The sequence below is a fragment of the Dendropsophus ebraccatus genome, chromosome 1 (genome assembly GCF_027789765.1).
Source record: "Dendropsophus ebraccatus isolate aDenEbr1 chromosome 1, aDenEbr1.pat, whole genome shotgun sequence".
Taxonomy (NCBI): domain Eukaryota; kingdom Metazoa; phylum Chordata; class Amphibia; order Anura; family Hylidae; genus Dendropsophus; species Dendropsophus ebraccatus.
Genome location: NC_091454.1, coordinates 103,236,021 through 103,308,109, shown reverse-complemented (window position 1 = coordinate 103,308,109; position 72,089 = coordinate 103,236,021). Strand labels below are relative to the sequence as shown.

The window sequence follows — 72,089 nt, the reverse complement described above, 5'->3', positions numbered from 1 at the left end:
GGTCATAATCATTACTACAGAATTTAAAAGGATTATCCAGAATTAGAAAAACATGGTTGTTTTCTTCCAAAAACAGCGACACCCTGTCCTCAGGTTGTGTCTGTTATTGTATTAGAACTCAGCTCCATTCACTTCCCTGGAAATAAGCTGCAGTACCGCTCCCTCTTTGCAAAGTGAAACTAGTTGAGGGGCTATGCAGCTTTTAATATGTATCATCTGGTCATCAGAATTGTTCTATGGATAGTTGTCTGCAGCTACTACAGTATAGGCAGGGCCTGTGTGGGCTGCCATATCCATACACTTCTTATACTGGTGATCTGGAGTGTATTTTTAATAGTGTCACCTTCATCTTCATGTTTAAATTTATTCTTCTATTGGGTATTAACAAACACTAAGTTTTAATAATAGGGTCACGTCCAAGGTGTGAGTGGGGCATTGGCCCTTTTGTTAGGGGGGCCCCAGACACTTTGGCAAAGGTTACTGTGTGAAGCAATACACTTGGGTATGATGCTGAAGCAAGGATCCTAAAATGTTTGTCTGGTAGATCCTACAGAGGGGAGTCACGGCCGGAGAAGTCTTCATGATAGGCCAGCAAGAAAAAGAGAACAACTTTAGCAAAAACGTCACTTGCAATTCATGCAGAGAAGATGCCTCCTGTAAGTCACTGGATGTAATTGCACTATAAGCACTCCTTTTATAATCTTCCCTTTTATTACCAGCTGAAGTTTCACAGTGACAGCAGCAGCACCGCCATGTATGTAAATCAGTCAGAGCAGGAAGGCTCCGCCTCTGTGACACTTCAGCTGGTAAAGAAAAAGGATGATTATGAAAGTTTACACTGGACTAATCTATTGCGGATTTGGTGCTGCTGAAATACATACATATGCACAAAAGGTTTTTTTTTTTATGTGTTGATGGTAGGGTTCAATATTTAAGGAAGTAGTGAGTAGTGAGTAGAATTCGCTACAGTATGTATAGTACAACGCTATCTCTAATATATCAGGGAGGATATGGTATGTGGGCTGCTGAGGTTTGAGTGCCAGGGCTGATTTTAAGTCCCAGTCCAGCCCTGTGCACCACTACACCCAGCATGCTGCTAGAGGGAGTAAGTATTGTATACTATATATGTAATGTTAATATGTAACCAATTACAGTTCAGCTTTCAGCTCTGTTGAAAGGAAAGCGGAGCTGTGATTGGTTGCTGTGCCCAGTTTGCACCAGTCTAAATTTTACACCCTTTGATAAATCTCCCCCAATGGGACTAATTTTCACACTGTGTATTAGGGTCCTTAGGGTCCTAATACACAGAGTGAAAATTGTCCAAATCAGGCCTATATTGCTCTGTGTAATACTGTGTTTACTACACACAGACATCACTAATGATAAATATAACCTTTTCTACACAATGTAGTAGTCTCTCTAAGCGAACTTCATTCTACCAGATTGGCGTTCTCTTATCCGGAATATCAGGCTGTGTAATACAGCCCTAAAACTAGCCATACATTTTCAATAACTGCTGGCTGAACAATCCTTCAGCTGACAATCGGCACAGCTGAGTGTTCCTGTGTTCTCTATGGAAGGGGTAAGCCATAGCCAGACCTATCTGATGGCGGCTTATCTTTCTCCATCACGTCCGACCTCCTATGTCCCCTGACATCATCTTAGAGGACTGTCCAGAGAGCCCCATACACCATACACTGATGGCTGAACCCACCACGAGCAGCAGGTACCACCAACAAAACTGTTAAATGTATGGGGACCTTAAATTGTTTCTATAATATTTTAGCATTTAGGGCCCTGCCTCCAACTTTGCCCAGGGTCACATTTAGTCTAAAACCGTCCCTGCCTGGCCCAATACACCCACATATTAGTGCTGGGTTTTCCACAAACCTTGGTGTGTCCAATATTATGCCCCATACTACTTCCCTATGTGCCTCATGATAGGGTTAACATCTATAGTTTATGCCTTCTCTACATACATACTCCAAGGGTTCATGTGGACTTAGGATTGATTGCTTTGTTTATTGTTTTTATTGTTTATGTTGACACCAACCTCAGTTTCTCCATTATCCTTAGTATGATCACTGACACACGCCATACTTACCTCAATTTTCTCTTATGTGTTACTATTTGGGTTTGACCCAGCACTACAGAAGATTGAACTTACATTTTGCATACACAGGGCTGACTCTGCAGTACTGTAGTGTCCCAGCGCATGTGGTTCACTAAGTTATTAACCACCTAAGTTAAAGTACCTCTGTCAGGTGTCACACTAAGAGCTAGGAGCTCCAGCCACTAGGTGTATCACTTTTCTCCGTGTGCACAGCTACCGTATGTAAAGGTTTGGCTATTTGTTATGTATTGACCAATCACAGTTGTAGACCTTCTATCCTCACATACTCTCGCTATCTTCCTTCCTGTGACGCGAACCCACCAATGGGAGTTTCACCCGGTCAGCCCTATATAAGAGATGTAGTTCCTGTTGCAGTTAGTTCCCCTATTCTGGTGTAGGTGAAAGACAAGCAAAAGGTTCCTTCTCCAATAACCAAGCCGGCTTGTCTTAGATTAGAGGCCATTGACAGGATGGAGGCAGATTTCTCTAGGAGAGACTGAGACTACAGCTATGCAATGCTAAGCTCTAGAAGTGTGGTAACCATAATTTGGGTAAACCCTTGTCTACACCTGGGATCCTGTCAGGACATTCATCCTCTAAGGGAAAGGAAAAGGGGCTGATCCCCAGTAGGACAAAGCTGCTACATGCTAAAGTATCCTACTGACAATGCTCGACTACCTTGGGGAATCTTGAGGAGTTAGCTACGCCCAGAGACAGAGACCTGGGACTCGTGCTACCTTACCTGGCAGTCTCTAAGCGGGTTAGGCAGAAGGCGGTCATATATACAGAAGTTAAATATATATATGTGAGTACAATGATTTTCTTTATTCAAGTATCAAGTATCTACACTACAATACTGGCAGAGAACTGCAGTAATCAGACAAGGGCCCCCTCACAGTCCCTACACTACCCTCACTACACCAAGCCTTATTCTAACTACTCACTTTTATCTGAAGTTTACTTCAAAGTATTTATCCTATTTGCACTAGCACCTGTGAGTGGTTCCTATTATTATATTGTATTGCACTGAAGTTACCACCAGTAAAGTTACAACATCTGGTTAAGCGCTGGACTCTATCACCTTTCTTGTATCACATCTTCACCTGCACCCTCACACACCTCTGTTCCTTCAAGGTCCGGTGCCCGTGTGTCTGGGGGAGGGTACTACCACTCCTGGCCACCATGACAAAGCTACCCAGTAGTGGATTATAATAGGGGCGTTTTGGGCGGCAGCCCGGGGCCCTGAGCTCCTGGGGGGCCCATGACCACCCAAAAAGACTTATACTTTCAATGGTGTCTCCTGGCTACACTTCTGACATGATTTGCAAAAAATCACTGTTTTTTTATGGCAATTTTGCACAAATCAGGTCATCATGACATTATCTATTCTGTACTGTGAACGCCAGGCTAGTGCTTCCATAGTTACAGTGCGGTGGGGGGCCCAGGCTTGGTGAACAGCCTGGGGCCTATGGTAAAGTTAATCCGCCCCTGAAGCTACCCCAAAACACCAGAGCCCACCAGCTGCCACAACACCTGCATCCAGTGCCCAGGGCCAGAGCAGTACTACCAGCTGGCCCGAGGCAGACTGATAAGGCTGTTAAGTTTTCCCTTTTCTCACTTTCATGTCACTAGAGAGCTTTACCTCTGTATCAGCATGAGCTGACAGTGCTTTTGTTTACCTTTCCTTGGGCTGGTTCTGAAGACACACTCACTGAGCTGTGCCTCTGAGATGTTTGAGTGACTCACAGCCGCTCCCACACTTTTCCCTTCTGCTTCCTCCCTCTGGCATCCTCACATTGTAAAGGCCCTATTACACGAGACAATTATCAGCTATGGGCTGATGAGCGCTGTCAGTGCTCGCTTGCTCCTCTTTCCCCACTCGCGGAGTTTAGCTGCGGGGGGGGGCCTGCCCGGGCGATCGCTTGATCGTTTGATCGTCCGGGCAGCCCCCCCCCGCAGCTGAACCCCGCGAGTGGGGAAAGAGGAGCAAGCAAGAACTGACAGCGCTCATTTGCTCCTCTCCATTGCCCCGTGTAATAGGAGCTTTAGGCTCTTTGGATTCTACTCCTCTGGACATTTACAAAAAGTGGATTCTCTGACAGGTATCTCAAGGACGGTTACGTCATGCGTCCTTAAGAGGTTAACTAGATGCTAACTGAAGGGGTTGTCCAGCAAAAATCTTTTTCTTTTCATAGGGGTACTCCGGCCCAGGGGGATTTTTAAGCTATGGCCGGGGAGGGGGTGGTTATAGACGGCGGCGGTCACTTACCTCTGCGGTTCCAGTGCTGGGTCCCGGATCGCGCCACCCCATACAACCGTTCCGCAGCCGCTTCCTTGTGTGAGCTGCGGCATGAGACGTGACGTCTCTGCTATGGCCGCTGAATGGCTGAGCTGCCTTGAGACACGTCTCATGCTGCAGCTCACACCAGGAAGCGACCACGGGACAGGTGTTTAGGGCGGCGCAATCTGGGACCCTGCGCTGAAACCATGGAGGTAAGTGACTGTCGCTGTCTATTACCACCCCCTCCTTGGCCATAGCTTAAAAATACCCCCCGGCTGGATTACCCCTTTAAACAGTGGCGGAACTACCGCCATAGCAGCCGTAGCAGTTGCTATGGGGCCCGCTACATCAGGGGGCCCAAGCCCCCTGAGCAAACACCTGCCCATCTGAACGTGAGGGACTTTACCTGTGCGCACTCCTGGTGAGCGCAGCCCTCCACCTCCTCAACATCGCCTACCCCGCACCTCCCGTACAGTGTCCCCTGCAGCCCTCCACCTCCTCTACATCACCTCCCCCTCCACCTCCCGTATAGCGTCCCCTGCGGCCCCCACCCTCCATGCAGTGTCTCAAGCAGCAACCCCCCCTCAGCACCCCCCTCCCCAGCATCCCAGGGCCAGTGGCCCCCCACCCCTCCAGTGTCCCAGGATCACCCCACCCACTCCCACAGTGTCCCAAAGCCAATCCTCCCCCCATGTTCCAGGACCACCCCACCCACCCCAACAGTGTCCCAGAGCCAGTCCCCCAATGTCCCAGAGGCCCCTGTGCAGTCTGTATCACCCCCCCAACCTCACGACCTGCGCCACCCCCCCCCCCCCCCCTCCCGACAAGAAAGAAGAGGAAGGCGGGCAAAGCAGTCACACAAGACCGGAGGACTGAGCAGGAACCAGGACAGGTGAGATTACCCCCAGAGAACTACACCCCCCACCATTTCCTGTTAACAGTTCATGGTGGGAGTTGTAGTTTTGCAGCCTGTGGACAGTCAAGTTGCAGAATTGCAACCCCCATCATGCCCTATTGACAGTCCATAATGGGAGTTGCAGTTCTGCAACAGATTAGAGGCTGACACAGTATAGGAGGGAGAAGCAGTGGCACAGTAGAACTACATCTCCCAGCATGTTGTGTGGGGTAATATGCAGGACTACATAGCCCAGCATGGTTTATAGGGTAGGCTGCAGAACTATGTCTCCCAGCATGCTGTGTGGTAATATATAGGACTACATCTCCCAGCATGCTGTGTGGTAATATACAGGACTACATCTCCCAGCATGCTGTGTGGTAATATATAGGACTACATCTCCCAGCATGGTGTGCGGTAATATATAGGACTACATCTCCCAGCATGCAGTGTGGGGTAATATATAGGACTACATCTCCCAGCATGCAGTGTGGGGTAATATGCAGGACTATGCCACGTAATAGGAGTTGTAGTTCTGCAACAGATACGATGATGACAGGGTACATGAGGGGAAGACAGTGGCACAGTACACTAGCGGCCATGTGGGTACATGTGTACAATGTAGAGCTTGCAATACATTGCTGGAGACTGCTGTGCACCAACAGCCATAACAGCCCCATCAACATATGTATCTTACCCGACGCGGCATTTCTTCGTTCTTACAGTTTTTTGGCGCGCAAGAGACGCGCTGGGCCAGCTGAGTATGTTGGGGAAGGGGGGGGGGGGGGGGGGCATACAGTTTCTTGCTATGGGGCCCCATGAATCCTAGTTACGCCCCTGCCTTTAAATCAACTGGTGTGAGAAAGTTATATAGATTTGTAATTTACTTCTATTAAAAAATCTCCTGTCTCGGCCAGAGATGTCAGCAGAGAGCACTGTGTCAGACTGAAAATAAAACATTTCCTGCATGATATATAGTAGCTAATAAGTATGGGAAGATTTGAGATTTTTTAATAGAAGTAAATTACAAATCTATATAACTTTCTCATATCAGTTGATTTGAAAGAAAAAGATTTTAGCTGGACAACCCCTTTAAAGGTTTTTGCTTTAAAAATTCTAAACAAAATACTTGTGTGTACAATAAACTAATTAAAAAGAATTATGAATAAATAAGCAGATAAAGGTGACTTGGTCTCAAAGGTATTGCTCAAAATAGAATGCTTTTAAAGTAAGAACTGGTTTAGAAGGCCTACAATGTGATAAGACAGTAGCAGCTGAAGACCTCTTGACAACTTGCACATTAGTTTACATCTTTTTTTAAATCTGCCTGGTTACAATCACTGCTGTTATGATGTTCACATAGGAATTTAGGGAAATGTCAAAGGATGTGACCTAAGGTACAAAGGTTCTTCACTTTCTAAATTTGGGTGATACCAAACTGCACAGTAAGCACAAATATAATCCTAATTACATGTAACTAGTTTTTGGTTAGACAACACAGAACAGAAAAAAAGGATAATCAATATAAAAGCAATACTATGCCAATAAGGCTCAAATTAATGTATTATATGGCACTTACTCAAAAACAAATACAAGTCCAGAAATATGAATATTATTTAAGCATTTGAAAATTAAAGGGGGTTTCCACTTTATAGTAAAATGGTTCATTGTACAGTATTAGTTACTGTACTTACTGTACTTATTGACAGTAGCTCCCTATCTACCTCATAGATTTAAAATCAGACTCCCCTTCTCCAGGCTGTGCTGCCCTGCTCTGTGGTGAGTTTGTGCACGACTTGGAGGAGCATGTGACCATGCCCCACCCCCAAGTGTTAAACACTGAGCCCATATATGCCTATATAGGAAACAGAGGGTGGGACATGGTCCCATGCTCCTCCATGTTAGCCATCTAATGGACAGAATCCCCACAGAGCAGGGCAGCACAGCCTGGAGAAGGGTTTTGGTCTATGAGGTACACAGAAAGCTGCTGTCAGTATATAAAGTGAGTACACTTACTAATACTCTACACTTAGCAATTTTACTATAAAGTGGCCAACCCCTTTAATAACACACATGAAAATCCTCAAAACTCAGCCTGTTTCTTCCTGACATCTAGGGTTCACAAAGATTCAGCATATACTGGACATTAGATCATAATGCAGAAAGAAAAAAAATATCAGATATGTGATGCAAAATGCAGGCGTTGGCCACTTACTGCACCCCTCGCCAGAATAAGGTAGGAGAGCCTATTGGTTGGACAATCCCTTGAGTTCAAGGGAATCAGTCCCCAGAGTGGCCCATAATATCCTTTTGATATTATGGGATAGCCCTGGCGACACTGATTACTATGCCACCTTTATTATTTTATTTCATTTTGCCATACTAGAGATGAAGAGAAATTAATTAGTGATGAGCGAGTACTAAAATGCTCGGGTGCTTGACACTCAAGACAAATATTTACCGATGCTCGGGTGCTCGTTTTGAGTAACGAACCCCATTAAAGTCAATGGGAAACTCAGGCATTTTTGCAGGGGACCCAAGCTTGGCCCAGGTAAGGTCGCGTGAAGACCTGTCAACCTCAGAAAATAATGGAAACACCACAGAAATGGACAGGAAACAGCAGGGGCAGCATGTATGGATGCCTCTGAGGCTGCCTATTCGCACCATTAGGCCAAATTCTGGGCAACAGTGTGGTGGTCAACCTCAAGACAATAGTGCTGACCCAGACCAAGATGGGCAAGGCACATGTGACCAATGTCAAAGGCCTTAAGGTCACTTTGAAGGTCAACGGCCTTGGAGAGTGTTCCCCTGCCAGTGCCTGACAAGCTGACTGCTCCCCTCCTCCCCCCCACCCCCATTAATAACTAACTTGTCTTTTTAAGTTACTAGACTGAGCAGGGCTAGGGTATGACACCCTTTGACTACTTTAGCAGTTGTGGTAATTTTCCCAGTATCATGTCATTCACCACTTCTCCCCACTGCTTCTGTTCTGGCAACCGAATTAAATTTTTTTTTTTCTATTATTGTTTATTTTTTGACATTTTAATTTGATTTTGAGTTTGAATTAAAATTTGAGTTTGAAATTGAGTAGCATTTGAGTTTGAATAGCACTTGAATTGAAGTCGATTTGATTTGAAATTTGAAACCAAAGATTAAAAAAACAGCCGATAAAGTGGCCTTTACCGAGCCGCTGACTTCTGCCTTTAAAACAGTTAGAAAATGAAAGGACGGCAGAGGACACCCACAGCAAGTTTATATCCACCACAAATTTGATGGTTTGAAATCGACAACACAAGGATCCTAAATTAGGATCCACCATTTTCACTGTCTGTTCCTTTTAGCTGTGGTGTGTATCTTGGAGATACAATAGATGACCTGACAACCCTGAAAAATAGCACTTAAATTGAATTTGATTTTATTTGAAATTTGAAATCGAAGATTAAAAAAAAACAGTCCATAAAGTGGCCTTTATCGAGCTGCTGAATTCTGTCTTTGAAACAACTAGAAAATGAAAGGATGGCAGAGGACACCCACAGCAAGTTTATATCCACAAATTATATGGTTTGAAATGGACAACACAAGGATCCTAATAATAAATTATGACTGACACAGCATGATGGTGAAAACTCAGTGAACAAGGTAGATGGCGCAGGCATTCAACCTCCTAAAAATTATGCCTGACACAGCATTGCGGTGACAATTCAGTAAACAAGGTAGATGAAGCAGCAGTTGAACCTCCCAAAAATAATGCCTGACACAGCATGGTGGTGAGAACTCAGTGAACAAGGTAGATGAGGCAGGCGTGGAACCTCCCAAAAAACCCACACTCAACAGATAATAAGGATTGAGCATAGGTATCCTCTTCAATCTCGGCAACAGTCTGCTCCTCTTCTTCCTCCTGTGCATGTGGGTGAATGGCAGTGTATTTGCGCTTCTGTTTAAAGGTCTGTTGTAGGGACAGTTGAACGCTGCTCTTGGACACCTTGCTGGAGGGTGTGGAGCATAGTGGAGGTGAAGGGGTGAGTGTAGGGCGGGAGGCGCTCGTGCCTGAGGCCTGGGCGGGGGGACTGACAGAGCCAGCATGTGACACAGCCAGGGAAGGAGCAGGGTTGGGACTTGCAATTAGTAAACGGCCTTGGTTCCACTGCGCATGCTGCTAGTGGTAAGGCTGGTAGTAGTGGCTCCCCTGCTGATCTTGGCGTGGCACAGGTTACACACTACAGTCTGTCGGTCATCCACACTTTCTTTAAAGAACCTCCAGACTTGCGAACATCTAGGTCTGGCCACGGGAGTTTGACACCGTGAAACAGTTACTGATCTACTTGCTCTGGCCCTGCTTCTCCCTCTGTCCACCTCTCTTCTTCTTCAAACCGGTCCTGTGGCTTAACTTGCCTCCCCCTCAGAAGCACTGTCTTCACTAGGCTTATCCACCCAGCTCGGGTCAGTCACCTCGTTCTCATCCACTAGCTCTTCCTCCAATTCCTCACTCTACTCCCCACTTTGACTTACAGCCATGACAACAACGTCACTGTCTGACAACCGGGTCTCATCGTCATCATCAGACACCTCTTCAAACCCCGCTTGCAAATCCAAACTCTCATCACCCACTGACTGCGTGAGCTGCATAGTTTGGGCATCGGGACAGATCAACTGCTCCGGTTGCTCAGACTCAGGTAAGTGTCCAGAAAAGAGTTCCTAGGAGCATGGTGGAACTGAATCCCTACTTTCTCTGGAGGCCCAGGCTGTGGGAAAGGAGGCTGAGCTACTGAAGCAAGGGTTCCACTCCCTTGGCTAGCGTGGGTGGACTGCGTGGAAGACTGGGTGGTGGATAAGTTACTGGACACATTATCTGCTATCCACGTGATCACCTGTTCACACTGCTGCGGTTTCAATAGCAGTGTACCCTGAGTCCCCATAAGTTGCGAGAAGAAGCTAGGGAGTGAATCTTTGCCATGTGCCACTGCTTTGTCCTCAATGGATGCTGTGTGTCCCTGCCCAGAACCACGGCCTCTGCCTACTGCATCGCTTGAAACCCCACACCCAGGCCCTCGTCCTCGACCATTACCCCTGGGGTGACCATTTTATGGACACTGCACAGTCAAGACTTAGATAGCTGCACTACAGATCAGAGCAAGCCAAGAAAATATGTTACTCAGACTAGTTTTTGGAGGTTGTCCTATAGAGTCTGTGTGTAAGTGGTGCTATATGGCATATGCCACCTCTTACACAGGACAATAAGTAGTGAGGTTGGATATGGCTTCACTAAGAAAGAAAGCAACCCTGTAGACTGGCTGCAGGTGACAACAGATAATGGTCAGACTAGTTTTTGGAGGTTGTCGTATAGAGTCTGTATGTAAGTGGTGCTTTAGGCTGGGTTCACACTACGTATATTTCAGTCAGTATTGTGGTCCTCATATTGCAACCAAAACCAGGAGTGGATTGAATACACAGAAAGGCTCTGTTCACACAATGTTGAAATTGAGTGGATGGCCATCATTTAATGGCAAATATTTGCTGGTATTTTAAAACAACGGCTGTTGTATTGAAATAATGGCTGTTATTTACTGTTATATGGCGGCCATCCACTCAATTTCAACATTGTATGAACAGAGCCTCACTGTGTTTTTAATCCACTCCTGGTTTTGGTTGCAATATGAGGACCACAATACTGACTGAAATATACGTAGTGTGAACCAAGCCTCAGGGTGTATGGCACCTGTTACACAGGACAATGAGCAGTGAGGTTGGGTATGGCTGCACTAAGAAAGAAAGCAACCCTGTAGACTGGCTGCAGATGACAACAGATAATGGTCAGACTAGTTTTTTGGAGGTTGTCATATAGAGTCTGTGTGTAAGTGGTGCTTTATGGTGTATGGCACCTGTTACACAGGACAATGAGCAATGAGGTTCTATGCAGCTGTACTACTAATCACAGCAATACAATGTACAACAGCAGCAGCACCAGCCACACAAAAAAATAATAGTACTGAGGACTTCTTTGGGGTCTGTCTGCACCACCTGCTGTTGCCTTTCTGCCAGCAGTTGATCCCCACAGTGTGCAGCTAAGATCAAGGTAGCTGCACTGCAAGTCCCAGCCAGCAGTCTCCAAAAAAAAATGAAAATTTTAAGCCCTTACAAGGACTGTTGGGTTCTTTGGCTAGTATCCCTGCCTACAGGACCGTTAATTCGCTCCCTAACGCTCTCCCTGACAATCAGCAGATCTCTCCCTATGCTCTTCCAGCATGCATGTGAGGCGAGCACTGCCGGCGCAGATTCTTATATGCCCAGGTCATCTGATCTGGCCAGCCAATTGCTGCTATCGACATGTAGGGTTCCCACGTGATGCTAAGAGCTCCCAAAGACTCTCCTGCATGATGATTGAAAAAAAAAAGACGGGAAACATGCAGGAAGAGGAAGATGCCATTGTCTCAAGTATCGCAAGATGCTCGTCCGAGTAACGAGCTCCATCGAGTACCCTAATACCCGAACGAGTACCAAGCTCGCACGAGCATGCTCGCTCATCTCTAAAATAAATACATACAAATCAGCTTTATTGTGTGCAATGTGGGAGGTACCATGCCCCTCCATGCACCCCTGCATCCAACAGCTAATAGAACTATATCTCATAGATATTCATTTGCTTCCCACTCAGGCACATTGCTAAATTCCATACTGTATTCCTGTATTTCTGCAGCAGCAGCCCAGTGTGATGAAGATGCCACTGCTCAAAGACAGGAATACACTTTAGCAATAATACTGATTGGGAGGCATACAAAAATGTATGAGAGGGCACACTTCCGTTTGTCAGCAGCCAGGCACAGCCATGCATAATGGGTACGCCCCCAGTGCACCAAACAAGTTAAATTGCATATTTTTTTTATCAATATCTTCAGAAACAAAACTAAAATAATGAGGGTGGTATAGTGATCAGTGTCACCAGGGCTAGACTCTAATGCTAAAAGAAAATTATAGGCTACCCTGATGACAGATTCCATTTAAAGCATAAATGTCATAATAAAAAATAATCACAGGGACAGGTCAAAAGTTTTAAACAGTGGGGATATCACTGATCAGAAAACTAATATATAACTATAACTAATGGGGAGATGCGCACATCAGTGTACTGCACTCTCATGGACTTATAATGGAGCAGCCTGGATGGAGATCAAAGATAGAGAGTGAAATGCGCTACCACACAGTTTTCCTGGCTTCTTATCCTGATCGGTGAAGGTCTCAGCAGAAACTATTGATATGTTACAGACACAAAACAGAGAGAGATACCTAATAAAAACATTTATTTAAAAAAAAACACAACATAAACCACCTCTGATTTGTAAAGGCTGTAATTCACAGTATGTTTGAGGCATTATGTAGAAAAAAAAAAGGTCCTCCAAAGTATAATGACCCTGCATTATAATTGATTCAACTCTCAGAGGCCATTGAAAGTTGAATACAGTATGTCCGGACACCTTAGTGTGCCGGGTCATCACTGTACTGAAGCAGCTTTTTAGTTAACAGCAGCTAACCCCCATTTCGCTCTCCCTCCCCTCCTCTTACTTACAGTGATTCACAGCACAGTTCCATCCTCACCACTTCATAGTGACAATATTAACAGCTATTAAAGGCTGCAGCTCAGCCCTACAGTCTGCTAGTGTTCCTGCAGACATGTAACACCAAAACTAGACCCTGTCTAATAAAGGTGCAGTAGATACAATTCACTGTCTCATCTCACTGTGCTAGAGAACAACAAGTCCCAGCATGGCAGCCCTTCTAGACCTACTGGCCCTTGTATCAGCTGTATACACCATTCTATCAACCCCTTCTGGACCGGGCTAATTTTTGTTTTTGAAAAAAAAACACAATTCTTTTTCTTTGGGGGGGGGGGGGGCTCTGTTTTTACATGTTATATTTGTTTCAGATTTATGCTTTATGGGCCTTATACAGATTAAGCATTCACCAAAAGGAGGAGACCGTGGCCTTAAACTTTTACAAAAAGAGACTGAACTAATATTGAAGTCAGATGCTCTGGGCCCGTTAGGTCTAAATGACAGATCGGGCATACACGGTACTTGCTGGTAATAATAATAATATGTTTTAGTTTTTGCCAGTTGACATTGCATTGTGCAAATATGATCTTTTGTATGATTATCTTTTTAATGTTCACGGGGTATTTGTGTTTTATATGTTAATTTTGGTGACGCTGTGTTCAGTATATAAGGGTATGAGTACGTGATGAGGTCAGAGCTGCGAGAAAGCACGTGACGTGCGAAACAGCTGTCGCTCATTTGTGTTTATCCACTTCCATGTTACCTGTGCCGGTGATGGAATAAAGTTTACGGATTATTTGCTACATGGTGAGTGCCACGTTTATTGCCTTGGAGAAGTTATGGAATTTTTTTTGCACCTACGCCGTTTACCATGAGGGATCAGGAATTAAATAAATCTATAGTTTGGGCGATTACGCACGCTGCGATACGAAACATGTTTGTTTATTTATTTATTTTTATTTATAAAATGGGAAAAGGGGGGCAATTCAAACTTTTATTAGGGGAGGGGATTATTTATTGATAATACAACTTTTTTTTACACATATATTAGAAGCCCCCCTGGGGGACTTCTAGTATATGCACACTAATCTCTCATAGAGATCTATGCAGTATAGTTATACTGCATAGATCCAAGAGATAGGCATTCTATTGCTTTCAGCTGCTGCAGCCGAAAACAATAGAATTCCGAGCCAGGATCAGCGCCATTACGGTGCAGACCCCGGCCGGTGCCGGATTCAAGGATCGCCCCTCCGTGACTATGTTTGACAGCTGCATCTGAATACTTAACTAGTGGGCACGGCAATCGGACCGTGCCCGCTAATAGCCGTGGTCCCGGGCTACAAGTGGCACCCGGGACCACAGCGGCTCCCCTACCCGCACGAGGACGTACAGTTACACCCTCGTGCGGGAAGGGGTTAAATTACTGGCATCAGCTCAGTACACCATTCTATTCCATCACTGGTATCAGGATCTATACACCATTCTATCACAGTACATCACCGGTATCAGCTGCCAGCGGCAGGGAAGAGGGGGGCAGAGGTCACGACAGTGCACTCTGCCAGCCCCCCCCTCTCTCTGTCAGTCTCTGTAAGCAGCCAGGACACCCCTCCCCTCTCTCCCTATGGCCTCTGTAAACAACCAGAACATCCTTCCCCTCTCTCTCTGTCGGCCTTGCCTATCTCCTCGTCCTCCCCTCATTCCCCATAGGCAGCCAGGACACCATAGGCCTAAGGCCTCCGATATCCATGGCTACCATCAGGACTCTGGAATCACATTGTAGAGCCCTGTTGGTGAACAGAGGGAGAATTTTTCCTCTGTATGATGAGAATTCTCTCTGCAGCCCTATACACCATACTATTATATCACTGGTGTCAAGATCTGTACACCATTCTATTACAGTACATCACTGGTATCAGCTGCCAGTGGCAGGGAAGAAGGGACAGAAGTTTCGGCAATGCACTCTGCCAGCCCTCCCCTCTCTCCCTGTTGCCTCTATTAGTAGCCAGGACACCCCCTCCTCTCTCTCCCCATCGGCCTCCCCACTCTGCCCTTTCTCCCTGTCAGCCTTCATAAACAGCCAGGACACCAGGAAACCAGGTCTGTGCGATCACATCGCAGACCCCCGTTGTTGAACAGAGGGAGAATTTTCCCTCTGTACAACAAGAATTTTCTCTCTGCAGCGCTATAAACGCTGCAGTCATGCTGACCACATGTCATCCAGAGAACGCTAATTACAAGGGAAGGAGGGGGTCAGTCTGGGGGGACCCAGTGGCTGCTGGAGCTGCTCCCTGCACAGCACCCTGAGGCCAATCACTGTGGGTGCTTTTCCTGGATGTTGTGGTGCTTGTGAAAGTGGCAGAGAAGAGAGAGGAGGTGGCAGAGATAGGGATTTCAGATTATGGGATTATTATGATTCCGTGGCTGAGGTCCAAAAATGATCTGGGCACTGAGTCATTAATGACCCATGCTTGTACAAAGGTTAATAGGTGTCACAGCTAGGGAGACGCGGACAATACAGGACTGTGAACCCTGAGGCTTGACCCAACCAATGCCTCTGACTACTTGCCACGGATGGCCCTAAACGGCTGCGGATAACCACGGAGCCGATCCCTACACTGAGTAGGTGCAACACAAAAAACGCAGACAGACGAACAAACACAATAAAGGAAGGTCAGCTACCCAAGTCAAAAACCGAACGGGCAACACAGTACAAAATCGGATAGAGAGCGGATAGTCGGAGGTCAGGCAAAAAGTCAGAACACGGGCAGTACAATAGCAAGGGAATAGGACTGGGAACACAGGGAAAGGAACAGGGGAGCTGGGAATAGTAACAACTAATAGCCAGCTCTGTCTGCTGGGCTTACTTACTTTTTATTCAGGATCAGGGACTGTCCAGCAGCTGATTGGACTGGTTCCTGATCCTCCACACAGCTCACCTGCACAGCAGCAGGTTAACCCTTAAGCTGCCAAGGCATAACAAGCAAGATGGGTGGGGCTGAACAAATCTAAAATAAACCTGTGTTCAGACAGGGTACTGGAACTGCACCAACTCAGCGCCTTCTCAGCCGCACAGTTCGAACCGAGGAGCGCCAGCGCACAGTCCTGACAATAGGGGTGTGGTTTTTATTTTGTACCATGCGTATAAAATCGAAGGTCTTCTTTGTAAAACTATGCTAAGAAAAAGAACCATAGCATGGTTTAAAATGTGTTAAAAGATGTTAAAATCAATACTGTTGTTTTAGTGATGACCCTGGGCATGTGCTATATACAAAGTATTCTGTTTTAGTGTTTATTTCTACAATTACCTTAGTTCCTCCAGCTTGACAAAGAGGTATACACTATGGCTATGAGTAACAATGATTGTATGTAGTCATTAAGAAATAAAATTATTTATTGTAGTCATACAAATTATCTGAGAAAAAATGCTTATAAATTATGAAAATGAATTAGCATGATCTGGTCAGATTTTTAAGCTAGTTAGTAACATTAAGGGCATCAGAATTTAAACCTTTGGGTGGAAGGCCAGCATAGTTTACAAGCCACCACACTTATTAATAGGCCTGACTACCCTTTGCAATGTCATGTGTAATGTTAATCCTCATCCTAAGTCACACAGTTTCAAATGTCAGCTGTCAGTAGCCGTCCTGTTTGTCTCCTGTGCACATCTAGGAGAAAGATGGAGAGTTTTGAAGAAAGCAATGCAAGTAAAGATAACCTCTTAGACCCATCAAGTATATATGATTCTACTGCAGATGAGGAGGATGTTAAATCTACAATCAAACCTCGTTTATCACCACTTCCTAGAAGACGTAGCTCTGTGTCTTCAGATGATGGAGACCTGGAGCCACCACCTACAGTTGCAAGGAAGGTGTCCTTTGCAGATGCATTCGGATTTGATTTGGTATCAGTAAAAGAGTTTGACACATGGGAAATTCCAACTGTAACACCAAGCTTTGTAATGGAAAGCATAAAAATTGAGGAATTTTATTTAACAGCAAGCTTTATATTAACTCCAGTTGGTGGCATTAAGGAAAGGCTGCATGCAAAAAAGGTGACATTGGAATCTGTGGATTTCATCCCAGGCACATCATCCATGAAGGGAATTATTCGAGTTCTTAATGTCTCTTTTGAAAAACAGGTCTATGTTAGAATGTCACTTGATGACTGGCAAAGTTATTATGACCTACTGGCAGAGTATGTACCTGATTCTTGTAATGGGGAGACAGATCAATTCTTCTTTACAATATCACTGGTCAGCCCTTATCAAAAAGAGGGAGCAAAAGTGGCTTTCTGTATATGCTATGAAACTGCAGCAGGTACCTTTTGGGATAACAATGATGGACAAAATTATGTGCTAACATGCCACAAGAAGGAAAATGTTATAGAAGTTGAACAGTCTTCAGAAGAGGTAATAGACAAAAATAAGAAAAGCTGTTTAAAGCCATCACTAAGGTAAGCTGGATAAGAAGACATATGTTATGTTAAATATTTGAAAGAAATGTGATCATTATCGTAAACATAATCAAGAGATCTCTTGACTGGTAACATGTCTATTTGTTTTTATTTTTATTTTATTTAATTATTTAATAATTCAGCAATTATAACAGTGAATACAATAAATTTAAAAAGAAACTCAAGAAAGTTAGTGAAGAGCAACCATAAAATTTTGTTTTTCTTGGTTAGTCAGTAAATGAACCAGCCTTTATTTATTTATTTATTTATTTATTTATTCATTCATTCATTGCTTTGTGGCTTGTCTATAGTATGCAGCTGTATCATTGTAATAGAAAGCTCTGCAATAGCAAACTTAAAATACTTAAAGTACAAGCAATGTTTCAAGCTGTCATTATTACAAAGTGCAGGTATGCCTAGGTGTATGCAAGCATACTGCAGAAAATCATAAAAAATATGTTTAAGTAATAGAAAAGGCTATTCTAATTCTTCAAGTTTTAAGTCAAGAGTCAATCTACCACTAATATAATACTTAGCAATATATTTTGATGGGATCTGGCATCAAGGTTCTTGTTACGTAAATGATGAAAGTAAGCTTGGCACTGGAGTTCAGTCTCACCTTTCTACAAGACCATGTGTCACAAGTAGGAAGTCACATAACAGAGGGTAGAAGGGTGTTTCATCAAGGTCAAGAGTGTCTACAAATCACATTTGTAAATGTTCTTGGCCAGGTTTATCAAGATATTTTAATTGTGGTGATTCGGGCAACGTGTGCCAGCCTATTTGGCAAAGGTTTCAATGCATGCTGTTTTCTTTTTTTTTCTTTGGCAGTTTATTGTATACTACAGCATTCTTTTAGACAATTACTTGTGAAATAGACTTCTATGACACCTGTATAAAAAAAAGTATACGTTCAACTTTAGCAAGTTTTTATTTATTTATTTTCTAGTGAGCTTTGCATTGTAAGGTTATGTTCACACAACGTAAGTTTTGAATTAATCACGGCCCTTATTGCCGATTTGCAACAACGGCCGTGATTAATTCAAAACTTACGTGCTCTGCAGGCTGAGGGAAACCCAGTCGGAGTATATACACATAGGGGGACTGAACCTTGTGTGATTACAATGGGTTAGTTGCTAGCAAATCCAATATACGAAGACTAGTATTACCAACAATACCAGTATACAAGGAACAAACAATTTCATCACACGTGGACTACTGTCATTACCACCATATTGTTACTGAATAAAACCCTATACTATAGTAAGACCAATATTCCCATTTACCCATATATACAGGGGCTCTATACTGGTAGATACCAATTCTACACAGGCCCTGCAGATCATACAAATGATGACAATGCTGTTATATCCAGAGACTCACTTGCGACATTCTTTTCTGATAGAAGTTGTTCACTTTTTTTTCTTTTGACTCTTCTCTGAATCTGCTTTGCTCTAGAACATATAGTATTAGGCCTTCTTTATAGCACATAGTAGTAAGGTATTCCTCTGTGCCCGAAAATAGTAATTAGGCCCTTTCTGGGCATCCTTATAGTAGCAGAGAGCAGAGACTATGTAAAAATAACAGTAAATCATGATAATTATTAACCCGCCCGTGTTTTGCAACAACGGCTGCTTTTTGCCCTTATTTTTACATTGTAGGAACACAGCCATACTGTAGGCAAAAATAAAAATTGCCCGCAAAAGAATCTGGTGCAATTTGGTCTAAAAGCTGGTTTGCAGAACTTTCACTGGTATTTGAGACACTTTTTTTACACTGTTGTAGTTAGTGGGACTTCCAGGAAAGTGGGTATAGGTTTAGTTAAAAGGGGTGTAACTCTAATGCGTTTCTATTAATAGATTTACTGTTAAAAATTTGGTAGATTTATTGGCTATTTGTATAAACATAAAAAATGTGAAAATTAAAAAAATGTCTGGTTTTGCCCTTAGCAACCAATCACAGCTGAGATTTTTATTTTACAGAGCTCATTAGGAAACAAAATCTGAGCCACTATTTTGAGCCTTATTTTGGTCCTAATTTTCCCCAAATCCAGGGGTAAAGAGATATAAACAGATAAAGATGCATATCTCTTCTGTAGTTTTTTACTGTCTTGATTTTACCCCTGCTGGGCAAAAATATTAGGCAAAAAGCTCCTCATATTACCTTACATTTTCACATTAAAAGCAAGAACTACAGCCCTTCAAGGGTACTGGAATAAGTAGGAGCAAGACAAGTATGTCGTGTTTTTTTTTTTTTTTTTAATTCAGAGGGAGGATGCCTACATGAGGGGTAGAAGAGATAACTATAAACAGAGAGAATACCAAAATCAGACATGCTGTTTACTGGTGAGGGTTCACTTCAAAGGTCTCGGTAACCACAGGGGGAAAGGGGGGGGGGAGTGGTGTCTAACTACTGGAGGGAGCTATCTACAGGGGGTTACCTACATAGGGGATATCATTTACTGGTGGTTGTTAGCTATCAGGAGGGCTACCTACAGGGGGGTGGCTACATGTTGGTTACCACCTACTCAGAGAGCTAGCTACAGGGGGGATCCTACATGGGGGATACTACCTACTGGGAGCCTAATTACTATAAGGATGCCCAGAAAGGGCCTAATTACTATTTTCGGGCACAGAGGAATGCCTTACTACTATGTGCCATAAAGAAGGCCTAATACTATATGTGCTAGAGCAAAGCAGATTCAGAGAAGAGTCAAAAGAAAAAAAAGTGAACAACTTTTATCAGAAAAGAATGTCACAAGTGAGTCTCTGGATATAACAGCATTGTCATCATTTGTATGATCTTCAGGGCCTGTGTAGAATTGGTATCTACCAGTATAGAGCCCCTGTATATATGGGTAAATGGGAATATAGGTCTTACTATAGTATAGGGTTTTATTCAGTAACAATATGGTGGTAATGACAGTAGTCCACGTGTGATGAAATTGTTTGTTCCTTGTATACTGGTATTGTTGGTAATACTAGTCTTCGTATATTGGATTTGCTAGCAACTAACCCATTGTAATCAATAGTAGCATTGGAGTGAATGAAATTGCAACAAATCTTATCTACATGTCATGACTAAAACCCACAGCACAAAGTTATCTACACAGTATGTTTTATACCCCAGCATGTCAACAATACTTGCAGGTGTCACTAGGGTTGGAAGCTGTCCAGCAGTTTTTCGGCCATTGTGCTGAAGGTGCCTTCTAAAGCTTTGTCATCCAAGAGTCCACATAATCCTGGAACTGGTCCTTTACTGTTTCTTGTTACAGACTCCTCTGTCCCCTTCCAAACTACCCTGACCCCACCCCCCCCACCCCCTTAGAGACCCAAGCGTTTAAACAATAAAGGAACTTTTCAAGAGTAACATTTCATTCAGATGTCGGTCTCATCTGAAATCCTTTACCCCCACATTTGCACTACATTAGATTTATCAAGAGCAACACGCCTCTTAATGCTACCCTAAGTTTTAAAAGTTATGCAAAGAAGCAATTAATCAGTTGCCTATAGCAACCAATGAGATTCCAGCTTTTATTTTTCAGAGACCCTTTTAAAAATTGTAGCAGCAATCTGGTGGCTGTTTGCAACTACTCCAAAGTTCCTCTGCACAAATTTTAATAAATCTTCCCCTAGTGTTTAATTCAGAATCTTTGCACTGGAATCTGGTCTGAGATATATTTATTCTGAGATAATGTATTTATTCTTAAGTCTGTATTTCTTTAAAGGATTTATTCTGTATTATTTTTTGAGACTGTACTTATTTTTTATTTTATATTCTTAGGTTAGGCTAGCAGTATTTTGAGGTTTGACATGTAAGTGGCAGGCATTCATTAAAACTAGATATCAACGAATCACTTAAAAATTAGGTTCACAAGGTTTGCACATTTTTAACATAAAATTTGCAAATTTTGTGAACCCAACTTAAGAAACCTATACATACCTGTCCATGCCATCCCCCCCCCCCATATCCTCTGTGTCTTCATGTATGCACTAAGGCAATTACTGACTGAGGAACTACTCGCGACCAGTGATTGGCTGAGCAGCCTGTCACTCTCGAGACACAATAGTGACCGCCCGCTCAGCCAATCATAGGCTGACTAGGAAGGGACAGCACCACAGCCAGTAACTGGCTGAGCAGGCTGTAATTCTTGTCTATAGAGTGACAGCCTGCTCAGCCTCTCACAGACCATGGTGCTGTCCCATCCTTGTCCTTTCCTCCATCTTAAAATAAATATACTAATTCGATGTAACTCACTAGTTCCTCAGTGCCAAGGTTAACTAGACTTGTGATTACCCCAATTCACAACAAATACTATAGGTGAAACAACTGTGAAAATATAAAATGAACAGGTGCTTTCTGGTGTTGTATGTCAGCCAAATGAACGTGCTCATGCAGAGTAGTGAATGATCCCACTCACCTGATGTGGTTGTGCAATATCATAGGCACAACACAATAAAGTTAATTGATAAAGTGCGGTGCAGCTCTCCAAGGACCACTACTGGCAATCCAGTCACCAAAGTGTGTGCAAATCAAGCAGGGACATCGACCCGGACCAGGCAGATACAAGAGGACTTTCTCATACAGTGAAAGCGCAACCAGCCAAAAATATAAAATAAAAACACATGTATACCACTAAATGTGAATTGTGTAATATGTATACTATCTCTTTGGTTAAATGTAACTGAAATTGAGGTAGCGATATTGAAATAGACTCTCCATATTGGAGCACACGTGATAAATTGTGGTTGTAGTATTATCTTTTGTGGTCTAAAACTGTCATTACATAGAATAACAAAGTTCAGGCTCTCAGAGTTCTGCCTCTCCCTGGCCAGCACCACCACCACCCTTGTCAATTGAAAGCAGTACATAACAGGCACATTCCAGGCAAATCACAGAGAAAAACAGACAGCTTTAATGCAGCGATTTTGCAGTCCGGTGTCCCCAATGTGACAGTAATTGGTTAAGCAGGTTGTCTCTAGAGTGGCAGCCCACTCTGCCAATCACAGGCTGACAGGAATAAGACAGCACCACGGCCAGTGAATGGCTGAGCGGGCTGTCACTCTTGTGTTTGAGAATGACAGCCTGCTTATCCAATTAACCGGAGCTATTATTTAATGAAATTGTAGATTGCTTTAATTGCTATGGAATCCTTGCCAGGGTATATACAGCCTGTATACACTCCAACCGGGATTCCAAGTGGCCGTGCAAAAAACTGACATGTCATTGAATAGCGGCCGCACAAGAATGACAGAGCAGACAATGTAAAGTGCAGCTCCGGACACACTTTACATTGCCGGCTATATTTTATTTGAATGTGGGCACACCCGAATGTGCCCAATTAAAAAGAAATGAAGTTCATTGGGCCTGGATGAACGTCACTGACACCGACCGTTCTGTGACATGGCCGGGTCACAGAATGTCCGCTGTCATGCATAGTGTGAACCCAGCCCAAGGGTTGCTTCATGTAGGCCTTTTTGCCAAAGTATGCCTTGCTTGCCTGTTGGGCGGGAAGAGAAAGTGCAGTAAGGTGGGCAGGAGGCAAGGCCTTCCACCACACCTGATTTATCATGATTTATGCCTGCTTCTCACAGCTGGAGTTCATTTCTGCGACTGCCATATAGCGGCCTTGGATTCATTGAATTTGGAGAGGTGTGCGATTCTCAGTAATTCTATTTCTATTTAAAAATTGCTGTAATTATTTTGCTTCCTATTATTAGCTTAGTTCACTTAGTATTACATGCTTGCATATATTCTTGTATGAATAAATTAAGAAAAATAATATCATGTCGGTTTAAGAAATACACTCATACTTCAGTTCTAACAATCTTCATTGAAAAGAATATACAGTACATCCACTGGCATTGCAGTAATGTAGACAGCAATGAACATAATTCAAACCCTTTGCAAAGTATAACCCATCGCAGGTTGAAAGGATTATAAATATTCTGTACTGATAATTCTATGTGAATACTGCCTTTTCCTACATACAACAACCTTGTTTACCGTGTAAAAGACATAAATGTGTTGCCAGCTTTTTTTTTTTTTTTTATTTCTTAATCACTATTTCTCTGTTGCCAAACATATAGTTGAGGATCTATTGTTATAATGTCCTTGTTTGTGCAATGTTCAGGTAAAAAAGGGAGGTAACGCCAAAACACTAAGATAATGACCAGCCGGGCATGTGCTTGGCCCACCCATAAACTAAAGTATAAATGGATACAATAGATGCAGGATGATGTAGGTACAATAACCAAAATAGGTATATCAATAAGGGCAATAAATGTCACTCAATTCATATACCTTGATTCAAATAGAGCATAGTATATCTCACACAGCTGAAGACGTGGCACGTATTTACTGTATCACACACTATGGGGGAGCTTTCTCAAACATGATGTAAAGTGAAACTGGCTCAGTTGCCCCTAGCAACCAATCAGATTCCACCTTTCATTTTCCAAAGAGTCTGTGAGGAATGAAAGGTGGAATCTGATTGGTTGCTAGGGGCAACTGAGCCAGTTTCACTTTATACCATGTTTGAGAAATCTCCCTATATGTTCCACAAATGCATACAACAAAATCAATCAGTACCCATGTGCATGTATGGATTCAAATGGATACTGCAAAACAGAGCAAACTAAGGTATATTTAGATGTTATACCCAGGGCCAGACTGGCCATGTGGCATTTTCGGGCAAATGCCAGAGGGGCTGCTTCCTGCTTGGGCTGTGAACAAGGGCGCATGCGTCCGAAACATGTCAGCAGAGCCTAGAAGTGTGTAGCACAATGGTGTATTATGTCCTGACTTTAGAAGAATTCCAATAAAGCGCAAGTACTGGTTTTACTGAATTGAGCAGGATCGTTTTTCCTTTCTATTGGATGTATGTAAGCGTGCATATGTCTGTGTATGCAGTGTGTGTGTATATGTGCATATGGATGTCTGTCTTTACACAGTGTGTGTGTGTATATAACTGTGGGTATGTATGAATTTGTATGTGCAGTATGTATCTGTGTGTATATGGATATGTATGTTTGTCTGTGTGCCTTTGTGTAGGTGTGCACATACAGTAGCTGTGTATGCATGTATGTGTGTATGCAGTTTAAGGCCATGTTCCCATGACCTGGCTGGGTCATGGAGCGGCCGGCCTCAGAAAAGATCATCCCAGCCGGTACCACAGTACCGGCTAGATGATCTTTATGTCCGCAAAGTTCTGATGCGGGTGCATCAGCGCGCCCGCATCAGAACTCACTACAGCACACTATGAAGTGTGCGGCCAGAGCTGCTCGCTTAATAGTGTGAACTGACTGAGCTTTCTGCGGCCACTATTCAATGAATAACGTCTGCAAAAAACATACATGTCAGTTGTTTGCGGTGCCGCTAGGGGTCCCGGCCAGAGCATATATTATGTGTATAAGCTTCGTCCAGGACCCCATAGACAGCAAGCCAACGTATTATTTCGTATTAACTACGGCCTTAGACGTAGAAATATGAAACAATATGTTATGTAAACATAGCCTAAAGGCAACCAATCAGCTCAATTGAGCTGATTTGGTTCCCTGCACCACTGTATAAAGATTCTGTCCAGCAGCAACTTTATACCACAGAAAATTAAGTTCAATCCCCCAGCATACAGCAAGTAGTCATCTGGGCGGATCCCCGTCTGAGTCTAATCACCGCACTCTCCCTGTCAGCATGCTCGATGGGGATGAGTGACAGGGAGAGGTGCCAGCAACAGGTCTTTCTGCCTGTCAATCATCCCCGCCAAGCCCGCTGACAGGCACAAAGCGGTGACTAGACACCGGTGGGGAGCTGCCCAGATGACTAGCTGCCGTGTGCTGATGGATTAAACTTCATTTTCTGGGGTATAAAGCTGCTGCTGCAGCCGTCTAGTTTGTGCTGCGAGTTGCACAGGAGCTTTATACAGTGCTGCAGGGAACCAATTGGGCTGATGGAACTGAGTTTCAAAACCTGCACCCAAACTACAGACAAGAGTGGTACAAAAGTGGCCATGTTTACGTAGTGCTGAAGAACCCCTTTAAAGGGGTATTCTCCCCAGAAGCAAAAAAAATAAATGCCCCGAAACCTAGCTGGTCTTACTCACCAAGTCCCCCTAAGTATTTTGAGCCGTCTCCTGTCTTTCTAGCTGCTGACGTTCTCGAGAAAAAGTTTTTTTCTAAAAGCCGTTTATATCCAATAGGACGCAGATCAGGAAGCTACATTTCCCATCATGCAATGCTTCTCGCTGCTTGTTTGGACCTGTAGTTCAACAGAAGCTCTGTGACCTGATATATTGTGATGTGAATGGATAGCAGCTTGCTGGGACCTGTAGCTCTACACAAAATATCAGGTCACAAAACTTCTGTAGAACTACAGGTCTGCTAAAGCTTTGAGGACTGCTATTTCGGATGAGCTGACACATTTTGACATGTATGTGTATATTCAGTGGGTCTCACCTCACATGGAGGTGTGATTTTTGTATATGCATTATGTATTAAGGGTATAGTATACATTTAGGGAAACAGTAGGTAGAAGAAAAGTGCACCATGCAGGGATTGTTGTCTCCTAACTTGTATTTTGAGGATCTGACACCAGACCTCAGATACACACTTGAAGCTTCATATATCGCACCAACACAGCCCACATATAGAGCAATGGGTTAATAAACCCGCAACTTTAATGTGCCCAGTATGTTAGTATATGCCACCACAGTACAATCAGTCAGATAGTGGATAATATCCCAGCCGGGACCATTCACTTCCCCCACATTGGTGTGCCTGAGATGATGATTCTGGCCAAAAGGTCAATGACTAAAGGTCATTGATGCACAGATGTCCAGGTCAAATTGAAGCAGTGGTTCTCCTCGCCATTTAAGAGCCTTAACGGTCTTATTTTTCCAATTACAGAAAGGGGTGCAGATTTTTCTTTTATAGTTTTTCTCTGTAGTGATTTTACTACTGGTTTTAGCTACAAATACTGCTCGAAGGCTATTTTCATGTAAACATCAAAGGCGATTTACTACTTCTTCATAACATCGGACGTTATTCACATAATGGATTGGGTCAGAAGTCCAATACACAGGGAGGGGGGCTGGGGGGGATCGGCATTATTATGCAGGGCGGGTGCCGGGGGGATCGGAGTGATTATGCAGGGAGGGGGCCGGGGGGATCGGCATGATTACACAGGAGGTGGCGGCGACCTCCTCCACTCTGACAGGCCCGCTCTGGAACGGGGCATCATGTGGTGTCCCGTGCTCAGGGAGGGTCGTTTGTATGGCTCTAATAGCTTGAAAGTGCATAACTAACTAGCGGCCGGCTGAGTTGGGGAAGTCCCTGCACTTCCGGTCCGGTGACGTCACGGAAGCACGTGACAAAAGTAAAAATAGAAAGAAAGAGAAAAATTTGTATTAGAAACCAATGAGACATAGTAATTATATTACAAGACAAATATGTAGGGTAAATGTTAAAAAAAACCTGGAATACCCCTTTAAGGGCCATAAGTATTTTTATGTGATGTCACAAACCCAGTCCAGGAGATGATTGGACCAGTCCTCTGACTTCTAAACTACACAAATCTCAGACTGGTAAGGAAAGAATAGGAGTGATGAAGGAACTATTAATAACAACTAGTGTAACCATCTGCAGCCCAGAACAAAGTCAGCAGGAGAAACAGATGGGTATGGCGGAATCCATTTAACACAGGAAAGAAAAAAATAAAGCAGTGTTCCGACCAGTAGAAGACAAAATACAATATATGTACAAAATCACGGTAACCGCGCATAATTTGCAGTACTATGCGGACAGAGGCTGGCGCTGAAAGCCACATGGGTATGGATGTTACACTTTGTCTCCTCCTGCTCCTTTCCTCCCTCTGTTGACAGCTTTATGCATAGGTTACCAACCACTGTGTTTCTTTAAAGAGCAGTGGTCTCACTCGTAAATACATAGCTATAAGTGTGTGTGTTTTTTTTCCCATTATGGCCGATGCTTTTAACCTCTAGCTGCACCAGGCAGTTATAATACGTTATTGTAGAAGGTTAGTTTCAGCACGAGGATGTACTATAACTGACCTGCTTTAGATGCTCACTGTTTACACAAACAGTGACTGGGAGCCGCAACTAAACTGTAAGCTAATACCTAACAGTTTAGCCTAACTGCCACTGGACCTCCAAAGGGGGTCCAGCATTGGCAATTGCCGGCATTGGTGGATCGGTAAAGGTAATTGATATGATAAAAAAAATACATAGAATTACATTTAAAATCTCTGGGAAAAAATTACTAATTTGAAATTTTCACTCTTACTTTGCAGTTATTCCTGTGAAATGGAAGGGTTAAAAAACTGTATGAGTGTAAATTTGAATACTTGAAAGGGTGAAGATTTAAAAATGGGTTAAATTATGACAGGGCTCTAAAACATACTCCAAAACTGAAATGGCTCCTAAAGAATTTTTGAATTTGAAATTTTCGTGAAAAATGTGAAAGTTGCTACTAAACATTTATGGCTTCTAACGTCCTAAAAGAGTAAAAGTATGGGGGGACATTTATCAATGTCAAAATGCGTATTTTTCAGCGCAAAGGGGCCAGATGCAAATAAATTTATTCGCAAATGGACGTTTTGCCAATAAAATATTCACATCGGGCCCCTTTCCGCCCAGTGTGCCAAAAAATAGTCAGGAAACCACCCCAGCTCTGAGCTGGCGTAGGTTTCCTGGCGCACGCACTGGTGCGCACAGGATTTATGTAGAGGCAGTCCGCCTCCACATAAATCTCCGTACTGCCGGAGCTTTGGGGACATTTTTAAGACCGGCGCAGAAAACACCAGACTTAATAAATGTCCCCCATGGTCACTCAAAGCTGTTACTATAAAGTAGACATGTTTTAGAAATGAATAAATAAATATATTATGTACAGTAGTATTACTATTTTCCTCATTGGCAGACTTTCAAATGTAGAGAAATTCTATTTTTAAAAAAAAATGTTTTTGAGTTTTTCACAAAAAATTTTTTTTAGGATATAAACCCAAATTTACCACTAACATAAGTAGAATACAATCTTGGAATCACAAGGATTAGTAAAAGCATTCCAAAGTTATTGATGCTTAAAGTGACACGTCATATTTGAAAAACGCCAAAACTGTCTGTGTCTCCTAAGAGTTAAAGCACAGTGTGGTCAGTTACCTGGATAATGAGCTGTCAAGAATAGGAGGAAAAGAACAGCCTTATTAGAAGAAGGAAACACGTTTGCTAAATAAATGTATTTGTACAAATATTTAACTTGATGTGCCATACAAGTTTTTATGTGGCTAAAAGATAGTTGGCTTATACTGTAATATGCTCAAATGGAACCACAGTTACTAGTGGGGTACCACAGAATCAGTATTGAGCCCTTTTTCTGTTCAGTATACTGTATTTTATTGACCTTGCATTTGGCTTACAGAGTAAGGTTTAATAACTGCAGATAATACTAAGCCCTGTAGACTAATTAGCACATAATATTACATTACAAAGAGATTAGAAGTATGAGGCTTGTTCAGAGAACTGGCAAATGAAGTTTAATATAGATAAGTGTAAGGTTATACACTTGGGAAGAATGTTTTATGATTAACATGAATTTGCAAATCACTTGATAAATTTGACACTTCAATGGACCTGATGATATGAGTGAACAGTTAGGGTATCTTCACACTCACACTTCTGTTGAAGACATTTCTAAAACTATTCTGCCCTTCTGAGTGGATCTTACAGAGATCAATGTGCTCCAAAGCAACTGATTTTCAGTTGTAAAATGTGTGTACAAAATCAATGGCTTGTAAATAAATCCTTAAAATAACTTTTGCAATCTTTGCTAAGTAGCTGCAGCCAATGCAATGAAATCATATAATGCATAAAAATACTCATAAATGAACATGCAGGATGTTTATTTTGATACAAACCAGTATTCAGACGTCTGTTTAGAAATATCACCATATGATGTAAATAACAGAAATAGAAATTATTCTTTGTCAACCACAACTATTTAAGGGTGCCTTCACACGTACCGTATCTCTGCTTATTTCTCGCACAAAATTTGCATCAAACACGCATCAAACTCGCATGAAAGTAGCTGCGTTTTTTGTGGTGTTAAACTTGCCTGTGAAAATTGCACCAAACACGCAGTGAGAATAAACATACGTTGGCTTGATAGCAATCAGTATCACTGTGGATTTATGTGTGAGAAACTCGCAGCGATAAATACACAGCGATACGGTACGTGTGAAGGCACCCTAAAAGTGTATTTCCAAGATCTATAATTCTCTCCTATCCACAAAATAGTAAATAGATTAGCTGATTATGGGGGTCTTACCTCTGGGACCCCCACTGATTATGAGAAGAGATGGGCAAACCCAGCTTAAGCCCAAACTTTGCTAAAGTAGCATCAGCCACATGGAAGAAAGGAGGAGCTAAAAGGTATAAAGAGGCTGGAAGTGTAGCTAGAGAGATATATAAAATTAAATAGAAGGAGGCAAAGATGATTATACATGCAGCAAAAGCCTCGCAAAAGGAAGATCTATTAAAGAAGGGAATAAAACCTTCTTCAGATATATTAGTGACAGGAAGAAGAACGAGTAAGGTTACATTCACACATCCCGTAAAATTGACTACATTGCCTTCTTCTCCCGGCAGCGTAGACCAGGCAACTTCCAGTGGGCATGTGTAAGCCAGCCGACACGGGGGAGTAGGTAAGTAGTCAGATGCAATTACAGGAGCACAAATTATGCGCTCATTTCATCTCTGCTGCCGGCCAGTATGGGGGGTTGCACTCCTCTTGGGGGATCCGTGCCACGATCCTCCTTCAGCGAAGATTGCAGCACGGAACATATGAATGAGGCCTAAAAATGTGGCATTACAGAAATAATGTGTAGAAAACCTATATTGATGGAGATAAGGCGGTCATTGACCATTTGAATAGCTACTTCTGTTCCGTGTTTTTAGAAGGAGGCCTTCACAATTAGTTGTATGGGTCCAGCTCCTTGTGCTCGAAATGTACAAATATTTGCAAAAAACAGGCGCGCGCCTCTTGATAAATGGAGCACTGTGAAACTGGTTTCCTCTGATGAAGGTTAAAGCATAAAAGCATCTTTAATACTTAGTTTTGTTCTTAAGATTACTATCATTCTCTAACATCTTCGCATAAGAAAATGTGCAAAAAGACAACATTTAAATCCTTTATTACATCACGTGAGCAGGATTAACCTGTTCAAGACTAGACCAGTTTCCTTTCATCATAACCAGATATTGTTTTGTGCCATTTTGCTTTTTTAGAATAAGAATTCTTCTTAATTTAGTCAAAAAATGTACAAATATTGCATTTCATTTATATATTACTAATTTTAAAGAAATATGTTTGCTGTAAATTTTTTATTTATTTTTCTTATTTATTAATTTTTAGTAGCACAAAGTGTTGTCAAAATACCTTGGTTAAATGAGCTTTCTGGTTTAATTAAAACAAAGCTCAATCACAATATAATGAATGGTTCTGCAACTTTCCAACATACTATGTGGAGAATTTATCATTTGCCCCTTTTCAATGTACTCTTTTGCCTTGTGACAATCTAATCCACCCAATTACACTTTTTTAGATGTCACAAAAAAGCATCTAAAACCCAACTTAAACCACACTCCCTTTTTAGACCAAAATAAGAAAATAATAAAGAATGATATAGAAAAAAATGGCAAAAAAATAAATAAATAAAAGACAGAAGCATTTTTTTCTATGTGTTTCCATTTCTTAAAGGGAACCTGCCACCACACCAATGCTCTCTAATCTATTAACATCAAGTTATAGAGCAGGAAGAGCTGAGGACATTGATATATAACTTTGTAGGAAAAGATTTTGTAAAACTTTCAATTTGGTGATTGAAATCCCTGATCATTCTGTGTTAAGAAGGATTACAGTGTAATAGTGACACGCAATGGACTGGACTCTTAAGGCCCTATTACACCAAACGATAATCGTCCGTATTCGGCCGAAATTGGCAGTTACTGTTGATAACCGTTTGGTATAATAGAACACAATGATCAGCCAATATGAATGATGTCGGCTGATCTGTGTTTGTCGTGGTCTTTCAACATGTTAGCAACAATATGCTACCGTTGCTCCGTGGAACAGGAGCGGCGGTGGCAGACCCGCGCTATCTTGTATGGGCTTCCCAGACGATCTAGTGATCACCCGGGCAGCCCCCCACACACACACACAGTCGCCCCCGCCTCTTAATGAAGAGCAAGTGACATCGCTGATTTGCTCCTGTCCATTGCCTCGTGTAATAGGGGCTTTAGCATGGAAACATCAAAGATTTCAATCAATAATGTAAAAAGTTATTAAATCTTTTCAAAATAAGATATATATCAAGCCACTCAGCTCCTCCTGCTCTATAACATGATGCTGATAGCTTAAGTAGCATTTTCATGGTGATTAGTTCCCTTTAACCCATTGCCACAAAATGACGTTTGGGAAACGTCATGTAAAGCAGGTAGTTCCTGCAACATGACGTTTCCCAAACGTCATGCTTTCCCTGCCTCCCCCCACTGTCCCTAAGAGATTGGGCAGCAGGAGGAGGCTGTGTCACAGCTGTGTCTCCTGCTGCCTCTGCCCAGAGTGGAGCCACGCTCCCCCCAGGCAGTTAACCACATAGATGCCGCGATCGATGCGACCGCAGCGTCTTACGGGGAGATTCAGTGGCCTATTGGGAGATCGGGCGGCAGGAGGAGGTTGTGGCACACTGCCTCCTCCCGCTGCCACTTCTGATTATCCTCCCAACCCATTCCCCCTCCCAGATCTCCCTCCCTGTGCTCGGCACCCCCCGCGATCTGCGCCCCCCCCCCCCCTCCGGATCTCCCCTCCTGGATCTCCCCCTTGCTCCGCCCCCCGATCGGCGCCTCCTCCCAGATTTGCAGCCCCCTCAGGATCTTCCTCCCCGTCCCCCCTGTGCTCCGTCAAACCCCCCCCCCCCTCCGATCTCCCCTCCAGGCAAGGTCCCGTTGCACCCCCACCCTTCCCCAGATCTCCCTCACTCCCCCCCCCCGGAGCCGCGTGAGCGATCGCGCAGCTTCGGGGGGTTACCATAGTAACTCAGACGCTTCCCGGTGCGTCTGGGTTACTATGATAGATAACGATTAGACCCCTGCACTGAAGCAGGGGTCTGATCGTTTGAATGAGCAGTCAGTGTGTAGCACTGACTGCTCATTCATTCACTATACAGTATAGTGCATTACAGCACTCATCATGTGCTGTAATGCATTATACTGTATATATGTACCTGTAAAGTAAAAAAATATACACATTCCCTACCCCCCTTTATAAATGATCCCCTATAAATAAAATACACATATTTGGTATCGCCGCGTCCGAAATGACCTCGTCTATTAACCTGTTACATTAATTATCCCGCCCGATTAATGCCAGAAAAAAAAAAAAAAAAAAAAACTAACCAAAAGACTTTTTTTGTTAATGCCGCCCCCAAAAAATACAGATAAAAGCTATCAAAACGTCACATGTACCCAAAAGGTGTACCACTAAAAGTGTCAGCCTATGCCACAAAAATAAGCCCTCACATAACTCCATTGGCGAAAAAATTTAAATAATACAGGTCTTACAATATGCAAGTCACAAACAGTATTTATAGTATAAATGCCATAAACTATAACAAAAGCTATATAAAATGGATATCGCTGTAATCGTACCGACCTGACGAATAACTATAACATGTCATATGTGACGTATAGTAAACGGCATAGAAAAAAATTATGAAAAACGGCTGCTAAATTGTGTTTTTTATTCCTACGACCTCAAAAAAAAACTTGATAAAAAATGACCAGGGTGTCACATGTCCCCCCGAATGGTACAGATGGAAACGTCAACTTGTCTTACACAAATAATTTGGCACCCCAAGGCCTCTGTCACATGGTATAATGGCTAAAAAAAAAAAATGAAATAAGAAAAGAACCCAGAAATACACAAGGCTTCTTTCATGTCTGAGACCTGTGGTTGAGTCAGGTGAGGGGATTTCTAGAAACACTGGAATAAGGGGAATCAATAGTGAGTGGTATTTCTCAGTTAGTATTTGCTGTGTTAGAGGAAAAAAATGGTTTAAAATGGAATATCTGCCAAAAAAAATTAAATTTTAAATTTCCCCTCCAACTTGCTTAAATTTCTGTGAAACACCTAAAGGGTTAATACACTTATGAAATGTTACTTTGAATACTTTGAGGGGTGCAGTTTTTACAGTGGGGGGATTTATGGGGGTAACTAACATACAGGCCCCACAAATCCACTTCAGAACTGAACTGGTCCCCAATAAAATCAGAATTTGAAATTTCTCAGAAAATTTGAAAAATCGATGCAAAATTTCGAAGCCCTCTAACATCCTAACAAGTAAAAGGACGTTCACCAAATGACGTCACCATAAAGCAGACATGTTGTAGATGTTACAGTAATAATTAGTTTATGTGACATAACTATTTTTCCCAGAAAAAGAGAGTTTTGAATATAAAGGATTGTAAATTTTTTTAATTTTTGCGCATATGTTGTGTTTTTTACAAAAAACTACTGAGTATATCAACCAAAGTATACCACTAACATAAAGAGGAATACGTCATGAAAAAACATTCTCAGAATAACAGCGATAGTTAAAAGCATCGCAGAGTTATAACTACATAAAGAGAGACAGGTCAGATTTGCAAAATAGGCCCCGGGCATTAAGGCCAAAACAGGCTGAAGAGGCAAGGGGTTAATGGTTTTAAGGTTACTGTTTGCTGTCTGTGCATGAAACATATATGTGTCATATTCATGGACTGAAAAGTCCAGATGTAACAATTTTCAAGGTCTTTCACTACTACAACAGTGAGTGCATCTAGTCTAGGTTCCATTTTACTTATCTTGTAAGTAAAATTTCTTGTAGCATACCTTTAGAAGAGAAAAAAATTATGTAAATAGGAACTGAAAAGAAGAAGATATCACACTAATAAAAAAATATCTATCTACCTATCTATCTATCTACACACACTACGTATATATTCAATACTTTTGCGGTTGTTTCCTTCCCTTTTACATATTAGCTAAGTTGTAAATACATCACTTAGTTCTCACTGCACTTCCAGATGAGAAATGTTGTTTCAAAAATGGGTTAATAAAGAAATACTAAATGACTCAGAAGCTGAATCTGTTACTGTCTCTTTGAGCCAAGTTCCAATTAACAAGTAGCTGTCAGTGATACCCTGACTATCAGGAAGGCAGATTGCTGCTGCATGTAAAAAAAAAATACAAAGAACTATTACCTACTTCATCCCAGAGATGATGGGTAGCTATTTAACATAGAAATGACAAACTGTTTGTTATATACCTAAAATATTAATCCATAAGGTGAATTTTGGTTGAGATGCAAAGTTTAAAACTGTCAACTACTCTTACATATGTCTATTGTCTTTTATTTTGCTTATTGCCTATTGCTTATTTCCTTCATGTACCATTTACTAATCATAATAATAATACTTATGAGTATTAGGATATTGGACATAATTAGCTCCAAATCTACAGTTGATTCAGGAACAAGTAATAGAGATTTTGCAGATTTTGGCTAGGTTCACACATTGTAAGACAGAGCCATTCTGTCGTCCGGCCGTGTCACAGAATGGCCAATGCCAGTGAAGTTTATCCTGGCCGGTACTGCAATACTGACCGGATAAACTTCACTTCTATTGAACTGGGATGCGGGCGCATCCGTGTGCGCATGCATCCCAATCCTCCATTAAACACAATGGAAAGTGCAGCCGGAGCTCCCTCTGACTGTAGTACAGCCGGAGCTCCCTCTGACTGTAGTGGATTCCCTGTGACTGTAGTACAACATAAGTTTTGTAATAATCACAGCCGTTGTTGCAAATCAACAACAAGTGATTAATACAAAACTTACGTTGTGTGAACATGGTCTTAGAGTAGATAATAGAGAACTGCAGCACTCCAATGAATTCAAGAAAAAACGTGTGCATTTATTCCATCCAAAAAATGACAGCTACATTGCTGCTCTCTTTCAGCAGATTTTGAGTAGGTATGTCTCATGTATTGTCTAGATTTAATATAGAACATAAAATCTGCAATAGAAAAGTACAGTAAAGATGGAAGAAAGAGAACATGTGCCCACCCTAAAATCTGTGCAGATATTTTCTTATGCATATGGATTAAGTTTTGTAAAACCCCATTGCATTCCATCAAATCCACAGCATATGAACAGCATACCCTTTTTGTCAACATTTGCCACATCATTCTAGTGTCTATTGCATAAACTTACAATGTGAATATGAGCATACACAAATTCATGTGAAGTTTGACATTTGTTTGGTTATCAAAGCTCAGAACCTAATACTGTGATAATGCCTTGTGGTGCCTGTTCTGGAACTATGGCGATTGAGTTTCTTTCGGACACCATGTGATATAATTTAATACAGGTCTAGAGACTGCTTTTCTAAAATATTCTATGACAATATATCTTGTCAGCAAACAATCTCAAATGTTTTCATATGCAAATTAAATGCTTTTAAATTATTAGTAATAGCATTTTTTTTATTCCATATACAACAAAACAAAGGTGAGACATGACAATCGAAATGTAATATTGCATTTACAGTAAACATTGATAAACTAGAGTATGATGTGATAACATGTGGCCACTTGAGCAGGCCACATATGTTAGTTATGGATGGCTCTCTCCTGCCCTTCCCATACACATGCACGCTCAGATGCCCAGACAGAAAATGATTGGGCATGTTGAAATCCAAATGTCAATTCTTCTTTCCCAGGTCATCATCTCATTTTGATTATACACGGCACAGCACACTTTAAATTATGTACATGTAATGCTTGAATCCATGTTTTAAGTATATATGAGAAGAGAGTGAAACTAGGCTTAGAGATTGTGTAGCTGTACTGTAGCAGTTCAGGAAACTGGAGCGTGAATGGGATCCTACCCAAGCGTACTTTGGCACTCAGCTGGGGGTCTTTAGAGAAGAGTTACCAACATCTACGGGTATGAACTTCCACCTTGGGTGTGGAGTGACACAAATCCAGTGATGTAGGCCCCACCTTGTGCGTAGAGCTGATGGGATTATCCTTAGAACCTAGCATGTTTGCAGTAGAGTCTCAGCTTATGCACTTTGCTACTGATTTGTACCTGAAATGATTCTCCGAATAAGAGAAGAAGACATCAGCCCATCGTGCTCTAACTGGACATGGCTAGGGTATCAGGACATAGAAGAAAGATAATAGTCCCGCACATGAGTCCTGGCCACCTGGCCAGGCACAGGAAGAGTCTCTTTGCAGGCTCTGTAAATATAGTCTTGCTCATATGTAGTATCCCACTACGGGTGGTTCTCTTGACTTCCCACATCCAGATAAGGCTGGGTTCACACTGCGTTTTTAGCATACGTTTAACGGATCCGTTTTTGTGTCAGCAACGTTTTTGTGTCCGTAAAAAAAGAAACGGATCCGTTTTTTTATAATGGAAGTCAATGGAAAAACGGATCCAAACGGATGCACACAAATGCATCCGTTTTGCAATCCGTTTTTCATCAGTTTTTTTTTTTTTTTTTTTCAAAAACGGATGAAAAAACGTATTGCAAAAACGCAGTGTGAACCCAGCTTAAAACTAGTTCATTCAGGTGTCGCACAAGGTGATTTCAGCTGCATTCTCTGCTACAGCCACAAGGTGTGTCACTCTTCCTGTGCACAGTTTCAGTGTATGTAAAAGGTTATACCATGTTTATGTGTATTGTTTTATTGAGCAGACACTCTATACACTTCTTCTCTCTCCTCTATCACACTTCCTGTCACACCACTCTATAAAAGAGTTGTCTCAGGTGTGCTAATAAGTCTTAACACCTACAGATTATCAGACAGAAGACAAAGCCAGTAATAGGTTTAAAAAGAGGAGAAATCTCAGTCTTTCCTTTATTACCTGTTCTCTGTTTATTGTCCATTTCTGGTTTTATGTCAAAAAACTCTGTCAGATAATCTGCTGGTGTAATAGGGCCCTTAGTCTTAGACCAGTTTAGATCAGTGAGAGCCAACTAAGCTAAGATGCAGTGCTGAACCTAAGAGGTGGGGTAACAGGATCCTAGGAGAGACACCCTTGCTTATGCTGAGGATCTTCACAGTCTGGACAGTCACTCCCTAAAGAAAAGCCAGAGGGACTGATCCCCAGGAAAGCAAACCAGCGTTAGGGTGCCTTCATACACACTGGATCCACAGAGGATTTGATAAATCCACTGCAGATCCAGTGTCAGTGCATCCCTATGAGAATACATACTCACAGCGGGATTGACATCCCGCTGCGTGCATGTCAGTTAACCCCCCGGCGGCGGGAGCATACATCACCTCCACCCCGCTCTGGCTTACTTCAGGGGTTCTCAGCAGGACTCCCTGCTCAGCCAATCAGTGGCTGCGGCGGGGCAGCACACTGCTCCAGCAGCTGGGAGTTTAATTACATACACACAGCAGGACGTAAATTCCGACGCAAGTATGTACTCTAATAGGTATGCACTGACACTGGATCTTCAGCAGATTTTGTTGAAAATCTGCAGCGTAAAATCCGCTGCAGATCCAGTGTGTGTAAAGGGACCCTTAAGCTGACATGCTTTACTGACAGACACTGATCCACTTGGTGTTAGGCTTCAGCAGGAGCTACACCTAGAGACAAAGACTCATACTACCTCTCAGGGCAATACTGGGAGGCAGAAGGTGGTAGATAACTGAGATTTATGTAAATGTGTGTACAAGAAGTTCACTACAAGATTCAAGTATATTTCTTCACACACATCCAGGCAGAGTACTGTACTAATTAGGAAAGGGCTCCTACCCAGCCCCTACACCACTCTCTCTCAAGACAAGTCTTCACTCTCCTATCACTGTCTGCTCAAGTCTACCTCTGAAATTCTTAAAGCCAAAGTATCTTTGCACTAGCACTTGTTACCGGAACTGTTCTCATATTTGGTATTGAAAAGTATTTTCAGTAAAGTTAACCCTTTCACGGGCATGGGTCATTGATTCCTCAATGCCCAGGTAATTTTTGGACATCAGCTTATGTCTACCCCCTCTTCATTGTGACAGCGGCAGGGGAGAGAGGGGAGTGGGCAGAGCGTGCCGCTCTAGTACTGAGAGTTGCGGCGGGTCCCCAGCTATCACTGATAGCCGACCCACCCCGGATGACACAGGCGCAGCTTCTAAGCTTGTGTCATCCTTCAGTGTAAATTAATGTCGCTGCAGCATCAGGTATGGGCTGCAGCGACGTTAATTTACTGTACAGCGACGGAAGAGTTTAATTTGGGACTCTGCCACCTTTGTTGCTCTCACTCACACCTCACAATAGTTCTACGTAAGGTCTGGTTCCCATCTGTCCAGCAGTGGGCCCACCAGCTGCACACAACACCACTAACTCTGTACTAACCCCACTATATATAAGCATGGCCTTCGGGGGGGGGGATCTGATTGGATAAAAGGACAGAATAATCCTCTGTGATGGGGCAGTAGCTCCTGAGGTAGCTAGCTCAGGGTTAGGACAAAGTGTGCAAGTGTACAGTGGCATGACTCATACAATCAATAGAGAAAAACACTTAACTTAAATGTAAAGTACCTTTAGCTGTGCAAAGAATACAGTGACATCTGGTGGTGGGAGCAGTATGCTACAGACTTCAGTCTGGAAACATATACATTCATAGTACCTACCTATACTTGTCAGAAAAGAAAAGTGGACCCCGCTCTGGGACACTGCAATAGCAAAAGTAAATGGGGTCAACACAAGTAAGGGTCTGCAAACAATTAGGGTCATTAGTTGTAGCCACATTGGTGGTATATGGACCACTGGAAAACACATTCAGCTTTCTACACTAGGCACTAATGTGCAGGTAAACACTTAATGACATTGGCAAAAGCAACAGAACAGTAGGTGAAGTAAACACACGAGTAGGTGTGCCACAGCTTTATATACTGTATGTAAACCACACAAGTGGTAGAGAAAGCTGTATATAAAAACACCTAATCACAAGTACTAATATAACCAATAATACCACCATGCACAGATCATATTGTAGTCACCAGATCTACACAGGTGCTCTGAAAAGTGTAATCACCCTGAAGGCTATAAAAGAGAAAACAGCACTGATCAGACAAAGTCACAGTCACAGGCAGAATACAGAGCTATTATAGCAGATCTGTCTGTTTTAATATATACTTGTAACCCTCCCCCCATTCCTTCTCATTCAACAGCAGAAGGTCTTTCTTGCTGTGCAATTGTTGCTGTTTATCATCAATCCAGTGGGTCAGTCACCCTTTCTCCTGACCCATGCCATCTATAATACTGCATTCTGTAAATCACTATTCAGCACAATGCGGCCTGAAATGGAGACAATTAAAATAGCTGTGCAATATGGAGAGGAATTTCAGGGGCTCATTGGCCAGAGAAGTAAAGGGTGAGGTAATTGTGGATCTACTACTGGAAAACAGCCTAGCTCTAGTACCAGCCATTAAAATTGAGAGAATTAGAACAGCTTAGAATTTTCAGGGGTTCAAAAACAGCAGTAAGGGCACTAAAACCAACATTTCACCACTTTGAACATTTAATATAACAAAACAATGCAGGTTAAAAATTGGGCATGAAACTCTACAACTACATCCTTTACTGAGACTTGCATAAGATACATTGTTAAATTTTGCAAAAGTTTAAAGTTTAAAAAAACACCCTCAGCATGCAGTGTTTTGGAAAAACTGCCACAGAGCCTCAAAAATTACAGAAAGGAGAGAAAAACACCACCCCGAAAAAAAACTGTGTGTAAGGCATATCATAAACTTCCATTGACTTCCAGCTAACATCTGGCTGTTGAGGTTTTTGCAGGAAAAAGAAAGAAAAGGCCACGGTGCTTTTATTGGCGGTTTTGTTTTGTTTCAGATTTTAAGGCAGTATGAAGTCAGCCCAATGCTTTCATTTTTTTCATTTACAGAGCCATATAAGGGCGTGTTTTTTGGCAGCACCAACTGTACTTTGTAATGTCACTGTATATTTTACCATACTACAAAAAAAACTAAAATTACTGTAAATTATCATTAAAAAAAATTACTGTAAATTATCATACCCCTTTACTTTTATTAAGGTTTATGTCTACAGGGCTGTTTGGATCTCATATTGCGCCATGATGTGTCATTTTTATCGTGACTATTTTGGTGTAAATGAGACATTTTGATGACTTTTTATAAATTTTTATCTGACACATCTAACCCTTAAAGGAGAAGTCGGGGGGGGGGGGGGGGGGGGGGGGTTGAAATCCTTTCTTTCTGGGGGCAGAATAATAAAGAAGGTATACTTACCTATTCTGGTGCCCTTGCAGTGCCAAGATCTGCTCCTGAACCCCGATGACAACCCCAGATGCAAATCTCCCCTGCAGCTAGGTCACAACAGCTACGGACGGATGCCCCACTCAGCCAGTCAGTGATTGGAGTGGGACACTGCTGCAGTCCCTGATTGGCTGAGTAGGGTAAATCCCTCCCTTCAGTGATGTGGCAGACATGTTCGCAGCATACTTCACAGCCGGGAGAAAATTACATCTGGTGGGGTATGGGAGCCTGGTAATGAGGAGCTGAGCTGCAGTTACACATCGCCACCGCAACACAATGAATGAAGTCAAACTCCATTCAATGCAAAAACAGCTTATTAGTACAGGTGCCAGTTGTTAGCACTCTGCTCATCAGTACATTTTGCCCGGAAAATCCCTTTAAAGGGTTATCTAGCACTACAAAAACATGGCTGCGTATTTGTTGCGTATCTGCTGCGTATCGCAGCAGTAAATACGCTGCGTATAAGGTGTGTGTGTTTATACCCTAAAAGCGAATGTGGAGTTTCAGTGCACTGGAACCAGGCCGTGGTTGATTATTGTAAAAATGTATCTAAAAATCTTAAAGTGATGTACCTGATGTCCTTTATGTTGTGAGGTATGGCCATCCTGGATCATTCTTATTTTTCCAGAACATTCTACAGTTGGTCAGTTAGATTTAGATGGATGGTACAATACGTTGTTGAAAAAGGCCACTGCCATTATCAAATATCTTTGCCATGAACGAGTTTATTTGATCTGATCCTCATATGCATTTCTCAGCATTAGGCACAACTGACCCTGTCCCTGGTTTATTGTCCTTTCTTGGACCACCTTTGGTAGGTACTAACCTCTATACATTATGAGCTCCCCACAAGACACACCATCCTTCTGTGCTCTGACAATTCCACTTTTGTCAAATTATACATGCTTTTATATTTGACCAATTTTCATGCTTCCAACACGTTAGCCAAAATTTTTTAATCTGTGTAAAACAAAAACTGGTGTACTTCTGCCAGTCCAATTACGTCTCAGATTCTCTTTTACCAAAGCCTGATAAGATATGAACGCTGAACTGTGATTAATTGCAATGCTCAAATTACATCCGTTTTTGTTTTACACAGCTTAATAAATCTGGACCATTGACTATAAGAGCTAACTGTCAATTAGCTACCTAATATATTCTATCCCTTGAGTGGTGCCATTGTCACAAGAAAATCAATGTTATTCACATCAAATGTCAGTTGTTTTATTGTTATTGATGTTCAATTTAAAGCAGTTACACATTTATCAGTTTTGCCTGCATATATCTGTGGGTTAATAACGGTTTATCTTTTATTGTATAGCAAAGAAGATGAAGATTCTGATGTAATTCAGGCAGAAATTCCTGCAGCAACAGGTACAATATGAAACATCTGACATTAATATTGATCACATAACTAAGTTTATTATGTTCTGTGTCCTTTTAACTTATACAAGTCTTCAAAAATATCTTTCCATTCTAGAGAAATTTATTCCCAGAATAATTTGTTCACATGATGACTTTTCTGAAGACAACAATAATGATAAAACAGAAGATAAAAGTAAAGAAAAGAACAATGAGGACGAAAGCGATGTGCAATTGTTTGTAAGTCTTTTTTTGGGGGATATTGAATCTGTCACTGTTCTTGTTTTAATTCTAACAAATTGGAGTAATTTACTCTTCTTTCATATACATGTAGTTTTGAAAAGATAAAGATAGTATGCTTTTTACTGCATTCCATTCTTTGTTGGAAAGGTATTCCATTGTCACTTCATTTTGTACACTTGGATTCTTTTTACATCTTTACAAAGCATTGGCTTTATTGTGTGGGCTAGAATATGCACGTTTAAATATATTCTTCCTATTTATCATGTTTAATAGGAAATGGATCTATTGTTCACTTTATATTTTTATTCACACTAGGGATAATTATGTTTTTCGCTTCAGCTCATTTTTTTTTTTTTCAATTCTTTGTTAATTACCGTTTATTTTTATTCTATTTTGCTGTTTTTCAGTGCCACTGACTGAAATGTTAGAGGGAAACTAATGTAAAATTAGCTTATTTCCTTTTATTACATAGCGTATGCTACAAAAGACCTTTATTATGAGTTTCATAAAGAACACTTGTAAAGGTTGATTATAGTAGGAATACATGTCCTCCTACTCTCACCTTTACACATTAAAGAAACCATAGCAGCTTGTGATCTGGGCATAAATGGTTACTCTTTTCTACATTTAGAATATATTGTATTTTCAGAAAGTTTAAATACTGCTTAAGAGGCACTACACAAATATTGACCACCAGGTGTCAAAATGGCATAAAATGATTACAAATTGTCCAGATAGATAGATAGATAGATAGATAGATAGATAGACAGACAGACAGACAGACTAACTGCAAGAAGTTTGTTTGTTGTCCCTCTGTTTGTATAAGTTTCCCCTGGATACTTCTGTTGCCTCCCACACTAAAAAAAACACATACAGATAGGTGAATCTGAAATTTAGATTTCTGGACCAGTGATGAAAAAGTATGTAAAGCACTGCAGAATAAGGTAGTGCTATATAAAGAAAGACATTTTTAAATAAAGCATACCTTTAATATAGTGTAAAGAAAAAATCTGATACTCCCCCAACAAACCCCCACAGCTCATGTTTATAGTGCTACCGAATTCTGCATGTCACCACTTCTTCCCAGTTCTCATTTTAACTGGAACTATCCCACTGGGCCATTCACCAGCAGCAGTTGTGTACCACCTCAGTCAGTGACTGGCTGAACAGGCGTATTATGTGGAGACAACACGTCACTGGAACAAGGAAGCATTGACAAGTAGTGAGTAAGAACAGCAGCTAAAGGGTGAGGTTCTTTTTCTACAAAACAAAAAAAAAAATATATATATATATATATATATATATATATATATATATATATATACACAGTATATATCATTGCTAGCCATATATAAAAATAATTGTTATCCAGACAATTCCTTTACATTATCTAATTGCATACAAGCAAAATTATTTTATTGTTTTCCTTAATTTTTGCATAAAATAAGTATTTTATACAGTAGAAAAAACTGAGCTTAATATTTCGTACAGAAACTTTTGTTTGCAATTACAGAGATCAGACATTTCCTGCAGTTCTTAACCAAAGTTGCACACACTGCAGCAGGGATTTTATCCTACCCCGCCATACAGATATTCCCCAGATCTTTAAGGCTACTGCTGGAGTTCTAACGTGTCTTGCAGTAACACATTGCATTTTTTTTGTTCTGCTTTTTTGTATATTTTGTTTACATATCCCCTCAAGTGACAAAATATACAAAAAAAATGCAATACCTAACCAGAAGACATCCTGAAGACGAACCAAGCACCCTCCAGTCTGCTGAGCACGGGGTACCTAGTAAAATTCTTGAGTCTCTCACTTCAGTAGGGTTCGTTACTTGAGTTAAGTACTCAAGCATTTCAGTGCTCACTTAACACTCATTTAACTCAAAATTACAGTCCTATTTTGATATTATTTTACTGTGTGAGAACAAAGCCTAAAGATTAAAACCTAATTCTTAAACATCAATTTAGAAAATGTCATGTTCCTTAAAGCTAACTCTTCCACTCATTAACTTAAAGTGAAACTAACAGCATGGGTGACAGTGTGACAGAAACAGATCCTGCACCCTGAAATCCCTCCACCGCTGTGTCTTTAGGTGGCACCCCTCTTCTCCAAAGTGACAGCTGGCTCATGTTAAAATGAAGATGAGCCAGCTGCCAATCATTCTGAAGGAGGGGGTAGCCTTTGTCACAGTGGCTGGATATTGGGGCAGTGCAGACAGTGTCACAGACCTGCCTCTGTGATACTGTCAGACCTGAAAGAGTGATTTTTAAAAATACATCAGATCACACAGCAGTGCGGAAGGTACAGTATGTATATGATGCTCGGGTGATAGGAAATTGGAAACTGGCAACATGGATATTTGCACATCCATACTGTCAGTTTCCCTTTAATGATTTATAGCATTGGTAACTCCCTATTCTGTTTATTGCTGAATAGCAATAAACTCCTACAGAAGGGAATGACTTTTATAATTTTGGTTGTGTTTTCAATTTTTGTTATTTTAATTAAAGCCCCCCCCCCCCCCCCCCCCCCAAAAAAAAGTAAAAAACAATATTTTTTTTCTATCTCTCATATATCCTCAATATAGGGAGTTAATCTACTAAAATCTGTAGATGATAAAACATTGAATGTACATGTAGGATACTTTTAAAGTTATGGTTTAAATGTTATTTATTAATATTTATCTTATTTTATACATTTTTTCTTTTTAAATATATAAGCCTTTTTGCTTCATATGTTTTTGGAATATTTTCCATTAACAGCATAGGCCAAGTATTGTTACATATAAATATAAATGTTCAATTAATAAAATAATTAATACATATACAGCTTACTAGATACAAACACAAATGAATTAATAGTCAATAATATGCAGTGCAGTGTACTTATTGTTCTGTAATTATTGTTACTGTTCTGTAGTATTAAGTCACATCATCAGTATTCCAATCTTTTCTTTCTTTTTCCGTTCATAATATGGAGCTTATGTCATTATGGGGCTATTAAATTAGCATTCATTTTGAAAATGAGGTTAATTCATTCTCTATTTTGCACATGGAAAATACCTATTGAAGTCTATGAAAAGTTTAAATACTAATTAATCTGTATGTGAATCATATTATTTATGTATTTCATGGGTATGTTTTCAGTAGTTCATCCTTATTACATTGGAGTTCAAGGCTATCTTCACCCACAGTAAACTAAAAGCAAAATACGACAGTTGGTATAAAGTTGGTATAAAACTTGGCCATATTTTGATTCTTATAATGTGCTACATTAAAGTCTATGGAAAAATGTCAGTCCGTACACACATTGTAAAAAAAGATATATTTTTTACAATGTGTACACAGATGGCTGTTTTTCCATAGACTTTAAGGCTATGTTCACACTACGTAAAAGTACGGCCGTTGTTTCCATCGGCAACAACGGCCGTACTTTGTACAGGTGAACAATACCTATTGTTCTGAGGGATCCCGGCCGAAGCGTATAGACATCGTATGCGCTCCGGCCGGTAACCCATACGGGGCTGCAAATAACTGACATGTCAGTTTTCTGCGGCTGGAATTCAGTGAATTCCGGCCGCAGAAAGCCCTGTCAATTCACACAGTGAAGCGAGCGGCTACGGCCGCTTGCTTCACTGTGTGCTATGGGAAGCTCTGATGCGGGCGCGCACTGATGCGCCCGCATCAGAGCTCTGTGGCCGGAAAGATCATCCGGCCAGTACTTAAGTACCGGCAGCGATGATCCGGACAGAGACCGGCCGTTCCGTGACCCAGCCGGGGTTACGGAACGGCTGGTCTCTCACGCCGTGTGAACATAGCCTAAAGGGAAACTATTTGCAGGTTAGAAGCATTTAACCTGCCAATATGTCCCTATTAGACGCTGAGGATGAACGTAAGCTTCTTACCTTCATCTTCTCTGCCATTTTTGTGCTATTTGGAGTTTAATCCAGAGCACCAAAATGCCGAATTAGCATAAAGATTAAACTCCTAATGGCACAGAAATGGTGCAGAGGATAAAGAAACTTACCTTCTCCTCAGAGCCCCGCAAACAATAGGGACATATCAGTGGGTTAGATACTTCTAACCCTCTGATAGTTTTTCTTTAATGTACAGTAGCTCATTATTAGATTTAAAATACAGCCGCATTTTATACTCATTTTCCTTTCATACGTTTTATTTATTTTATTATTTTATATCCCGTTAAAACCTAACTTTAATTTAGTTGTGGGTTGTTGTTTTTTTAAGAGAGAAAAAATGGACACTATCCCACAGTGCATAACACAACAAAAAGGGTCTATGTGGAAGTGTAGCTCTTAAAAATCTTCTCATTCACAATAAGTAGCTTACCCTTTACTGACCCCTTATTGCAGGTTTGCCCTGACTATTCAACTTTTTAAGGCTATGTCCACACAACGTCAAAAATGGAGAAAAAACATCCGATTTGGCTATTTAAAAAAACGGCCGTTTTTGCAGCAATTTAACTGACTTCAATGCAATTGCATTGAAGTCAATGGAAAGACAGACGTCCTATGCGCACAATGCATTGAAAAACGGACGTTTTTGCCGCAGACGTCAAAATAATGAACATGAACATTATTTTCGGACATTTTTTGCAAATAGCGGACGTTTTGTATTAGTTGTTCACACACAGTTCTTCTATTGTCACCGTTCTTTCTCCGTTTTTAAAATTAAATTCAATGGATTTTTCAATTAAGCCACAACCAAAGGGCAATTACTAACCCCAAACTAAGATAATGTGCAAACACCCGTCATTGCACTAAGGGGATGGCAGGCTTTGAAAAACGTTCGTTATTTTAGCCTCAAAATAACGGACGGCATTTTAAACGGAGCTGAAAAAAACGATGTGTGAACATAGCCTAAGGGTGATCCCATATCTACTGATTTGTACCATGTATAGGACCCACCTCTGGTTTTGGCTACACTGATATAAAATACTGGACCAAAGCTGCCATGTGAAACCAGCTTTAAAATGTTCACATAGTGGATCGGTATTATAAACATTAACTATTACGCTTATGTGAATAGGCCTAGAATAAATTTTATACAGCAGTATGTTGGTCAGTATTTTGCATCATAATTTGTTAGCTAAAACTAAAAGTAGGAGCAAAACATAGAAAAGGTGCAAAATGTTACATTATACATTTGGGCTATGTTCCCACTATGGATTTGATGACAGCTGCAAATAATGGTCATTATTTGCTTACATCGTTATGAAAAGACAGCTGCCTTGTGCTGTTAAATGAGGTTCCATTCCTGTAGTGAGAACATAGTAGTACTCTATTTTGGCTCCAATTCATAAAAATCCCTGACCCAAATACTGTGGTGTGAAAGTGGACTAAGGACACAAGTTCCAATGCAACCTCTGGTTATCCAAGCTGAAATTTTTAAAGATTCCTTTGATGTTGTCAATTACTGTCATTAGACCTACAGTCAGGCCAGGGATTGCAGCCATAATAAGAACATAAAAAATACAGAGACTGTATATAAAATAGTGCAGCAGAAAGCTGTACGTTTATGGTACAGCAGCAAATCAAATAGAAAGTACATGTACTTGGATTGGTATGAAGATTTATCTTGGTGTACCAACTCTGCACCATGTGAATTTCTCCATTCCATAACTATTCTTGTTTTCTTATCATGTTTATGTTTTTGATAAAATTTATTGGCATACAATTATGCTCCAATATTTACTAATGAATAATCAATAAAAAAAATAACCAATTCAGGTGGGGTTTAAATTAGAATGCATTAAATTAGAATGCATGAAAACCAGACATTATAATCAAATGTGGTAATTTTACCATTGTTCTAGTTGAAAAAAATTAGATTTAACACAAACGATAATTTTGTATGATCTGTCAAAACATTACTTTGCCAAAGGAAGTTAACAGTACATTTTCTGTAGCGTAAATGGTTCAGATAAGGTAATAAAGCAGATTCTGACCATCTTATTTGATTTTCTAGAGGTATATTCTTTAGATATTTGTAATTTAGATTTGTACTTCCAACACTTTAATGACTTAAACAATGAAGCAGTATAAGACCTTGAAATACAGCCATCTAGCATGGTTGAAACCCACAGGCATTAGCTCACTAGACAGCTGAGCAGTTGACAAGTAGCATGAACCTTATGTTAGAAAAAGAAGAAATTGTAAGATTTGCATATAATTACCGAGATCATGCAAATGTCAGTTATGAATATAAAAAAACACAGGCATTTCACTGTTAAATCCTGACAGTTGGCATCACTGAAAAGCTCAAATGCATTTGAGTACTAGTTGGCAGAAGGTCATTAAAACAGAATTTGCAGATACATTAACACTCTCACTTTTCTTTGAGTGATAGTTTGCTATTTATAGTTGGCTGAGAGTTTCCAGAAAACATACTAGCGGGATAAGTTGTAGTGGGCTTCCACATAAAAATTGCATGGAGAAGTATGGGGACATTGAGCCTTTTTTAATTGATTTGAAAGAAGCTATCAATATACAGTACGTATGCATAAAGTTGAGATCGAAATGATGGTTCTGACATTTGAGGGGAAAAAAGACCGAAATGATTGGAGGTTTTCCATTGGAATGACAAAATTAACTACCTCCATACAGAATACCAACAATAGCAAAAGGAAAAAAAAGAGAGAGAAAATTCATAGTTTGCAAAACTTCCCAGACTGGCAAAAGAATGAATGTGAAATCAGCTGTGATATTTGTGAATATCTGTTAGGTATTCAATGTATGAAAACATCAATGCAAACAAAGATTTAATGGGTCTCCTTATGCTAATGTTACATGATTGCCCAAATACTAGATAGTGCTGATGAATCAAGAATCTACAGAAAAAGTAGTACTTTAAAAATGGGAATAAATTCACCATTGGTAATGTAACGTCTTGAATTTCTCTTTTCACCCCATTTTTTTTTTTTTTAAGAGTCTAAGTACCACATCATATTCATATGGTTACAGTTATGCCTATGTAGTGTGTTCTTAAGAAAAGGCGATTCTCAATTATATAAGAGTAGTTTAGATCTATGGTTTAGAATGAACCAATAATTTATTTCTACAGCATTATCTGTTATGTTTCATTCTGTTATATTTTATTTTAGAAGTGAGGACAAAAATATATAAAAAAAAATTCAATTGTTTTCACTGAAACTATAATATAATAATTTGCAAATAACTTGATTTATCTATAGTTTGATATATTGATATAAGTTTAATACTTATACCTAGCTTCTAAGAAAAAACAGCCTGCATAGAAACACACCAATGGTATACTATAGTAAGGTGGACTTTGGCTGTGTGACTGTGTGTAAACTACTAATGAAAAACGTCCACTGTTTCAAAAGACGTCCGAAAATAATGATAATGTTCATTATTTTGATGTCTGCGGCAAAACATCCGTTATTTAATACACTGTCTGCATTGGACGTCCTTCTTCTCATGGACTTGAATGTATTGCCATTGTAGTCAGTTTAATCGCGGCAAAATCGGATATTTGTTTAAATATCAAAATCTGATGCTTTTTCAATATTTTTGACATTGAGTGAACATAGGGGGACATTTATTAAAACCTGCGCTTTTTACGGCGGGCGTAAAAAATTTCCCTGCAGCTCCGGAGCTTAGGGGATTTATGTAGAGGCGCATTGCCTCTACATAAATCCCAATTTCACGGAGCCTCTCCATGGGAAAATTTTGAAACCTACGCCAGTTCAGAGCTGGCGTAGGTTTCAGTATCATTTTTCATCGCGAAAAATAATAAATGCAGCGGACCCAGAGTCCGCGCCCCCTCCACACCCCCTCCCAGCCCCACTGGCGAAGGTGGAGTAAAATGGCCAGATGAGAAAATTTTATTCGCAAAACGGCCATTTGCAAATAAATTAAGTGGCATCTGGCCGTTTTACGCCAACAAATACAACTTTTTTGCTTGATAACTTCCCCCACAGCCTATACATTTAATATCATATCTGTATATTAGCTTTTTAAAATATTATTGTGCTATGTTTCTATATACAATATACAACAGGTTATTTTATTTAAAGTGTTATTATCATGTAATACATTTCAATACAATGTCTCCTTTTAATAGGCAGTAGATGTTTAATTCCGGCAATACAACATTTCCTAAAGTGAAAAATAAATGTTTTTCGGCCCATTTATAAATTAGAAAAAAAGCACAAAGTAATCTTAGACAAATTTATAAACACATCTAACAGATTAATGTTCATCCAACTATTTATATAGTAGTAAATCTATAATATCCCACACCTATAAATAGTGAACAATTTCCCTCAATGTATTACATCTACAGTATATATTTCTGCAGTAACTATAGAACAAGGAAATTATCTTCTTCAGAATTAGTATGAATCTTGAGCCGAGCAGATATTTCAGTTATTTCTTATTATTGAGGCTCTACAATGGGAATAAGTCCAATTAATTGTAGAAGCTGGATAAGTTATACAATCTCTAATAGCAACACGACTATACAAATTAATATATTGACTGTAGCTAATGCTAATCGTACACTAAACTGCAGATATTAAGTTTATTGTATTTCTTCTTACTTTAGTTATTATTGGACAATAAGTGTTATGGTAACTGAACATGAGATCATGATGCCTAAACCTTCTTCTTATATCAATTATAAATGTAAACAAATACATGAAGTTCAGTAATCATTTCAAATTTTTTGCTGCTATCACCATATTGTTATTGTATTTAAATGGTAACAAAAGGTTTTACATGACAGAGTGTTATATACAAGTAAATAAAAAAAAGATCAAAATGTGTCATTAGATCTAAGTATTATAGGTGATTAATATTTGAAAAAACTTACAGAAAATTGATAAATAGAATTAAAACACTGCTAGATTATAAAAAATAGGATTACTTAATTTAGAAAAAAAGATGGCTGAGGGGCGACCGAATAATATAAATTCTATCTCAAAGTTCAAAATAGCGATCTTTCCATTACCTATTTATAACTTGGACCATATTTATAACAAGGCAATATCCTCTAAATATAGAGTGAAGCTTCCACACCAACACAGCAATTCATTCTTTACTGTAAGGGCAGTAACTTTATGGAACTCTCTGAGGACATTGTCATGGTGAACTCTTTAAAAGATATTTTAAAAAAGCATAGATGCATTTTTAGGCTAGGTTCACACTATGTAACAACAATGGCCTTTATTTGCCAAATACCTTTGTTATGAAAAACGGCCGTTGTTTTATGAAATATAGCCTTAAAATATATATTACAGGGATTTATTCTGTGTTGACAGACTAGGGCTGGGTTCACACACAGTATATTTCAGGCTGTATTTGGTCCTCATAGCAACCAAAACCAGGAGTGGATTGAAAACACAGAAAGGCTCTGTCCACACAATGGTGAAATTGAGTGGATGGCCGTCATATAACGGTAAATAACGGCCATTATTTCAATACAGAAGCCATTGTATTAAGATAACAGAAAATATTTGCCATTAAATGACGGCCATCCACTTGATTACAACATTGTGTGAACAGAGCCTTTCTGTGTTTTCAATCCACTCCTGGTTTTGGTTGCTATACAGCCTCAAATATACAGCCTGAAATATACTGTGTGTGAACCCAGCCTAAGGCTGTATTCCCACGTTCCGTGTTCATGACGGAACATGGATGAAGAATGCCTGTAACGGAGATGCTGTCCAGGCGGGGGAGAACTGTACTGATATGTGCGACGCTGTAATGAATCAGCCGCGCATGGTGCTGTCATTACAACACGGTGCATATCAGTACAGTTCTCCCCCACTCACAGCATCTTATCATATGCTGTCTGGGCAGGGGATACTCCGTTACAGGCATTCCTCGTCCGTGTTCCGTTAGGGACACGGAACACGGAACGTGGGAATACAGCCTAAGGGCCCTATTACACGGAGTGATAATCTGCCAAATCAGGCCAATTCATCAGATTATCGCCAAAGAAATGATCGTCATTTAAACTTGCTTTGAAATCATCGTTCACTGGCCATGCAATGCTACATGCAGTGGTGTGTGGCCAAAGGCTAGGGACTGTATAGAAATTAGAAAGTTTGCACTTACCTATGCTCCCCCATTGTCCTGCAGCCTTCTGCCCCTGCTCCCTGCTCACCTCTGATACTTCTAGCCCCATGACAGGCCGCTCAGCCAATCACTGGCCGTCCTGTCTCAGAGCCTCTCACTGACGTGATGGGGCCATAAGCGTCAGTGATGAGCAGGGAGCACAAGTAGAAGGCTGCAGGACACCTGGATAGCATAGGTAAGTATAAACTTTTTTATTTGTTACTTAAAAAGCAGGGGCTGCATTGACATCACTAATGATAGCCATGCACAGCGCTGATCTAGCAGATCCGCACTCACTAACCTTGAGGTGTCGAGCTGTCTAATATGGTCTTAGATTCATGAACATCGCTCTTTTTTATCCTTTCAAAGAATTTTTAGTGTTCCTTTTTTTTATCAATAACTATGTACACACAAACAGATTTCATTTCCATATATATATATATATATATATATATATATATATATATATATATATTTATCCATGCATGTTATCATAACTGAACTGAACATAACTGACCAAGGACAACATCTGTGTAGAACTTGTATGGTTTCTACGTGCAATGATTTCCTCCCACACACCAAAACATACTAACAGAAAAATTTACTTCCTATGAAATTAGACATAGAGTAGAGTGCATTTCTGGATTTAGGAATGAAACTAAGACATACTGTAGATAGGAGAGTACACAAAAGGAAGACCTATGTACAAAGTGTTTAAGTGTTTTTGAACCGTAAGTACAAAGCGAGGATTCATTTTTAAAGGGTGTCCATAGCCTTTAAATTGGTCAAACAATAAGAAACTATTCATTTTACTGATTTTTAATAGTTTTTAACCCAGCCTGGCTACATTTATCAGTAAAAACATCCACATTTAAATACATCTAAATTATTAAAAACCATGATACGAATATCATTGTGAAAAAAAAGGCTAAACCTGAACTCAAGAGTCATCTTAGATTAAGGTTACAAACCCACTTGGCGGGTCTGCAGCGAGTCTCCATGCTGCGTTTTTGCAGCGAGACTCGCTGCAGATCCCGGCCCTATGCTTTTAATGGCAGACAAACACGCAGCAGGGATGTACATCCCTGCTGCGAGTTTGTCTGCAGCCCACCCCATTAACCCCCCCGGCCGCCGGAGCTGATACTTCACCTGATCCCGGCTCCGGCGGTTCCCGATGTCTTCAGCAAGCCGGAGCGGGGACCAGGTGAAGTATATGCTCCAGCCAGCCGCCCGCAGCCCCGGCCGCCCGATTGCCCCCCCGCAGCCCCGGCCGCCCCCCCCCCCCCCGCAGACCAGGCCGCCCGATCGCCCCCCCCCACAGCCCCGGCCGCCCGATCGCCCCCCCGCAGCCCCGATCGCACGCCCCCCTGGCGCTCGATCGGGGGGGCGTGCGATTGGTGCTGCGGGGGGGCGTGCGATCGGTGCTGCTGGGGGGGGGGGGCGATCGGGCGGGCGGGGGGGCGATCGGGCGGGCGGGGGGGCGATCGGGCGGCCGGGGCTGCGGGGGGGCGGCCGGGGCTGCGGGGGGGGCAATCGGGCGGCCGGGGCTGCGGGGGGGCGGCCGGGGCTGCGGGGGGGGGGGGCGATCGGGCGGCCGGGGCTGCGGGCGGCTGGAGCATATACTTCACCTGGTCCCCGCTCCGGCTTGCTGAAGACATCGGGAACCGCCGGATGAGCGGTCGGGGGGTTAATGGGGAGGGCTGCAGACAAACTCGCAGCAGGGATGTACATCCCTGCTGCGTGTTTGTCTGCCATTAAAAGCATAGGGCCGGGATCTGCAGCGAGGCTCGCTGCAAAAACGCAGCATGCAGACTCGCTGCAGACCCGCCAAGTGGGTTTGTAACCTAAAGAGACATCCTCCAGCACTCAGGAGAGGACAAAAACGCTGTTGAGGAAACCTCTAGAGAACAATGGGCTTAGAGGATAGAAACAAAACTATAAATAATCAAATGTAAATAAAATAAAAAATTTCTTTGCATATATATTAGATAATACTTGCAATATTACATGCATTACTACACTTGCAAAAAGAGAATCAGTTGTACAGTAAAGACTAAAAAAGGGAGGGTAGGAAGGAAATGTTTTTATCCAGATTTTCTTGTAAGAGAAAGGAAGGGAGAGAACAGACAGGAAGTTGTATCTTTTCCTAAACCCCACCCTCCTAATAGCAATACACTATGCATATGCTCTTTCCTCTTAAAGCAGGGAAATTTACAGGACATGGGAATAAGCCCTTATTATGTACAGACATCCCCTAGAAGACTAAAAAAGTGTTGAAAGTGTTGTTTTTGTAAATCAAAGTAAATTATCCCATGAGAAAAGATAAAATCCCCCTCCTATTTAAAAATTTACAAATAATTAAAAAAAATTACATATTTGGTAGCGCTGCATAGGGACTTGCCCAAACTAAAGTGCAAAATTGATGCTTTTTGGATCACATCCCTGAACAAAAAGAATAAAAAAGTGATCAAAAAGTCACATATGTGCAAAAGTGGTAATGGTGAAAATAACAGATCATGGCGCAAATAAAATGAGTTTTCACATATCCCTACAGTCAAAGGTAAAAATGTTGTAGGATTCAAAATAGGACAATTTTAACCCCTAGGCGACCTTGGACGTACCTGTACGTCCAGGGCCGCCTACGGGTGTTCAGAGCGGGGCAGCTGCATTCGATTACCTTATGCAGCCGTTCCCTGGTGTCTAGTGGGGTGGATCGCTCCTCCGGGACGTTGTCCCAGAGGAGCGATCCACACATCCGGCTCGGGCCGGGGTCTGCGCTGCAATGGCGCTGATCCCGGCTCCGCACTCAATTGCCTCCCGTTACCTCTCATTGATCTATGCTGTATTACTATACAGCATAGTTCTCAATGAGAGATCAGTGTGCTTATACTAGAAGTCCCCCAGGGGGGCTTCTAGTATAAGTGTAAAAGAAAAAAAAAAGTGTCATTAATAATAAAAAAAAAACCTCCCCTAATAAAATTGTCAATGACCCACCTTTTCCAATGTTTTAAATAAAAATAAATAAATAAACATGTTTGGTATCGCCGCGTGCGTAATCGCCCAAACTAGTAATTAATCCCATTCCTGATCTCACATGGTAAATGGCGCAAACGTTAAAAAAAGCGCAAAATTGTGCATTTTTAGTGGCATCAAATCCAGAAAAATTGTAATAAAAAGCAATCAAAACTATGCATATGCGCAATCAAGGTACCGATAGAAAATAAACATCATGGCGCAAGAAATGACACCTCACACAGCCCCATAGACCAAAGGATAAAAGCGTTATAAGCATGGGAATAGAGCAATTTTAAGGAACATATATTTGTTAACAATGGTTTGAATTTTTTACAAGCCATCACATAATATAAAAGTTATAGATGTTACATATCGTTGTAATTGTAACGACTTGAGGAACATATATAACAAGTCAGTTTTACCCCAGGGTGAACGGCGAAAAAATAAATACACCGCAAATAAAAGAAATGCAGGGGTTTTTTTCAATTTCACCACACATTGAATTTTTTTCCTGCTTTTGCAGTGTACTTTATGAAAAAAAATCAGCCTGTCATTGCAAAGTACAATTAGTGACGCAAGAAATAAGGGCTCATGTGGGTTTCTAGGTGAAAAAATGCAAGTGCTATGGCCTTTTAAGCACAAGGATGAAAAAACGAAAATGCAAAAATTTAAATTGGCCTGCTTCTCTAAGGGTTAAGCACATGAGCTGAAGAATATAGATATATAGATGTCAGTTTTACCACATAGTAAATGAATTAAAAACAAAAGACACAAAAAAAATTTTGTTTCAATTACACATCACAAATATTTTATTTTGTTTTGCCACGTTTTATGGAAAAGCGTGTAATTACACAGTACAATTGGTCACAAAAAAATATACCCTCATATTATTATGTACATGTAAAAATAAAAAAATTATGGCGGTATTGCTAGGGGTTAATCTTACAGCCATTATTGCTACAGCCATATAATTAACTGCCAGGGGTTTTCTTTTGGGCCATTTATATGCCACAATACAGACATATGTTGGCGTTCATTTTGGTGCATAATTTGGGACATATTTGAGTTGAGTAAACCAAATGTTAAACGAACCACACTGAAAAAGCTAAACGATAGAAAAACACCAACACTTCCAATAGGAACATTTCCAATAGCAACAATCACTATACATATGGTACAAATGATATTAACCCATTAAGTAGTACACCTACAAAGAATATTTGGTACCCCAATATTTAAATAAAGATAACAATACCAATTTGGTAAAAATTTACAAAAAGCGCAAGCAAGTGAGCATAGGTTATTTTCCCCCCTTGTGTATTAAATTGAACTAGGTTTGTTACAAATTTACACACAATGTCAAAAATAGAGAGAAGGTGGACAATTTTCATATTTAAAATAACGTCCGTTTTTTCCGCGATTTAACTGACTGCAATGGCACTGCATTGAAGTCAATGGGAAGACAGACATCCAATGCACACAATGTATTGAATAACGGCCGTTTTTGCGGCGGGTGTCAAAATAATAAGCATTATCATTATTTTCGGACGTCTTTTGCAAACAGCAGACATTTTTTATTAGTAATTCACACACAGACACCGTTCTTTCTCCGTTTTTACTATTAAATTCAAAGAACTTTTCAATTAAGCCGCACCCAAAGTCCAATTAATAATCCTAAAGTAGAATAATGTGCAAGGGGAGGCCAGGCTGCTAAATGACGTCCGTTATTTTAGCATCAAAATGACGGACGTAATTTTAAACGGAGCTGAGAAAACTTTGTGTGAACATAGCCTTACAAAGAGTTGGGTTCTGTAATGAACTGAACTTTTGGCAAAGTTCATAACAAATCTCGGTTTGTGAAGTTTGGTTCACTTTTCTCCATTGGTAAAAAAATGTCCCATTTTGGGAGCTATACCTTTTGCTTTTAAAAATATCTAAATATAAATATTCAAACGGTGAGGTTTATTTCTCCCACAAAGTGCATTAGCAACGTTTCAGCTCAAACAATATGAGCCTTTCTCAAGCTGTGTCTCAGCTTGAGAAAGGCTCATATTGTTTGAGCTGAAACGTTGCTAATGCACTTTGTGGGAGAAATAAACCTCACCGTTTGAACACGAGCTACTTTGGAGTGCCGCAGTGACTTTCTGTTATTTATGTACATTCATACCCACGGTCCTCAAGGGTATACGCTGCTGGCACCAACAACACAAGGCTCCTAGAGTGCTGTGTCCACCTTCTACTGTATATATATATATATATATATATATATATATATATATATATATATATGGAAAAAACAGACAAAAAAGCATGGCCTTAAAAGGGTTATCCACTTAAGAGTTAAACAATTAAATGCTATCTGGTCTTACCAAGCCCCCCTGAGTATTTTGAGCTGTCTCCTGCCTGTCTAGCCTCTATTATTCTTGAGTTATAAGTTTTTCCAAAAGCTCATCTATATTCAAGATAAGAAACTACATTTCCCATCATGCATCTCTCTGATTGGTCCGTTTGTGTACTCCCCCCCCCCCAGCTTTCTTTCCTGCCCACTGCTGTCATTACTATTGCACAGTAAACACAGGACTGTTTTTTCTTTTTACTGATTTTGCATCACCTCACCCCAATATGTATTCCATACTAGCTGATGATGTAGCAGAGTTGATGTGCACATGGTGTAGCTATGTGCTGCATAATGGGCATCTGTATACTGGGGGTAAGGGGTGTAGTGTAGGTTTAGATCTATGCTTTCTGACTGTGAATGAAAACATTCTAGTTCCATCCAGATTCTAAGAACATCTATAACACTTACAATATACAGAGCTGAGACACAAAAACAGGTACATATGCCGGCATTTACTGAGAACAATCAGAGATAGAACTATAACTTTTCATAGTACATAAACCTAGGCTCAGGGATACATGTAAGTCTATGGAAGCAGCACAGGTGCAAGGAGATGATGCAGCTAACCCAGCCCCCAGAGAGGAGATCATATGTCCTGTGGCAACAAAGGAAGGGGGGAAGAGGGAGCTTAGCGTGGTCAGAGTGGACTCAGAGTAGAGGATTTTACATATCCAAAGCAGATAAGAATGAGAAAAAAGGGAAAGGATGCAAGATAGGTTGGTATTGGAAAGAGGAATTGTTTAAAATATTGTTTTTGTTACCCGATAACCCCTTTAATGTAAAGAAAAACATGCATTTTTTTGCCTATTAAAAACATCTTTTTTTAGGTCCAGTGCAATCCTCTAAAAGCAGTGTGTGAACAAAGTATAACTTTATAGTCATATGACACCTCAAATAAATGTGGGATTCTATAGAAAACATTATTGAAGCTACAAGGCTAGAAGAGGCTACAAGACATAATTATTGTACATAAAGATTTAGTAGTTCTGCTTGGATTTCTTTCTTAGTTACTAGTATGTGTTGGTTCAAAATCTACCCAGTGTATACAAAACTGTAGCCGTAACATACAAACAAAACACATATGTTCAGGTTATTCGAATTTTTTTTTATCAAAGTAATTATAAAAAAAAAAAAGAATTATAAAAAACATTTTCTTTGCCTTTCTAGATATATGCATGCAGGTGTAGATTAACAATAATTTAATACTGCTTCAGTCCATATTGAATTAAGCCAAGTGCATTCAATTCCCTCAGCTATCAAGCCCAGGCAAATGCAGCCCTTATGCCTATGAGCTGCAAAACTTCTCCTACACGCACCATGGGCAACATTCAGAGTGCCTGGGATATAATGACAGGTATGGTTCTAGGTAATTTACTCCTTATGGGGATTTACTGATAAACATTAACTTGCTTGTTATGCATAGGTCACTGAAGAACAGTGAATGTGAAGATATGTTTACTACCCTCACATAACCATTGCATCCTGAAAGATAAAATGTGCCTAACTGCTTGATTTTTACCCTATTTTGAAAAGTACAGGGGCATGGTTGCACCTATTAAGAAATTCACATCAAACCATGCATCTCCGTTTGTTTGTTTATGTGATGATTCATATAGAAAAATATATATTTACTTTACATTATATAAATTTTTTTCTTTTACTTTTTTCTCCATTCCAGCTAAGTCAGCGACTGATGAATGCCAGAATCACTTCGTCTGAAGAAAAATGCAGCAGTGGCTTTTCTGAAAAAGCTATTTCACCAAATGATAGACAAGTGGATGAAATAAATGAATATCTAAAGAATACTTATTCTGGCGCATCAGATAATAACTCACAACCGACAGAGGAATGTGATGAAAGAGGGGAATATCTTCCTATCACTGAGGTTGCCCCATCTAAGGGAACTAAGGACTTTATCTCTCTGCAAAGCAGTGATCATCATTCTGGACATTACAAAGAGCTCACAGAAACACAGGAATGTTTGGATGAAAGTGAAGACACAGATTTATATTTACATGACTCAGAATTAAATGAACAGGAAAAAATATCACAAGTGATTACAGATGAGGTATCATATGGGGAACCTTGTCTACGGCCATCAGCTGTAGAGCAAAGTGAGGACTTCATAAGTGACAGCTGTCTTAAAATATCAGACACTCCAGGTATTGTACAAGCTGACACCATGCAGATAACAGAGATAGAAGAAGTTTTAGATGATAATGCAAATCCAGATTTTAGCCACAGCACACTTTCTCTGCCATACTTTTCAACACGAGACACAAAGGGAATAAAAGATGAGCAAAGTGAGAAAAGTAAAAGTGAAACAATTGAGAATGACACACTCCTGCCAGGAACAACAGAACATACCGAGCAAGAGCATTTCATGTTATTTTCACAAAAGGATGACTTCCAGAATCTTTCATATCAATGTGAATCTTCCAATAGTAATATCATAGAAAAAGAAAATACCGAACCAAATGAAAAGGTTTGTAGCTTTACATCTTCAGGTGATGTGTACCTGTTTAGAGAGGGCCAAGTAAGGGATGGGGGGGAGGATGTAACAATTCAAAATACAAACCCTATGTCTTCCTTGCACAAAGATACAAAACATGTAGATGATGTCACCAGTCTATCAGATGACAAACAACACCTCCCTACTTGGAATGAAAAAGAAATCTCCTATTCTGATATTTTACCTGCTTCACTGTCCAAACAGTATTATGTTACAGCCCAAGAAAGTCAAAGTGATCAGGTACATGAAAAGATGCAGGGTCCTGATGATAAAGATTTGGGATCAGAAAAAGGTAATCACATAGATAAAGATGTACGTGCAGTTTATGATTCAGAAAAAGAATCGTCAGTGCTTGACTTCTCCCCATCAGCAGCCTGTACTACAGCTGAAAATGTGACCCAGAGGGCATTGCATGAATGGAATGCAATACTTGGAAGCCTTCCAAGTGAGCAGACACAGGGAAGCAAGGTCATCATTGCTAAGATAACTGAGGAAAAAGGTCAAAGTCAAAAGGGTTCTCAAGATAGACAGGGTAGCAAAGCCTCCTATATGGATATTGATTATAGTCAGAATGTTAGCGTACAACAAGAAATTGATGAGAAGGCAACAGAAAACATTACATTTGCTTCAGGGAATAAAATAGAGCTGTCCAGTGAAAATATTATAGCTGGTAACAAAGAGGGAATTGAAAATTTATCAGAGGAGAGCATGTTGAAAGCCAGTGATATTTCACATTTATCTACAGAAGATGTACATTATGGGGGTGTCTCATACATTCCCAGGGGACAACATGAATTAGAACAATATGAAAGCAAGTCAAATTGTTTAGCTGGAGAAAGTGTTGTAGAACATGATGTTACAGTCACCCAGTTCAGTTATAGTATTACAGTGCTGGGGCAGGATCAAGCTGTAAGATTAGAGGAGGATGTGGCAGCTGAAAGCGAGACCATAAATGTCACAGAACTTTCACCATTGATTATAACAGAAGACAGAGAGAGCATAGATAATGTGCAGGCTAATATGGAAGAGCGATATGTTAGGCCATCTATTCTTATCAGTGAGCCTGATGATGAAGGGGATGCTCAATGTTTGGAAACAGAACAGAATAAGCAGGAAGATACGCAACACTTTCTCAATGATCAAACATGTTTTGACCAGCAGACTAGCGCAAATGTCACAGAGCCCATAAATATGGGTCACATAAGCTCGAAGGTCTTCTGTTTTATAATGTTTGTGGTGTTTGCTGGCCTGATGTATCATTTTGATTTTCTGGTATGTTTTGCCCTCTACCTTTTTTCATTATATTGGCTATACTGGGAGGGTGGCAGAAATAAAAATCCTGTTAGAAAGGAGTAACAATATTGTTTCACAATTCAGTTAATAAAAGAACATCAATTCAGGGGATAAGTGGACCTTAGTGAAAGTACATACTTGTCATCAGCTTTCTTGATTGATTGTTATTTGAGATAGGACCACATTAGAGCGATATCAGGACTTGTTAAGTATTTACATCTGCAAAAATCTGGGAAAATGATTGTGGGATATTTTTCATTTTTATGGTATGTAAATTAAATTTCAGCCTGCCGTGTGTACCAACCAAAGTGTACTTATTACTGACAATAGCTCATTGCAGATTAAGGCTATGTTCACACATTGTAAAAATAATGAAGCTGCTCATTATTTACCAACTGCTTTTGTGAAATATGGGCCTTTTCTTTCACACATTGGGGGAAATTTATCAAGGGCTTTGTGCCTATTTTACGTGATTAATTTACATTTTTTGCTCATTTTTAGACTGAATAGTAAATTTCCCCCATTGTTTTATTAAAAAAAAAATTGTTTGTTTTATTTTTAAAATTACGGCTGTATTGTCTATGGACAACGGCTAGAAATAATTGACTTGTTTATTATTTTGATGGCTATAGCAAACAACGGCCATTGTGCAACACACTGTGTGACCAATAGCCTTTGTTAGCATTGACTTCAATGCAAATCATTTTATTAGGAAAAGAACGTCCGTTATAAATTGAAAACAACGGCTGTTCTCTTCATAAATGGTAAGTTGTGTGAGCATAGCCTAAAGGTGTTGGTCCTAGCAAACAGTCAGATTACAGCTAAACATTTTATATTATGTTTTATATAGTAATTGCAGGAAATTAGATTTACAAAAATGAAAGAATATTGGCATTAACGCCATGGTCATAGACTTGGTGACCACATTGTTAACCCAAGCAGATGCCATAAGAATTCCATTTGACAGGGTTTTGTGAGCTATGCCTTATCTGTTCTTTTAAACTAGTTTTAAGCTGGATCCATGCTACAGTGTTGACGTCAAACAATATTAACTTTTGCATAGAAACACGTTCAGAGTATGTACACAACATGGTTGACAAAGCACTTTGTCATGAATATGAAAAAAACCTTTTGTACTTTTTTGAACTTTTGAGTTTCTTCCTATGTAATTGACATTACTTGTATATTTTCTTCCGTGAGAGAATGATTTATGTCAAACTTGCTGTTTTTACTGTTAGATCATGGGTCTAAAAGTTTTGTTTTTAGGTAAAGGGGCTTGTCTGGTTTACCTACATCTGAAATACAACACTGGTTAGTTAATATAAACCAAAGCCCTCCACTCTTTGTAGGACATAAACCCCTTTAAAATACAACAGATGGTGTTGTGTCACTCCGAATATTAAAAGGGGAATAGCCTATGAATTATGAGGTATATGATATGGATTTTAACCTAGTACTAATAACAGTAATAATATGGCCTCTCTGATGCCGCTAATGTAAAATAGTATATATAGCTACCTAAAGCTGGAAGCTACATGCAGAATTCTCAAAAAACACTTGTGGTTTTTTGAGCCACAATTTTGGGAAAACTGCGTGATTAATTAAAAGTAATTCCTACAATGCACATTTTCTTACTAAATGTTGCTCACCTATATGCAGGCCCATTATGTTCATGGAAGGAATTCAGTGGGTACTTTTGACAGGGAAGTTGACCTTAACATTATCTGCTCCCCAATCTACATCCTCCATGTTCACCTGTTGTTGTCTTAATATAAATACAGCTAGACACTAACCTTGCCCATGTATGTCCATTCATAAGCTAAGCTGACTACAGGGATTTCCATGACAATTAAACCCAAATCGTGAACGCAAGCTTAAAGTGTCACTGTCGTGAAATTTTTTTTTGCAGAAATCAATAGTCCAGGCGATTTTAAGAAACTTTGTAATTGGGTTTATTAGCTGAAAAATGCATTTTTATCATAAAAAAGCAGTTTGAAGCTCTCCCCCCTGTCTTCATTGTTCTCCTATGGAGAGAGCTAAATAAAAGGCCAAAAAAGGACAACAAAGAGTTAATCTACAAATACCTCACCCTCTATTTCCTTTGACAGTCACCACTGACCTCTCTGACCTCTGAATACAGCGTTCACCCAGCTCCCTGCCTGTAATCCTCTGTTATCTGTTTTCTGCTGTCGGTTAACTCCCTCCTTCTTCCCCCCCCCCTCCCCTCTCCCTAGAGTAGACAGGGTTGTGTCCTGGATATCAAGTCGGAAAGCTCGGGGTAGTGGGGGAGGGATGAGGAGTGCATGCACCAGCGTAGCATGCTCCCAAAGATTCTTGAGACCAAAAAGACAAAAAAAGTATGATATTTATAACCTTTTAAACAGCCATCAGCTAAGACACAGTTATGATTTGTTTTTTCTCCCTCCCTAGCAGATACCTGCCCATGTTTGCAACTCTGAGCATGGTATAGAGCTGACAGGTTCTCTTTAAGTCAGTCAAATCTAAAAGTGGTTGACTATCTAATGTGTATAGGCATGTCACAAAAATAAGGTTTTGTTTTCAACATATGAAATTCTTTGCTCCTCTTGTAGGTAATCTAATGCAAAACTCCTCCCTTTTCATCACTGAAAGCATATGCATGTTGGTCAAGCAGAATGTACATAGATATAGGAGAGTAAGGAACAACAACCGTCAGTTAAACAAGTGTATAGGTACCTTAAACAAACTCATGGTAATTTAAACTAGCTTTATTGCCTAGGAAAAAGTGTGTGCTAAATAATGGAGCAGCATATTAGAAAGTTCAGTTCAGATCTACATAACAAAGTAAATCAAAAGGAAATACATGACAAATGAAAAGGAAACAAGCAATACAATATTAGTAATTATCAATGGTTTAGGTGCTAGTAGGTAATGTAACAGGCTCATATACTGCAGATTTCTTATATTTGTTTCAAGTATTAGTTTTGTTTTCACAAAAGCTGTTTGGAAAGATGTTTCTGTCTACTCCACATTTCAATAAAAAAAAAAAATAGGTACAAATCCAGCAGTGTGAGATTCATGCTTACAACTAAAGTGACCCATTAGAAATGATATGAAAAGCAAATTCCATAACTATATGGTAGGTGTAAATGTAGAGATGGCAACTAGTATCCAACACAAAAGTAAATAGGAATCATGAGTGGAACATTTCTTTGATGTGTAATTTAGATTTTTAGTATAATGTATTACTGCTATCTTTTGCCATTTTACCCTTTATATCAGGAAAAATCTTTGATTTGGCTGAGGGCTCAAGTGCACAGCCTTGTGTGTGGACCCTGTATGATGTCACAAGGACTTCCCAATGGTACATATTACAGACATACTGTACTCTGCCTGCAGATGTATACATAAACCATGTCAGAGGCACGTGGAGGTATTGTATTGCTGATTGTATGGCTGTGTGCATGGGGCCTATCTGGAGTGAAAATCTAAGGGGGAAAAAAAACTATATTTCTCTTCCATCGTTCTGTAAGACTGGCCAAAAGAAAATGAATCTCCACAAATAGCTTTTTTTTTTTTTTTACCTGTGGAAGCTGGGCTGGGAAAAAAAAATAGAAATAACTGAACGTCCCAGTTTTGACCAATCCCCACTTGGTGTTATCTCAACACGAGGATGTGCCACCCCAATAAACCACATCTGCATCAGGCAGTGCTTGAATAACCAGGCACTTTTTTGTGTGAAGAGGTGCTTAGAAATGGGGAACTGACACTGCGAGACCAACGGCAGCAGGGGATCACAGCATGTGACTAAAGATTTCTAATTCTTTTACCCAAGTATCTACACTTTTAAACATTATTTGGCAATACTTTTCTTCCAGGTAAAAGTTTAAGGGGAAGGATAGATGGCTAGATGATAGCATATTCAGAAATTATATACTGTAGACAGACTAAATAAATAACAACTTATGTCATCATAATGATTCTTTGTCTCATTAGTTTTGCTAGCTGGAAGTATGAGATCAGCAGCATATTGCTCCACAACAATATCAGACATCACATGGCAGAGACTGCTAGGAATATGATACTGGCAACTGTTGCCATGACCTTTACATTTGGATGATGCAGACAGCCAGACACCTGGAGCTGCTCATCAATGTTTGGCCTCTTGCACTACACAAGATGCAAGCTATTTTTAAGAATGCATGTAGCCCATGATTATCAACAGAGCCCTACTGCTGAATCATCTTTCACCGAGTGCCTCGATAACATCAGAATTCACATTGACCATTACAGAGAAAAACCTTGTCAGAAAAGAAGCTTTGTCTCCCTAAAATAATCATCTTCAGCTTTCAATACCCAAAATAAAGAAAAAGAAGACACAAAAATCAGAATTTTTATAATAAATGTGCAGATTACATTAAATTAATGCTAAAAACAGCTCTTTTCACACTGGTGATATTTTTAAAGAATGCATGCTGCATTTAATTGTCTGTCATGAAAGCCTGATAGAAAAGAACTAACCGAAGAGTAACTGGTGCCTTAGGCTATTCAAAAAAGTTTGTACAATAAATATGTTATATGGCATTTTATGGCTTGAGAAAGGTGTAAACTGAAACGTTGCCATGCGAAAAAAAAGGGTTTAATATAAAATGATATATATATATATATATATATATATATATATATATATATACACACACACTGTAATATATATATATATATATATATATATATATATATATATATATAAATATAATCTTAAAATATAAACTAAATTCCAAAAGTTAATTGAAAAATACAGTAAATTACTGTAGTTGAGTAACCTAACCAGAAGTGAGTGTGTTGCATTCTAATCCTATTTTTGTTGATGCTCACACAACTGACGGTTTATGTGCACTCAAGCATCACTACAGGAATTCACTACTTATTCTATGCTATATCCAACAGTTATTATAAGAATCTTCAAATAGCCTGTTTGAGCCATGGAATCATTGGTTTAGGACATATACCGTATTTTTCGCTTTATAAGACACACCTGATGATAAGACGCACCCAGGTTTTAGAGCAGGAAAAATGGGAAAAAGCTGTTCGGTGCCATACTACACAATGAAGGGAGTTTGTCTCCATTAATTGTGTTGCGGTGATGATATTTAACTGCAGCTCAGCCCCCATTCAAGTGAATAGGAACTAAATACTAGCTATACTAGCTGTATATTGCTATGGGCAAAATGTTTTTTTTTCTAAAAGCCGTCTATATCCAATATGGTGCTGGCCAGGAAACTACATTTCACAAAAGTTCTGGGACCTGATCTATTGTGATGGGGACAGGGACGGGAAAAGGAGTTTTGGTGCCCTAGGCAGAGAAGGCAAATGGCGCCCCCCCCCAGTATAGACTGTACACTATGCGGGGACAGCCAGGAGGCTATACTGTATGTGGGGGCTGATACTTGGTCATCACAGGCTCTGCAGATTATTACCACACTGCAGACTATATGGGAGAGTCCAGTATGTATACTGTACCCTCTAAATATAACAGGACCATGTATAATGTACCCCCTGACTGTAACAGGACCATGTATACTGTACCCCCTGACTGTAACAGGACCATGTATACTGTACCCCCTGAATGTAACAGGACTATGTATACTGTAACCCCTGACTGTAATAGGACCATGTATACTGTACCCCCTGACTGTAACAGGACTATGTATACAGTATCCCCTGACTGTAACAGGACCATGTATACAGTATCCCCTGACTGTAACAGGACCATGTATACTGTACCCCCTGACTGTAACAGGACCATGTATGCTGTACCCCCTGACTGTAACAGGACCATGTATGCTGTACCCCCTGAATGTATCAGGACCATGTATACTGTACCCCCTGAATGTAACAGGACCATGTATACTGTACCCCCTGACTGTAACAGGACATGTATACTGTACCCCCTGAATGTAACAGGACCATGTATACTGTACCCACTGACTGTAACAGGATCATGTATGCTGTACCCCCTAAATGTAACAGGACCATGTATACTGTACCCCCTGACTGTAACAGGACCATGTATACTGTACCCCTTACTGTAACAGGACCATTTATACTGTAACCCCTGACTGTAACAGGACCATGTATACTGTACCCCCTGAATGTAACAGAAGTGTGTATACTGTACCCCCTGAATGTAACAGGACCATGTATATTGTACCCCCTGACTGTAACAGGACCGTGTATATTGTACCACCTGAATGTAACAGGACCATGTATACAGTATCCCCTGACTGTAACAGGACCATGTATACTGTACCCCCCGAAAATAACAGGACCGTGTATACTGTACCCCCTGAATGCAACAGGACCCTGTATACTGTACCCGTGAATGTAACAGGACCATGTATACTGTACCCCCCGAAAATAACAGGACCGTGTATACTGTACCCCCTGAATGTAACAGGACCATGTATACTGTACCCGTGAATGTAACAGGACCATGTATACTGTACCCCCTGACTGTAACAGGATCATGTATGCTGTACCCCCTGAATGTAACAGGACCGTGTAAACTGTACCCCCTGACTGCAACAGGACATGTATACTGTACCCCCTGAGTGTAACAAGACCATGTATACTGTACCCCCTGACTGTAACAGGACATGTATACTGTACCCGTGAATGTAACAGGACCATGTATACTGTACCCCCTGAGTGTAACAGGACCGTGTATACTGTACCCCCTGACTGTAACAGGACTATGTATACTGTACCCCCTGACTGTAACAGGACATGTATACTGTACCCCCTGAGTGTAACAGGACCATGTACAGTGTACCCCCTCAGTGTAACAAAACCATGAATACTGTACCCCCTGACTGTAACAGGACCATGTATACTGTACCCCCTGACTGTAACAGGACCATGTATACTGTATCCCCTGAATGTAACAGGACCATGTATACTGTACCCCCTGACTGTAACAGGACCATGTATACTGTACCCCCTGAAAGTAACAGGACCGTGTATACTGTACCCCTTGAATGTAACAGGACCGTGTATACTGTACCCCCTGACTGTAACAGGACATGTATACTGTACCCCCTGAATGTAACAGGACTGTGTATACTGTACCCCCTGACTGTAACAGGACCATGTATACTGTACCCCCTGACTGTAACAGGACCATGTATACTGTACCCCCTGAAAGTAACAGGACTGTGTATACTGTACCCCTTGAATGTAACAGGACCATGTATACCGTACCCCCTGACTGTAACAGGACATGTATACTGTACACCCTGACTGTAACAGGACCATGTATACTGTAACAGGACCATGTATACTGTACCCCCTGAATGTAACAGGGCTGTGTATAGTGTACCCCCTGAGTGTAACAGGACCATGTATACTGTACCCCCTGACTGTAACAGGACCATGTATGCTGTACCCCCTGAATGTATCAGGACCATGTATACTGTACCCCCTGAATGTAACAGGACCATGTATACTGTACCCCCTGACTGTAACAGGACATGTATACTGTACCCCCTGAATGTAACAGGACCATGTATACTGTACCCACTGACTGTAACAGGATCATGTATGCTGTACCCCCTAAATGTAACAGGACCATGTATACTGTACCCCCTGACTGTAACAGGACCATGTATACTGTACCCCTTACTGTAACAGGACCATTTATACTGTAACCCCTGACTGTAACAGGACCATGTATACTGTACCCCCTGAATGTAACAGAAGTGTGTATACTGTACCCCCTGAATGTAACAGGACCATGTATATTGTACCCCCTGACTGTAACAGGACCGTGTATATTGTACCACCTGAATGTAACAGGACCATGTATACAGTATCCCCTGACTGTAACAGGACCATGTATACTGTACCCCCCGAAAATAACAGGACCGTGTATACTGTACCCCCTGAATGCAACAGGACCCTGTATACTGTACCCGTGAATGTAACAGGACCATGTATACTGTACCCCCCGAAAATAACAGGACCGTGTATACTGTACCCCCTGAATGTAACAGGACCATGTATACTGTACCCGTGAATGTAACAGGACCATGTATACTGTACCCCCTGACTGTAACAGGATCATGTATGCTGTACCCCCTGAATGTAACAGGACCGTGTAAACTGTACCCCCTGACTGCAACAGGACATGTATACTGTACCCCCTGAGTGTAACAAGACCATGTATACTGTACCCCCTGACTGTAACAGGACATGTATACTGTACCCGTGAATGTAACAGGACCATGTATACTGTACCCCCTGAGTGTAACAGGACCGTGTATACTGTACCCCCTGACTGTAACAGGACTATGTATACTGTACCCCCTGACTGTAACAGGACATGTATACTGTACCCCCTGAGTGTAACAGGACCATGTACAGTGTACCCCCTCAGTGTAACAAAACCATGAATACTGTACCCCCTGACTGTAACAGGACCATGTATACTGTACCCCCTGACTGTAACAGGACCATGTATACTGTATCCCCTGAATGTAACAGGACCATGTATACTGTACCCCCTGACTGTAACAGGACCATGTATACTGTACCCCCTGAAAGTAACAGGACCGTGTATACTGTACCCCTTGAATGTAACAGGACCGTGTATACTGTACCCCCTGACTGTAACAGGACATGTATACTGTACCCCCTGAATGTAACAGGACTGTGTATACTGTACCCCCTGACTGTAACAGGACCATGTATACTGTACCCCCTGACTGTAACAGGACCATGTATACTGTACCCCCTGAAAGTAACAGGACTGTGTATACTGTACCCCTTGAATGTAACAGGACCATGTATACCGTACCCCCTGACTGTAACAGGACATGTATACTGTACACCCTGACTGTAACAGGACCATGTATACTGTAACAGGACCATGTATACTGTACCCCCTGAATGTAACAGGGCTGTGTATAGTGTACCCCCTGAGTGTAACAGGACCATGTATACTGTACCCCCTGACTGTAACAGGACCATGTATGCTGTACCCCCTGAATGTATCAGGACCATGTATACTGTACCCCCTGAATGTAACAGGACCATGTATACTGTACCCCCTGACTGTAACAGGACATGTATACTGTACCCCCTGAATGTAACAGGACCATGTATACTGTACCCACTGACTGTAACAGGATCATGTATGCTGTACCCCCTAAATGTAACAGGACCATGTATACTGTACCCCCTGACTGTAACAGGACCATGTATACTGTACCCCTTACTGTAACAGGACCATTTATACTGTAACCCCTGACTGTAACAGGACCATGTATACTGTACCCCCTGAATGTAACAGAAGTGTGTATACTGTACCCCCTGAATGTAACAGGACCATGTATATTGTACCCCCTGACTGTAACAGGACCGTGTATATTGTACCACCTGAATGTAACAGGACCATGTATACAGTATCCCCTGACTGTAACAGGACCATGTATACTGTACCCCCCGAAAATAACAGGACCGTGTATACTGTACCCCCTGAATGCAACAGGACCCTGTATACTGTACCCGTGAATGTAACAGGACCATGTATACTGTACCCCCCGAAAATAACAGGACCGTGTATACTGTACCCCCTGAATGTAACAGGACCATGTATACTGTACCCGTGAATGTAACAGGACCATGTATACTGTACCCCCTGACTGTAACAGGATCATGTATGCTGTACCCCCTGAATGTAACAGGACCGTGTAAACTGTACCCCCTGACTGCAACAGGACATGTATACTGTACCCCCTGAGTGTAACAAGACCATGTATACTGTACCCCCTGACTGTAACAGGACATGTATACTGTACCCGTGAATGTAACAGGACCATGTATACTGTACCCCCTGAGTGTAACAGGACCGTGTATACTGTACCCCCTGACTGTAACAGGACTATGTATACTGTACCCCCTGACTGTAACAGGACATGTATACTGTACCCCCTGAGTGTAACAGGACCATGTACAGTGTACCCCCTCAGTGTAACAAAACCATGAATACTGTACCCCCTGACTGTAACAGGACCATGTATACTGTACCCCCTGACTGTAACAGGACCATGTATACTGTATCCCCTGAATGTAACAGGACCATGTATACTGTACCCCCTGACTGTAACAGGACCATGTATACTGTACCCCTGAAAGTAACAGGACCGTGTATACTGTACCCCTTGAATGTAACAGGACCGTGTATACTGTACCCCCTGACTGTAACAGGACATGTATACTGTACCCCCTGAATGTAACAGGACTGTGTATACTGTACCCCCTGACTGTAACAGGACCATGTATACTGTACCCCCTGACTGTAACAGGACCATGTATACTGTACCCCCTGAAAGTAACAGGACTGTGTATACTGTACCCCTTGAATGTAACAGGACCATGTATACCGTACCCCCTGACTGTAACAGGACATGTATACTGTACACCCTGACTGTA

General features: G+C 40.9%; 1 protein-coding gene across 1 annotated transcript; it reads left to right on the top strand.

Annotated features, from left to right (window-relative positions):
- Positions 1-16,485: 16,485 nt before the first annotated feature.
- Positions 16,486-64,641, top strand: PPP1R3A (protein phosphatase 1 regulatory subunit 3A). Its single transcript, XM_069976207.1, has 4 exons — positions 16,486-17,288; positions 42,015-42,067; positions 42,174-42,295; positions 59,493-64,641. Exons 1-4 carry the CDS (start codon positions 16,513-16,515, stop codon positions 61,680-61,682), a joined length of 3,141 nt encoding a protein of 1,046 aa, XP_069832308.1. The 5' UTR covers positions 16,486-16,512; the 3' UTR covers positions 61,683-64,641.
- Positions 64,642-72,089: the final 7,448 nt, after the last annotated feature.

Bases quoted from the DNA above. Each gene is read 5' to 3' on its own strand.
- PPP1R3A (XM_069976207.1), top strand. From the start codon at position 16,513: ATGGAGAGTTTTGAAGAAAGCAATGCAAGTAAAGATAACCTCTTAGAC. The intron at 17,289-42,014 runs GTAAGCTGGATA...TTTATTGTATAG, and splicing joins TGTTTAAAGCCATCACTAAG to CAAAGAAGATGAAGATTCTG. The intron at 42,068-42,173 runs GTACAATATGAA...TTTCCATTCTAG, and splicing joins AGAAATTCCTGCAGCAACAG to AGAAATTTATTCCCAGAATA.